Source organism: Branchiostoma belcheri, unplaced genomic scaffold (assembly GCF_001625305.1).
Source record: "Branchiostoma belcheri isolate BF01 breed outbred unplaced genomic scaffold, Haploidv18h27 scaffold141, whole genome shotgun sequence".
Classification (NCBI taxonomy): domain Eukaryota; kingdom Metazoa; phylum Chordata; class Leptocardii; order Amphioxiformes; family Branchiostomatidae; genus Branchiostoma; species Branchiostoma belcheri.
Genome location: NW_017802836.1, coordinates 548,753 through 605,750, shown reverse-complemented (window position 1 = coordinate 605,750; position 56,998 = coordinate 548,753). Strand labels below are relative to the sequence as shown.

Genomic DNA, 56,998 nt, shown 5'->3' with positions numbered 1-56,998 from the left:
TACTGTCTTACCCCCACCAAAAGATCTGCTTGGAGATTACTTTATAAAGCCTATGGTGGATTCTTGTTGTCTTTTCTACCGACAAATTTACCTTTTCATTGATACATAAACAACCTGTTTAACACCGCCCCCCTCCCCACTCGAACATACCACTACCAGTCGTCTGTCTCCCCTCCTTCCAAATCTATCACCTTGTCCATGTCGTCCTCTTCACAAACGGAACTATCGTGTCCCTCCTACCTTCTCTTGTCCTCGGAACACTTTTTTTGCTTTGAAACGCATAGAATTTGACCAAAACACACAGGACAACAACAAACCAAGTTCCAAGCAAATCTATATACAGGTCAGGGGTCACATGTGTGCAGTTTTAAAAAAGCGCCCCCAGCGGTTTTGGTGTGTTGTGTCCATTTTATGACATCAGAAAACTTTTACCGTGTCCAAAATACCCCCTTACTTCCCCACCATTCCCTACCACGAAAAAACAATTTTACTACCGAAATCTAAAAAGCCATATATTACAGAAGAAGTAGGTAAAATTCGTCTTCCATTGCCTAAAAAGAAGAAGTCGAACCCAGTAAAACTAGTAACCATGAATATGCGAATGTTGTTAGTATAATGCTAGAAGCAGATATATAACGTTAGATATAGTCTCTCACACACCATTGTATTTTTCTTTCTTATGTTGTTTGTAACTGCAACTAGCCCTCGGGCATGTATTTGCAATAAACTTTCTTTATAGGTCGACAATCGGTTATACCGTGCTATATGAATGGTTATCTGGGTAATCAGGGCGTAGACGTGGTGACCTTTACTGAACGGGAAAGGTCAATTATGCCCGTAAATTATGCCCTGATTACCCATATAGTAATCATGCACACAATATAACCGATTGTCGACGTAGAACGCAATGGACTAATACGGGTTGACATTTGGTTGGCCTTGCGTCTCTGTGTGAATGTTATTCAGGCTTAAAAATACAGGGATACCTCATTATGAGTACAGTGATTGATTTTAAAGTTGTTGTCAAACTTTCTATGAACGAAAGAAGAGTTCGAAATAGCGCACCATTAAAGGTTAGTGTCCGTATAACCTCCTTGGTATAACTCGAGGTTTTATCCAGGATTTTTTCGTTAACCTGCACGCATAGCTATAGAATTTGACCAAACGTCACAGAACAGCAAAGCTGTTCGGGTCAGGGGTCATATGCCCATTCTAAAAGCGCCCCCAGCGGCTGCTAAACGTACTGCATCGTTAACTCGTGGGGGACAGTTGCCGCAACTTATTTTCGAAATTCTGTCTTTTTGCTTCATTTGACTTCAACGAGATTTATCTAAAATAGTCCGGAGTATATATACGACAACTTAAAGTACAACTTACCTACAAAACGGACGTGGTGCGTCTTCCTGGGCAGAATTTTTACCCGCTCGTTCTTCCCGTCCATGCACACTCTGCCATCTTGGAACGGCGTGTTCACACTCAGGTGGTGCGTGCCACCTGTACATCATGAGCAAAATTTGAATTCGATAATCAAGTTAGCATAAAATCAACAACAGGCCAATGAACAATCAGCACACAAGTAGGGCTGAAAATTATTTAATTTATTGCTCTCATTTCGAATTTCTAAATTTTTCTATCCTCATCATTCAACTTCATAAACTTAGGAGGGAAACGCATCTTGCAAATTAAGAGTAATCAGCCCACCTAATAATACTATATAAAATGGTGTTCTACTGAAGTTTGTGTGCAATATGATCCGTAATCATACCAGATTACCATAACTCCAATTTGTAGGAAGTTTTCTGAGACTTTCTCATATATATATATATATACATACAACAATGTCAATAAAATTAAGTTGTTAAAACAGCCAAGGACGGTAGACCTGCCTACTCTCCAAGTAGATGTTTAGGCTTCGGCTTATTTTCTTACGTGTTTTAGCCATTTTATAGGGCTTTCTTTTTATACTGGTATCTTTTTTTTACGCAAATAGATATTGCCCTGTCAGTTTTATACTGTCTTTTCGATACTGGTTTTCAGCTATCGAAGGATCTGCTTTCAGATTAAGACCTCGGCCTTCTGTTGGCCTTAAAGTATTCTACACTAATCTCAAAGGTCCACTTTTTGGTCCACTTTTTATGTAAAGGTCCACTTTTTAGTCCACTTTTTATATGTAAAGGTCCAAGATTTTTCTTTAAAAGATGGACTGAAATCGTAGAAAAACTGCTCCCTTTGTCATTGAATAAAAAACTATCTCTGATTTTTCCTTGAAAATCCTCTCAAAAATGCACGAAATGCCATTTTAGAAGGTTCATTTTGCAAAATTTTCCGGGGGAGCATGCCCCCGGACCCCCCGAAAAACCTTGCGCCTACGGCGCTCGAGGTCCACTCAAGCAGTGGGAAGAACCCCCCCCCCCCCCCATTCAAAATCCTGGCTACGGGCATGTGATATAATACTACAGGCACGGAAAGTAGTCTGTTAGTAGCGTCATTGTCCGTCCGTGCCCTATGATGACACCGGTTCGACAGAGTTCTCTTTGTTCGCACATCGCCCCACCCTGCCTGAACCATGACCCACGTACAACCTGTTCTATCACAGCTGCTTAACTTGTGCCCCGGTCTTAGCCTCCACCAGGCCTTCTTAATGGCCTTAAGGGGGGTTAAGATAGTACTATATGGGTGTCTGACTGGCCAGGGGAGTGCGTCCATCGTTAAGGTCTCATCCCCCCTCGATGGCAAATGAACCTCACTAAACTCCTCAATTATGTTCCATATTTGACTAAATGTTACTGTTTTTTTAAACATAATTGCCGGGAATTTGGCGAGAGACACAATACTTTCTGTAGTGTAGGGGACAACTGTTCTACAAAACACGTAGATCTATACGAGAATGGCAAGAGGAATTGTATTAAAACACACAAGGAGTGCCTGTGTTGTTTAATAAATTATTCAATAAGACTATAAGATAAACTATTTCTACGGGGATACGTCCCAACCTTAATTGTCACTTTCCGCTGAAGTTGGGGCACCTGATCTAAGAAGAATATTTTCACTCTAGATGTTTTTAGACTGTAGTTATCATCAACTTCACCACTCCAAGAAGTCTGCGAATGAGGCTACAGTAGGGACTAGTTACACGCCCGCCCTCTATTACTCACTGTACATCGCCGGGGGCGGCTAGGGCAGTTACTCATTATCATCATTAGTCCCAACAAAACGCAGTGGACATTTAAACTAGGCCCAGTATTCGGTGTGTGAATGGTTTAGAGGACACATTCTTAACTGTTTACAGAACTCACCACACCTTCAGTAAACAGCATTGTAAAATGTCTGCACCCATCACTTAAGTCCTAAGAGATGTCCAGTGTAGTTTGAGCCATTGTCTACATAATTCGTCCTTCTCGCTTTTTCCCTAGCCTCTACCAGGCTTCAGAGAGGGTGGGAAGAGTAGATACTGGCCAAATAGACTGAGACAACATACCAGGGGAGTTGGTCTGCTAAAGCAGTACAGTTTGCCTCTCAGAAAACTGTATTGGACCAACTTCCCTGGCATGTTATCTGTCTATTTGGCCAATTTCTACTCTTTCCAGTCGCTTCTGATGCCTTGTAGACTACGACTTCCTCATTAGCAAAATATTGTGAACGGTGAATTGTTGGGATAATTTATATTTTGTCGAAGCCAAGTACATGTCTGCCATGTTGTGTGACAGGCTGAATAAAACTTCTAAACGTGAACTATGCGGCTCCAGATGTCTTACTGAGGGACGACTGCGTGTGCAAGATGTCGGTAGCTTGAGGAATGAATCCCCTCTACTATATGGTGAATTGTTGAGATAATTTATATTTTGTCGAAGCCAAGTACATGTCTGCCATGTGGTGTTTTACATAGCCTGTACCAGGCACCGCGGATCGCTGGAAAAATACAAAAAATACCGTGGGTCAAGAATTGGATCTTCTCTGGCTGGCTATCTCCCCTGGTATATTATTTCTTTATTTCGGCCTATTTCTACTATTTTTCCAGCGATCCGCGGTGTCTGGTAGAGGCTAGTTTTACAGACTTGCCCAGATCGTGCGATTTGACAAGCCCCAAGGCTGTCTTTGTAGGATTGGATTCATCGACCTTTTCACTTGAATAGTTGTCAAAGGGAACAATGGCAGGAGATGTCTGACTACACTATACATACTGATGATCTGGCAGCGTCTGGGGCACACACAGGGGAATAACCTGTATAACGTCAACTTGAACGGAATTCAAGTCTGTTTACCGACGTTTGAACATAGTTGAGTCGTAGCCAGAGAGATGTTACTTATTTATTGACTGGTGGCAATGAATTTTTAATACTCTCTCAGTATAGTTGCAGTCCTGAAAGCTAGGTCACTGAGCTGGTTTTAAGGCATCTGTTTATTTGGATAATACTCACTCACTCACTCACTCACTCACTCACTCACTCACTCACTAATCACTCACTCACTCACTCACTCACTCACTCACTCACTCACTCACTCACTCACATAGCCGAAGTCCGTACTATTGCCAAAGTAACAAATTCAGACAGTGAAACAGGTGGTTGACTTGTTCGTGCCGGTTGCACGGCTAGCATAATCGGCCCCTCCCATCCCGACGCGTCCGCTCACTGTGTCACCCGGGTCCCGCCGGCACGCAACGTACGTCTCTCGTGATCGATCTGTCTTCCTTACAACACTTTCAGTGACAGACATCTAACCAAGGTGTCCAAGATGTCGACCATCCTCCAGCACAAAGCCTTCAGCGGCTCTTCCGCCTCTTTCTCCAGTTCTAGCGGCGGTGGTGGCGGCCGTGCGGGCGGCGGAGCGTCTTTCGGCGGCGGCGGCGGAGGCTTTAGCGCGGGGGGCAGGGCCGGCTTCGGCGGCGGCGGAGGCAGCGCTCGTGTCTCCATGAGCTCCAGTAGTTTCAGTGCCAGCTCCCGCGGAGGCGGCTATGGAGGAGGCAGGGCTGCAGGAGGGGGAGCCCGGATGGTCGGGGCAGGAGGAGCAAGGGCAGGCGGCGGAGGCAGGAGCTACGGAGGAGTCTCCATGACCGCAGAACAAGCCCAACAGATGCTGGTGAACCTGGGCGAGGTCCGCGTCGACCGAGTCGGCGACAAGGACGAGCTGGCCGGGCTGAACGACCGTTTCGCCAGCTTCATCAACAAGGTCCGCTACCTGGAAGACATGAACCGCAAGCTCACCGCGCAGCTCGAGATGGTACAGAGGAAGGGGGGAGCCGGGGCGCCCGACATCGGCAAGATGTGGGAGGCAGAGCTGAACAACATCAGGAAGCTGATCGAAGTCGTCAACAACGAGAAGAACGCACTGAACTCGGAGAAAGACGGCCTGCAGGGAGAGGCCGCGACTCTGAAAGCAAGGTTAGTTCACTGTGCCAACTTCAATACGAGCCACCCATTTATACAAGTCTCTTAGAAGGGACAGAAAACTTTGTCTAGACTTCAGTGTCTGGGGGGAGGGGCTGGTAGAAGCTTGTAAGGCACCCTCACACAGGTTTACACGAAACTTTAAACCTAGCTTAAGCACCGGATAGTTAGCTTTATATGTTCTCGTTAAATTAAATATGGCCTTGGTCTATAGCAGACGAAGTGTTTATAGATCGGACAAACAGTTGCCCAAATCTGATCATTCCCTTAGAAGGGAAGACATTCTCTGGGGGGAGGGGCTGGTAGACAGCACCGGTGAAGTTCACCCTCATACAGTTTTATACTTCTTTAAAACTAGCTCAAGCACTGGATAGTTAGGTTTACATATTCTCGTTAAGTATAGCCTTGGTCTAGCATACGAACATGAACAGATCAGCAAAACAGTTGCCCAAAATCAAGTCATTTCATGCAGCCCACGTTCGAATCATGTCTGGGATTCGGAACAAGGCTGGGACTACACGGGTAACGCCCACTTTTACCTCCACCATTTTTCTCGCCTTAATTCTGGCTTATTTTGGTCAATTCCTCCATCGTGTTAGCTTCTAGGTACACGCTTAAGCAGGGAATACATGGTTTACACATTGCTATTCACGAACATGGTAAGCAGTCCCGTGTAATTTACACTTAACAACGTAGGAGTCCAAGGTTACGCTCAGACGGGCTGACACTGGGACAAATTCCACATGACCTTTTGCATAATTATCTTCTTCCGCGCCTCGCACGTAACAAACAGCACACGCTGCCTGCATGAAAGGGAAGGGGGCACCTCGCCCCTGTGCAGAGGTGCTTGAAAAAACCGGTTGAACCTGGATAGTTCACATTGCAGGGCCACTGTGGCGGAGAAAAGGGAGTTGTGTCGGGGTCAGATGAGTCATTTTAGCGTCTGTGGGAGAGTGTTTAGAGTGAATACCAGGTGTGTGTGGTGCGGAATACCTCACATCGGTATCTGTATATCAAGTATAACCACACCTCACATCGGTATCTGTATACCTAGTATACCCACCCTTCACACCAGCTTCTGTGTCTGTATCTCTATAGTCGGTATATCTGCCCTTAGTTTTAATATATGGGCGTAACACATACTTTATGTTCATTCACTATCATGTATCAGCATATGTCTTACTTTATTTTGCTACAGACATTTCTCAGATACATCTGGTTTTGGGGAGTTTGTGGGCCTTACAGTAGTAGCCACAGTTACTACATTTAGTACGAAACAGAACCTTTGAAAGGAATGCCGTCGAATTACAAAATGCCGCAGTTCATTAATTATGCAAATTGCGTCCGTATCTATATAATTTAGATTTCATCACTTACATACCCGACATAGTTAAAAACCACTCATTGAGTGATCTTCTTCCAAAGTTTGGTTTGCAAGATCAGAGTTGTGTATAAAAAGTTAGACGCCATGAGGTCCATGCCGCAGACATCCGACAAACGCCCCTCCCCGACGCAGTATCCTAACGAACTGAAGCGTTAGTAACCTGTGTGCAGCATAGAGAAAACAACAGATGGAAACAAAGAAAAAGCAAACTGTGCGCGTTCTTTTAAATGCATAGTTACAGAAAGACCATTGGCGTATCGACACGGAGAGAAAAAAATATGATGTCTGTGTTTCATACAGCCTGGATACCAGACTGTTCCCAGGGCCAAAACACAGGCCAGCCCCAGTCAAGACATCGAGAAACGTATGGTCTAACTGAGGGGCACTGTGATAAAATTTCCTCAGGGGCAAATTGGCCCTGGAGCCGAGGATCTGACCTGAATACTGTCCCTGGCAAAAGTCTGGCACCCAGGCTAATTGTCGAGCCAAGAAGCTGGTCTATAACTGACCCAGGCAACAGTCTGGAACCCAGGCTAGTTCTGTAGCCAAGAAGCTAGCATATAGACTAGCCCCACCAATAGTCTGGCACCCAGGCTAGTTCTGAAGCCGAAGAGATAGTCTGTAGACTCACCCTGGCAACAGTCTGGCACCCAGGCTAATTTCCATCAGACCAGGTGTTTTGTAAACCCTCGGAATGTGGTCTGTCCACTCCCTACAGCCATATGACTGCATGTGCCGATCGTACGTGTCCCCTACTGAACTTCTTGTCATTCAGACTGAGTGCACACAAAATCTGCCGAGGCATATGGGTAAAAGCCTGGGGGAAGTTTCCACAGATCGTTACGCAAAAATAAAAGAATTAGGACTGTGTGACATTTTACTAAAAAAGAGGCTTAAGAGGCCTTTGCGAAATCTATCATATGACAATATCCTGTCTTTTCTTTAACTAAGTTTTGATCAAACAACCACTGGCATATCTCCCAAGGGGATACTTACACGTTCTGTTAGTTTTAAAGGTTAAAATGGAATCTAAAGCATTGCTGCTCCCACATACCCCACCCTTTGCTTCCTGTTGTTTTTAGATCTGATAGCTACATATAAGATTTTTTACATTCATTCTCCCCTGAAATAGATTGATGACTTCTTAATATTCTGTTTGCAAACAAGGATAGGAACGGCCCTTTCAAAGATAGAAGAGAAATAAATATAATGGTGGTTGCTTCTTCCGTGGGCGTTTCCGTGTCGTATACTGTCGTTGCCATTTGAAATGCCTAGTATGCCATATCAGAGCGTATCATAACTTTTTGGGCGGACAAAAACATTTAAAACCTATATAATACACCATCCAGTTTGATGTTTTTGTTGTCACTTTGATGTCTTGTTGTTGTCCTATGTGACGTTGTAGTCGTCATGTTTTTGTTCTTTTGTTGTGTTCTTGTGTTCTTGTCCATGTGTTCTTGTTGTTATTTTGTTTTCCTGTTTACTGTCTTGTTGTTGTCCTGTGTAATGTTGTTATTGTTTTGTTGTTGTTGTTATGTCTGATGTTTTGTTGTTGTTGTCCTATGTGACGTTGTTGTTGTCCTGTTGTATTAACAGCTATGAGGAGGAGAAGACACGTAACGAAGGCCTGCAGGATGAGATCACGGCCCTCAGGCCTGTGAGTATCGGACTGTCGGGTGACACATAAAGAGATATAATTACGCAGCAAGTTTAAACTGTAATATCCAACACAAGAAATTGGACTCACCCAAATTTTCGACTGTACAACTCCAGTCTTTGTCTGCATAGGTCGCAGACTTTCTGCAACCTATGATCCACTGGTTGCAGGTTGCAAAGACTGGAGTTGTACAGTCGAAAATTTGGGTGAGTCCAATTTCTTGTGCTGGAAATTACAGTTTAAACTTGCTGCATAATGACTTCTACCAACACAGATGAACTTTCAAGCTAAAGAGATATAGTACACCTAATACAATAGGAAAAAAAACATTGAAGTAGATGCTTGGGTTGCATCAAGGTAATGGGTGATTCTGCCAGGCTTCTGAGGTGGTGGGAAAGAGTAGAAATTGGCGAAATAGACAGCTAAAATGCCAGGGGAGTTGATCCGCTGAAGGAATACAGTTCGTCGCCTTTACCAGGCTTTCGAGGCGACTGGAAAGAGTCGATATTAGCCAAATAGACAAATAACATGCCAGGGGAGAGCAAACTGCTCTCCTTTAGCAGACTAATTCCTCAGGCATTTTATCTGTCTAACTGGCCAATAATTTCTGGTGTAAATATGCTAATGAAGCTTCGCCCCAAAACTGATTCTTGGGGTTTCCGACAACGTAAAGACACAACTGTCAGATACACACACACAATGAATCCAACTACTGCAGTACGCAAACATTCTGCTGTATCGTTTGGTTAACTCTAGGACGTGGACAACGTGAGTGTAGAACGCGTGGACCTGGAGGCCCGGCTGGACACCATCAAGGCAGAGATAGACTTCCTCAAGGAGGTGTACGCAGCGGTGAGTCACCAGTCAATTTCTTTAGCTTCATCCAGAAAGCGAGATTAAATCATCCATACATATTATAATCATCCATACTATATTATTAAGACGTATTCTGTTGTCCATAATATCTTCTAGTTATGGTTGTTGAATTGTTGCCATTTTAGTACTGTTGATTTACTACCATATATTGTGTAGTATATCGAGCAATAAAGTTCTTTATTGTCGAACAATAGAGTTCTTTAATTCATTTGAGTCTCTGAACCTAAAACATGGCTGGGGTAACAGTAAGACATCAAAACCGGTCCTTGATCGGCTACGTCATACAAAGAAACGGTCTTCATGTTTTGGACAATGATACCATGGTAACGTAATTTGTCAAATTTGCAAAATTTCGAAGAGTTATTTGAAAATCTATCAAAGAGAGAAAACGTGGGGCAGAAATATAGAGACCGACGATGGATATGCAGGCCAGCAACTACAGAAAAATGGAGACAAATAGTGGGTAGTGGTTGCCAGACAGTATCGAATTGGTAAGACAGTCATCATTGACAGGACAGTATCCTATAAGGCACCCGATTTGGCTGGCGAAAAAAAGATACCGGTTCAAAAAAGAAAGCCTCATAAAACACGTCAAAACGTAACTAACCCGAAGCTAAAAGTAAAACCCCTGCACGGACAGTAATCACTTTAAAAAGTCACGCATTTGCTTTTTGTAAATTGTTTATGCATTCACATATATTTAACGAGTATCAGGCAAGAAGTACAATTACTTATTACGCCATCTGCTCGTGGGTGAATATACGCAAGAGTAAAACACAATGATAAAATACATAATTACAACGTGGATAAAAGAATAATGAACGAAAACTAGTTTAGTTATTAGGAACAGGGCTTACATTTGTGCCTGTCCCAAAGAGTTACAATGTTTTTTTTTTTAATGTTACAATGTGTAATCTAAGACTCATAGAAACTTATCAAACGTCTTAGGAACTGGACGCCCTCCGAGGACAGATCCTGGACGACGGACCAGGCGGTGCTGGCGTTATCAACATCGACGCCGGCGGCGCGCCAGACATCGACTTCCAGAGCATCCTGGACGAAGTGCGCGCCCAGTACGAAGCCCTGGCACTGCAGTCTAAACAGGAGGCACAGGGATGGTATGACACAAAGGTAAAAATCTCCCCTTAGAGAACAAATACTTCACTGCTGTGGGGTCGTGTGGCGTAGCGGCAGAGTGCTTGACTCGGAATTAAGAGGTCCCGGGTTCGAGTCCTGACATGCCACCGATCTTGTGCCCTTGGGAAAGGCACTTTACACGACTTTCCTCACCTCGCTCAGGTAAAAATTAGTATTGTATTGTCCCCTGTGTTGGTGGCGGCATTAATATAAGTTTAAAAAACTTTAGTGTGCCGTCAACACGTCTTGTCTTGTGATTAGATGTTGAAATATAAAAGAAAAGATACTTCACTAGACTCTAAACAAACTCAGGCCATTCCGATCGTCCATGAGTCTACTTTGCCTGCGGGTGTGGTTATAGTCTTTTATTAGGCTATAATTCTCCAGTCTGAACAGGGGGAACAGAACTGGTATGACACGAATGTAAAACTCTCTCCTTAAACAAAAACAAAAACAAACAAACAAATACTTCACAGGAGTCTGAACAGACTTGGTTGCCCGTATCGTTCTCATATGAGGTAGAGAGTAATGTTCAAGCAGATACTTTGTTGTATCAAATTGGCAGGGCAGTATATATCCAGTGCCACCCGTACAAAAAAAGAAAGCCCGGTAAAAACGCCAAAACTCACGATAGATATAAGCCAAAGCCTGTAGAGTGAGAAAGGAGCGGCGACGATGATGTGATGACGACGACGATAATGATTTTTGAATCTTCCCTTGCCCGTCTGCAGATCTGACCAATGGTTACAGGTGGCCAATATTATACACTCCTGATTCGAGAATCACCATATACTAGTAGTACATGTATGTGAATGTGTTTGAGTAAGAATTAACAGAGCAGAACATGTCCGAATCGCGAAGGTAAACATTATGCATTTGCGTTGCAAATGTTCCTTCTCTAGTTTAAATCGTCTTTTGTTCGACCGCAGATCGCAGGTCTGCAGGGCCAGCAGGCCGGGGCCGGCAGAGGTCTGGATGACGCCCGCTCGGAGCTGAGCAGGATGACAAGCGAGCTGAAGAGGCTGCAGGCTCAGATTGAAGCTGCCAAGGCCAGGGTAGGTCGTTCTCCTTTTCATGGTCCGTCCATCAGTCTCTACCAGACTAACTACGCTGGCTACTAGTATATAGGTAGCCTTGTAGGTTTGATTGGCCGCGCGGAGGGAAAGGAACTACCTCCCGCGGCCGGACTCCCTTGGCCAATTTTACTCTCTTTTTTTTGCCGAATTCTGCGATCAGTATTCCCGTAGAAAGGCCTGGTGGAGGCTATCCACCCATGGTCAGGGTAGGATTTTACTGTAGCCCCAACCGTGCCTGATCTAGCTCTATGCCTAAAATGGTTAGGGCTACAAGGATTAGACATGGTTCTTAATCTCGTGTTTCCTAATACACAGATTAATATTGAAGCTGCCAAGGCCAGGGTAGGTTTTTCTCCTTTTCATGGTCCGTCCATGGTCAGGGTAGGATTTTACTGTCTCCACAACCGTGCCAGATCTAGCTCTGTGCCTGAATGGGTGACAATATATATATCAGAACCTTTCTCTGACCAGCAACCAACTAATGTTAGCTGAAACTCAAGAGCAGTCTGACCAGATTTAGGCTTGAGAAAAAGATGAACCTTTCTGTGTGTTATCTTGAAAGTTCATCTGTGTTGGTAGAAATTGTTATGTAGCAAGTTTAAACAGTAATTTCCAACACAACAAATTGAACTCGCCCAAATTTTCGACTGTACAACTCCAGTCTTTGTCAAGGAATAAGCAATCCACCGCTTCCGTGACGTCACGCAGATAGCACACGTGACTCCGTGAGCAGTGGATCATAGGTTGCAGAAAGTCTGTGGCGCCCCCCGTCTCTATTGAGGGATGGTTGTAATGCCCTGATGTAGATGGCCTCTTTAATCCCTCGTGCAAAGAAGTCCGGTTCTGAGTCCAAGATTCCTACTTTGTCCAGTGAGACTGAATGTCCAGGCGGTTCTATGTGTATATGTTGTGAGACCTTCCTGTGTGTGTTTCCCCTCAGAACGCCCAGCTCCAGGCCCAGCTCGACTCTGTTCAGGAACGCGGCACGCAGCAGCTGGAGGCTAAACAGGCGGAAATCACCGCACTGGAGGAGGAACTGACCGAGCTCCGCAGCAAGATCAAGGAACAGATGGTAGAATACCAGGCACTGATGGCCGTCAAGATGGCCCTGGACGTCGAGATCGGCGCCTACCGGTAACAATGCTTACTTACTTATGCAGTATATAGTAGAGGGGATTCAGTCCTCAAGCTGACCAACATCTTGCACACGCAGTCGTCCCTCAGTAAGACATCTGGAGCCGCACAGTTCCCGTTTAGAAGTTTTATTCAGCCTGTCAAAAGTTCTAAACGGGAACTGTGCGGCTCCAGATGTCTTACTGAGTGACGACTGCGTGTGCAAGATGTCGGTAGCTTGAGGAATGAATCCCCTCTTCTATATAATGCTTACCTACTTATGTTTACCGAAGGAAAACATATTGTTTTTGCTCTGTGTCTTCCTCTTCTTCTCCTCCAAAAATAAAGAATTCAATGATCGACCTGAACCAGACGTCTGTCGCCATGGTAACTGGTGTTGGGTTACAATGACACGTTGCAATTTTATAGCAGGAGGGATTTAGACTCCTGGCACCATACTAGTATATATGAATGTGTCTGAGTATGTATTAATAGAGCAGACCATATGCGAAGGTAAACATTACTCCCTATGTTTCCTTTCTAGTTACATACTTACTCAGTCACTCACTTGCTTACTTACTCACTCACTCACTTACTTATTTACTCACTCACTCACTCACGTACTTACTTACTCACTCACTCACTCACTCACGTACTTACTCACTTACTTACTTGCTCACTCGTGGATAATGAATAGTCCCACATTCTGCATAATGATTAGGTTTTGTGATCTTACTAGAAACGTAGTATTTTGGTGATCATCTACATGGTAAAAGGATGGGGATTTGTGACAAGTGTTTGAACATGATGAACATGTCACTCACTGCTACATCACTCTTGTGTCTCTGCAGCAAACTTCTGGAAGGCGAGGAGGGCCGCTTCGGACAGGGACTGTCGATGGGCGGCGGGTAAGTAACAAAAACAATACACGTTTTACAAGGTGTTATCTAGTGTATATAACCAACAGATTTCGAGAGACTCTTATCAACGGATCAAGGTGAAAAAAGGTTGGAAAGTCAGAAATAATATCAGTCAATGACCATGTACCTTGATGGCAATGGATGTAACCATCACCAGCAATCCCTTGCAATTGTTGACAACGTCTTGGTTTGTTTCAAGACTTTTGCTCCAACACTTAAATTGGTAAATGATCTCACCTAGAGCTTTCGACCAGTCACTCTGAAGTGTGACATCAACATTTGGTAAAAGGTAAACGATGTCGGATGATGAAACAAAAGTTTTACCTTCACACATGTAACTACCAACAGATGAACTTTCATGAACGTGTATAGTGGACAAAATATGTAGTTATGTTTACATGTGTTTCAAAAAGAGAGAAGAACGGGGACTGACAGTAGATGATAAATGGAATATAGTATTTCTATAATACACAGCGTTTTGGTACTTAGTGTTTCAAAGAAAGTAGCGTTTCAATGTTCAATATTATGTTCCCTATCCTGTCGACCACATTTAGTGGCATGTGCATTTAGCCCATCTGGGCAAGAATTAAGGGTTAATGACCTGCGCCGAGCTCGAGGTGTATATGATGTGATAAAGCCTTGTCAGTTGCTATAACCACCTCATTTCGCCACGCTCACTCGGTGGTTTCATTCGGTGGTTATAGCAACTGGCAAGGCTTTATCCCACCATATACACCTCGGGGCGGGTCATTAACTCATTCATGAGAACGTCATGTTTTATTGTGTCTTCCTTTTCTCCAGTGGCGGCGGCGGCGGCGGTGGCGGTTTCGGCATTGGTGGAGGCGGAGGCGGAGGCTTCAGCGCTGGCGGCGGCGGAGGTTTCAGCTCTAGCGGCGGAGGTTTCAGCTCTGGCGGTGGGGGCGGCTTCAAGGGCGGTTCCAGCGGAGGAAGCCTCCAGATTCAATCAGGTTGAGTATTATCTTTATGTTTAACTCACATTTCTCTGTTTCTTCCCCACCCTTGTTCTTTAAACAAATAAGGTCAATGACCTGAACCAGATGTCTGTCACCATGGTAACTGGTATTGCCTCCAGATTCAATCAGGTTGAGTTTTATCTTGTATTATTATGTTTGACTCACAAGGAAAACACTTTTTCTGCTCTGTTTCTTCCCCACCCTTGTTCTTTAAACAAATAAGGTCAATGACCTGAACCAGACGTCTGTCACCATGGTAACTGGTATTGCCTCCAGATTCAATCAGGTTGAGTTTTATCTTTATTTTTACCTCACAAGGAAAATACATATTTTTGCTCCATTTCTTCCTCCCCTTGTTCTTTAAACAAATAAGGTCAATGACCTGAACCAGACGTCTGTCACCATGGTAACTGGTATTGCCTCCAGATTCAATCAGGTTGAGTTTTATCTTTATTTTTACCTCACAAGGAAAACACATATTTTTGCTCCGTTTCTTCTTCCTCTTGTTCTTTAGACAAATAAGGTCAATGACCTGAACCAGATGTCTGTCACCATGGTAACTGGTGCTGGGTTGCATCATGTTGCAATTTTATAGCAGGAGGGATTTAGATTCGTATCTGACTACATACAAAATGTATATAGATGAATGTGTTTGACTATAAGATTTAACAGAGCAGGCCATATGCGAAGGTAAACATTTTGCATTTGCTTTGCAAATGTTACCTTTCTAGTTTATTTAACACTTCTACCACTGCCAACTTTTCTACTCCAAATATTTCGACGAGAGACGTATTTACACGTATTCTTTATACACTGACTGTATGATGCTGAAATATTTCTTTTATAATTTCTCTTAGGTCGATTCTAAAGAGCGACATTTCCAGCATCTGGTGCTAACAGGTCGCTCCCAAAAGTGTCTGATTCCACATCAACGCAGCTAAATCTACGGCTTTTCTACTATGTTCATTGCTGTTCGCCTTTTTTGCTCTAAAACCAAACCTTGTTATACACTGTAACGGCAATGTGTAGAAGTTCTTGCAAGGCTCATTTGCAAAATTAGCTTGGAGTTCTAGAATACTGTACTGGGCCAGTGAGTTAAGTAACGTCAGGATATCGACTTAATTTGGTGCAAGTGGAAGTGATTTTCTAGCCAGACATTGGCTTTGACGCTCTTTTTGCAATTTCTAAAGATGTTATTTCATTCGGCTTCGTAAAGCTAGCAACATATGTTATTGATAGATTAAAAACTAGAACAATATGGTGTCAAATCATGATAGCTTAGTGCCATGGAAAATCTTGCAATAACGTTAAATTTCAAGGCACCTTTTTGTTACAACTAAGCGCGTTTAAGTGCAAGACTAGAGCATTGAAATGCTGTAAGCCCATCTGTTCTTTACACTGCTACGTTACGTACGTTTGCAGTTCACTACATTCTTTCTCTAGTCGGTTAATAAAAGGGGCAGTACATGGGAATAAAGGAGTCGTCTTTTTTGTGTACTTCCTATACACACACGCTTGAAACACAAAGTCATTTTCAACATAGACAGAGTAAGTTGCGACTTAAAATTATCAAAAAACTAGTTCCTTTATCAGTAAACTACAACAACCATATATTTGCAACAGGAACCATTGAAAACGTCATCACAAGCTTGAGGGTCGTTGACCTGCATGCTCATCACGTGGGCACATGTAACATGCTGATTGGTCGAAAGCTTTTTGCTGTAAGCGTTTTTGTTGCGTCCCGTCTAAGAAATCAGTTCTGTTACGAAATTAGAACGGCCAGACAGGACCAGCAAACTGTATACCGTCAACAACAGTCCTTAAGAAATCCGCTCTGACGTGTTCAAATGACAGTGAAGAGACACTGCTCATATATAGTCGAGCCTTTGATGAGTAATGTTATATTGTGTTTTTATGTCATCTTAAATGATTGGCTATAATAGATATATTTTCCCTATATTCTTAAACACTTCAACTAAACATCTATTGACTTAATCTCCAAGCAGATCTTTTGGTGGCTGCAAGACAGTATCAAATTGACCAGGTACTATCCATTTGCCAGACAGTTACTATTTTCCACCCAAGTTTGGCTGCGGAAAATAGATACCAGTTCAAAAATAAAGTCTGATAGAAACGCATAAAACCCTATCAAACATAAGTAGAAGCCTAAAGCTCTGGTAGGAGAGTACTATTGACTTGATTCTGCCCGCCTTAACCCTGCCTAACCGGTTCTTGAGAACAGTAGAACAGTCTAGTCAGTGTGTGCCGTGCCAAATCACCGCGCACAACGCCCCCCTCGTGTCTGTCTGGCCACATAGGATCTCCTCCAACTTCTCAGCAAGATGGCAACGATTCTGCAGCACAGCGCCTTCAAGTCCAGCTCCTCGGCGTCTTTCTCGTCGAGTTCTGGTGGTGGCGGAGGCGGCAGCAGCTTCCGAATGTCGTCCTCCGGTGGTGGTGGAGGAGCTGGCTTCGGCGGAGGGGCTAGCATGGGCGGGGCGGCCGGTCTCGGAGGGAGGGCCAGTTTCGGAGGTGGTGGGGCCCGCAGCTCCTCAAGCTCCGCAAGCTTCAGCATGTCTTCCCGCAGCGGAGGGGGAGGAGGCTTCCGCGCTGGAGGAGGTGGTGGAGCACGCATGGTGGGAGCAAGAGGCGGCGGCGGCGGTGGAGCACGCAGCTTCGGAGGCGTCTCTATGACCACAGAGCAGGCCGCCCAGATGCTCACCAGCCTGGGCGAGGTCCGCGTGGACCGAACCGGCAACAAGGACGAGCTTGCCGGGCTGAACGACCGATTCGCCAGCTTCATCAACCAGGTGCGCTACCTGGAGAACATGAACCGCAAGCTCACCATGCAGCTACAGATGGTGCAGAAGCAGGCCGGCGTTGGAGGGCCGGACATCGGCAAGATGTGGGAGGCAGAGCTGAACAACATCAAGCGGCTCACCGAGGTCGTCATCAACGAGAAGAACGTCCTGCAATCCGAGAGCGACGGACTCAAGGCTGAAGTTACCAGCATAAAAGCAAGGTACAGATGTTTCTTTTATACCATCTACATTGTAGTATGCATTGAAGCACAAAAATTCACAGTAACCATAATACATCTAAGATATCTTGAATGCCCATGTTTGTCTTCCACACTCGGAGAATTCTGAGTGTGGAAAGCCAACATGGACATTCAATTTATCGTACATGTATTATGGTAACTGTGACAGATTTTTCCTTTTTACCATCTACACGTTGTAGTATGTATTACTGAATAGTTAGTATCCAGGGCTCAGACTAACGTTGTTTAAACCCTAATCTTTGCCGGAGGAACCATATGGAAGGTTTTTTTCTTTGCTCTAGGTCGTCTGCTGCTCAGGGACATTTAAAATGGCTTTAGGGCCCACGCTGCCCACAGTCTTTGTCCGCGGAATAAAAGACACGCCCCCCATAATTATCGAAGCATTTTCGCAGAGAAAAGAGGTGGCCAGCTTGGTGCCATCGACGCACCATAAAGCGAAGAAAATCACATGCTTAGGTGTTACAAGTGTTATCGAAGGTATAATGGAAACGATTTAGATATGTATTTTAATGGTTAAGCTGATTAACACACAGCTAGGGCTGCCAATATACCCTAAGGCAGTAAGACAGGGTCTGCGCTAGTTCGCACGGTCACAACCTGTACAGAGTCTTATACTTTACAGGTAGGTAGTGGCATCTAGATGTGAAGAAAACATTTACGAATGAAAAAGAAATAGAAAAGGGAATCAATAGTAACGCTTCACCCGGGAAAACTGCACACTCTCTTCTAATTTAGACACTACAAAATCCTGTCGTTTTCAGTGGAAGTCTCAGCTGTGATATCTAACTGCGGTACATTTTATTTAGTCAAATTCGTCGCCAGCATTACCTGTTCATTGTTCTGTTTTTCTCTACATTTTGAAAAATATGTAAGAACACCTGTGTGTCCGTGGACTGAATGATACGCACCAGTTGACCGACCTGTCGACAGTCTGTACATTCATTGTGGCTTAAAACCACGAAATAGGTCGACTGGTTCCTTACAATGGGATATCCCCAGGGCACATTGCGGTGATTGAGTGGACAGCCACATTAAAAGGGTGACCCAATTGTCACATAGCTACTAGCATGTACACATCGCATCTTTTTAAAAGCCTTTAAAATTTCTTAGGAAATTGAAGGGATTTGATATGTTTTAAGTACTAAGTGGAAGAATTCGCAGAGGAAAATTAGTTTTGTCCACAGACATGTTTCACTGTGACCAGGTGGTCGCCAGCAAGTTGACCATTGCCTCCGGGCATGTTCCGGTGTGGCATTCTGTGTGAATGTCAGCTCAGACGCAGTCCTTCGCAGTATTTTAAAAATCTTAAGATAGGCTCTTCCTGTTGCAATTAATTAAGGTTCCAAACATTCTGGTGGAAGTCAGTGTTTGAACACTGAAGTATTCCACGTATCAGTGCAGATTTGTTGTCAACAGATTTGACTGTTGTTGCACATTTTTCGGGGTGTGTTTGAAATTTAGCAACCTTGTGATTTTCAAAAGAAGATGGTCATCTGTCAACTTGCCTTGTTTGTGCAAGGACATGCGGCAGAATCGTATCATACATGAACAAGCTTTTTGCCATCGGTTTGCGAAATAGTTCATATTTTTAGACATGGTTGGTTTGCTCCGAAACACGATCTTACTTGCTAAGTGTAAACTAAAACCAGAAGTATAATTGTTATGTGGAAACATGTTTGTATAATGATAAAATGATTAGATATTGGGCCAGATTCGAATCAAGGATTTCCTCAAAGGATTTACCAGTGTGAGATTATATCTAAAGGACGCACACTAAGGATGGGTCACGCCACGTAGTAGTAGAACTGGTTCCCAGTGGGCCTGTCAAGCGAAATTAAACAGAAAGAATTGGACGAAAATATATGCAGCTGCAGTTTCAAGAGAAACAGCTAGAGGGCCCAAAATGGACCTTCTTGGCCTTTATCTTTCCAAGGCCTACCAACATACCAATTATTCTCACAATATATCCATAGCGTCTTGAGGTATAGCCCCAAATTATGCTGAAAAGGCAGCAACAAAAACAGAAACATAGACAGACAGACTCTCCAAAAACACTGTGCCTCGTGGAGACTAGGTCGACCTGTTGACAAAAAAATAGGACGCCCAGGTCCGTATTCAACTAAATAGATAGAAGTTGAGTGTTAATCGTATTCTCTGAAGGTTTGTCTCTCTCTATATATAGGCACACAATTGCTGTAAAATTCTTCACTTCTTTAATGGCTCTTTTTCACCCGCAGCTACGACACAGAGCACACGACTGTGGAGACGCTTCGGGCGGAGGTGGACAAGCTGAGACCTGTGAGTGTTACACACCTGTACTTATCACTCATCAAATAACAGCATAAAGTTAAATCTGAGTGAGTCGAGAGGTGCGTGTTTGTGTGTGTACAGTGTTTGTATGTGTGCATATACATGTGTTTGTGTGTGTGTGTGTGTGTGTGAGTGTGTGTGTGTGTGAGTGTGTGTGTGTGTGTGTGCGCGCGCGCGCGCGCACGTTTGTGTGAAAATGTACGTGCGCGCGCGCGCGTGTGCGTGTGTGCCCTCGCGCATGTGTGTGTACGCACGAGCGCGCATGTAGTGGATAGTGTTCAGCACCAAGGACAGGGGTGTGTGTACATCAAGACGTTTGCATCAAGGCTGATGATCAGGAAAAAAGATAGCATAGCCATGCCTCTGTTGTACTAGTAATCAAGACTGACTTGCTGATGATTAGGGAAAAAAGACATGCCTCTGTTGTACATTGTACAGGACATGGACAGCGTGAGTGTAGAACGCGTGGACCTGGAGGCCCGGCTGGACACCATCAAGGCAGAGATAGACTTCCTCAAGGAGGTGTACGCAGCGGTGAGTCACTTACACTGATCTAGAAATTTCTAACGATCTGCGTTTCAATGAGCGCGGCGTTTTCTAGTGAGTGGATGGTATAGGATTTTACATGTAACATGTATGTAGTTATGGGGGCCAATTCACAACAGGAAAGGCCTTCGCAGAAGGGAAAAATATTGCTTTCGCTCCGTTTCTTCTTCTTCTTCCGCTCCAAACAAATAAGGTCAATGACCTGGACCAGACGACTGTTACCATGGTAACTCGTCCTGTAGCAGGCACTCTGTGGTGTTGGATTACATCATGTAGCAAGTGGTGCGATAGGCTAGGCTATACCATGTGAAGGTAAAATTGTGTATTTGCTTTGCAAATGTTACCTTTCTAGTTACTTTTATTAGTTTGCCCAGGGCAAAGGAGTTTGTGGTTTTGAAAAATGGCAAACATACTTTCCCCAGGCCCTCATAACTTTCTGCCCAATCACCTACCCAGGAGCTTGAGGCACTGCAGGGACAAGTGTTGGGCGGGGACGGCGGCGGCGTTTTTGAGCTGGAAGCCATGGCGGCCCCTGAAATCGACTTCGAGAGCATCCTGCAGGACGTGCGCATGCAGTATGAATCTCTGGCACTGCAGTCTAAACAGGAGGCACAGAGCTGGTATGACACGAAGGTGAGCTTCATCTTCAAGCAGACGTCTGGTGGCAAAAGGGTTAAGGTTAGAACTGGCCATCTGGAGAGAGTCCTCTTTCGCACATTGGTACATGGTGGCAAGTTGTAATAACGGTCTGGCCAATTTGGTACTGTCTTTGTAGATCTGCTTGGAATTGGTAAGTTACCCACATGGCATGAGGTCGCAGAAGGAATACATATTGCTTTTGAACCGTCAATGACTTAGACTAAACGGCTGTCGCCATAGTAACTGGTGCTGTATCAGACATCCTGTGGTGTTGGATTACATTATGTAACAAGTGGCAGGACAGAGTAAGAAACACTGAAACACGTACTGCAAAACGATATTTGTCCTGTACAGTTCCAGACCCTGCAGCAGCAGAGCGGGTCTGCCAGTGGCGGTTTGGACGCTGCCCGTGCCGAGCTGTCCAAGTACGGCAGTCAGATGAAGCAAATACAAGCACAGATAGACGCCGCCAAATCAAGGGTGAGCCTGTTTTATGAGTACTTTATCATTACAGAGAAGCGAATTTATTTATTTTATGGACTATAGTCCTGGTGCTAGTTGGATCATGTGTATCCATGTATTTTTTTTTATGCACATTGTCTATTTATTTGTGGGCATGGTGGCCTTGAATAGGTGCACCTGTTCCACCATGTATATTATGTATGTGGTTAATTGTAATAAATAAATAAAATAAAAATAAATAAATACAAGTATGTATAGCTGTATATACAAGCTATCCCTTTGCTGTTTGGAGACGCGTGGACTATCCAAAACCGTGCCTGGGCAAGATTCTGGATAACGCACGATTCTAGATCTGGATACGCGTGGACTATCCGAAACCGTGCCAGGCATGGTTCTGGATAAAGCAAAGTTCTGGATATATGCGTGTACTATCCGAAACCGTGCCTGGGCATGGTTATGGATAAAGCACAGTTCTGGATATATGCGTGGACTATCCGAAACCGTGCCTGAGCATGGTTCTGGATAATGCACGATTCTGGATACGCGTGGACTATCCGGTCCGAAACCGTGCCTGGGCAAGATTCTGGATAAAACACAGTTCTGGATATATGCGTGGACTATCCGAAACCGTGCATGGGCAAGATTCTGGATAAAGCACGATTCTGGATACGCGTGGACTATCCAGAACCTATGCCTGAGCAACATATTGGCCCTGGATACAGCACGGTTCTGAATACAACCACTGTCTGTTTTGACCTTTCCTCTCTTGTGACGGACTATCCTGAAATGATTTTGGGAAGAGAATAGTTCTGGATATAAAACCACAATCTTTTTTGACCACTTTTCCTCTCTTGTACTAGAACGCGCGGTTTGAGGAACAACTAGCGGCCGTGGAGGCGAAGGGAGTGGCCCAGCTCGAGGCGAAACAGACTGAGATCAGCGCTCTGGAGACGGAACTACAGGAACTGCGCGGTCAGATCTCCGTGCAGATGGCCGAGTACACCCAGCTCATGAACGTCAAGATGGCGCTGGATGTGGAGATCGCCGCCTACCGGTACAGTACAGAACTGCACTTTCAAGACTTCATATTCAGAACAAAACATTAAACAGCTTCTGTATCTGTATCTTCATAGGCATTGTTTGTTGTGTGGAAATGATATAGGAAAAACAGGAAAAGCGATTTTGACCAACCATACCTTGTCGACGAGGAGGTGTACTTTTTTTTAAATAAACCTCCTTGATACAATCATCCATTGCAGTATGATATCCAGTGCTTATCATTTATCGTTGGAGCCGTGGTTTACATTTATACCTCTTCCTGATATCTCTTTTTTTTCATTTGTATGTATGTATGTATGTATGTATGTATGTATGTTTGTATGTATGTATGTATGTATGTATGTATGTATGTATGTATGTATGTATGTATGTATGTTTGTATGTATGTTTGTATGTATGTATGTATTTACGTATGTATGTATGTATTTCCAAATTGAAATACAATAAAAACACTACTTACAACTCGCTCCTATTCTTCTGTAGTAAACTGCTGGAAGGTGAGGAGAGCCGCCTAGGCGCGGGGCTGTCACTCGGCGGAGGTGGAGGCGGAGGAGGGTAAGTCGACCATCTACGAACGTTTCGTTTGGACAGCAAACCCGATCGCGAGCGGCCATCTTGTTCACATGTTCAGCGAGGACGCTACAGTAAAACTAGCGCCCCATTTGAGGCAGAATTACAGATCTAGAAAAAGCCACGAATATGAGATCATAAGACAATTTTCAGTAAATTTTGCCGTATTTTTTTTCTGACTTTCAGCAGAATACGTTCGACCGCAGAGTCGGCACTACTAGCTTTGGGATAGGGCTGATTCAACTTTTAGTTCATTAAAGAAGACCAGAAAAGTGAAATTTTAATATCCCGTTTAGTCACTTTGATCATGAGTGCATTTAATATCGGTTTTTGCCACACAGAGCCGGAGGTGCGATGATGCTCGGCGGCGGTGGAGGCGGCGGCATGGGAGGTGGCTTCGCGGGGGGTAGCTCCAGCTTCGCGGGGGGTAGCTCCAGCTTCGCGGGGGGTAGCTCCAGCTTCAGCTCTTCCAGCTCTACCTTCAAAGCCAGTGGCGGAGGTCGGTATTTGTAGTTATCTTAATTCAGTTATGTTAACCTCCACAGAAGGAAAGCAATAATCTCTAAACAGATCCTTAATTCTAGAGAGGCAAAAAGAAAGTGTCAAATTGGCCAGGCAGTATCCATTTTCCAGACAGGGTCCAATACGCCACCCAAGGATCTGCTTGGAGATTATGAAAACCACACAACTTGATTTGCTCCAAGTTGTTCTTCTGTTCCGAACAAATAAGGTCAATCACTTGGACCAGACGTCTATCACCATGGTAATTTGGTGCTGTAGCTGACACCCTGTGGTGTTGGATTGCATCATGTAGCAAGTGGCAGGACAGATCTAGTTCGAGGGGCTGGCCACCATATGTATGAATGAATGTGTTTGAATAGGAATAATCAGAGTACGTAGTTAGTGCGGCTAGACCGTGCGAAGGTAAATAATATTATTTTCTTCGAATTCATTTTTTCCATATTCCATCGTTTCTGACACAAGTGTTTTATTTTTCAGGAATGTCCATGTCCATGTCGTCTGGGACGTTCTAATTCACCTCTACATCCGGGCGATTCAACTTGGCACCCGCAGTTGAAGTAGAAGTCGTTAACTAGACTTCTGGCCTAGAGATAAAAGCTGGTGACTAGCCTACAGTGGGGGAATGAACAGCACAGCCCAAATGTCAACAGGGTTTCCATACACTAAGAAAGTGTATGCTGCTCCTAGATCACATAGTAATTACGCCTCATGCAAGTAATAGTGTAGCTAAGCGCTTTTCCTGCTGCAACTTTTGAAGTTAGCCCGTTTGTTTTTGTTGGAAATTTCGAGCAATGTGTGGTGGCTGCTTTCTGCATAGTTCCATTGTATTACACATTTCAAAAGACCTTTAACCCCTGAGGTCTTACAATTATTCAGAAATCAGATACTTAAGACAAATGTTTTACATCAATTGGTTCTGTAATTGCTGGGGTTTGCTTAACGTTAAGTACCTTTATATCATAAATTCCCTGGGTGATTGCGTCTTGGCCATAATTAGCAATCTCTTGTTAAACAAGTGGTTGTGAATAAAGGGCTTTACTATTAAGTTTTGTACGTAGTACCTCATCTGTCGATCTGTTACAATATCACGTCATAGGTGAACTTATACATTCATTCATTCATTCATTCATATACATTGTTGGAATACGCGTTTGCAAATGGACTTGGGTGAATAAAGAGGTTGAAAGGACTTTGTCATGTCTTGAAAATCACAGTTTATTCTCATTTTTCTGTCACTATTACCATAGTTTCGTCTGCATAGTGCACATCTCTGTACTCTGTCCGATTGATTCAGTCTGTACATTTGCTGTAATGATATAGATAACTGTAGAAGACACAATTCAACACAGAAAATTTAAAGTATACAATGTTGAAACGTTGATTGCTATACATTGTAAGATACACAAATAATAGCACATTAGAGTACAAACAAACACGTTTAGTGTGCATTAAAATACATTACGTGCATATATATTCATCTAAAGATAGAGTACATCTAAAACCTTCTTTAAAATTTGTGAGAAATTTCATGTATGATGACAAAGGATATCACTGTTATCATGAAAGTCGAAAGCCCCAAGATAGCATCTTAGAAAACTGGCATGGCGCTCCGTAAGAAAGAGACGGACCGCATCAGGTTTATGATCGAACGCATCGAACCCCCTGTTCTATTTTGACCGAGGTGTTTGAAATGGATCGAACACATCGAACCCCCTGTTCTATTTTGACCGAGGTGTTTGAAATGGATCGAACACCCTTTTCTATTTTGACCGAGGTGTTTGAAATGGATCGAACACATCGAACCCCCTGTTCTATTTTGACCAAGGTGTTTGAATTGGATCGAACACATCGAACCCCCTGTTCTATTTTGACCAAGGTGTTTGAATTGGATCGAACACATCGAACCTCCTGTTCTATTTTGACCAAGGTGTTTGAATTGGATCGAACACATCGAACCCCTGAAATAGAATATGGGGTTCGATGGAGTTCGATGGGTTCGATTCGGATGGGTCTATTGTCCCAGCACCTTCTCCAAGTCATCCTCAAATATAGCTATCAGCAGCATGATGACCACGCCTGTGAGCATGCCTGCCGATTGTACAAGGACATGAACAACCGCAGAGTTAGCTGTCTTCTTCTTCTTCTGATCGTCTGTGTCACTTCTGTCCTCCGAGGATCCATGGAGCAGTTCTGGTAACTTGAGAAGGACAGAAAGGCGTACATGACCAACTTAAATAGAGTGAATTATGTATGATAACCACGACAATTAAAATACGATTTAGACCCAGAATGTGCCTCAGAATCAAATTCGTATCACAAGACAATGCAGTCAAAGGCTGACATGGCTTGGCCGCGTACTAAACATGACTACCTAAAGAATACCTAAAAGAGCCTTAAATCGAAGACCTGGTGGGGAAAAGGAAACGAGGCAGACCCAAAACCACTTGGATAAGAACTATAACAGATGATCTGGCGTCCATGGGATTATCCTGGCGATCAGTAAAGAACATGGCCAAGGACAGGCCCAGAAGGAAAGGAAAAAGTCATAGCCTTATTTCTCGCTAGAGATAATCAAGAGATAATCAAATGATAAAGTGAGGCATGAAGAGAATGCTCAAGTTTGGGATTGTGTTCGCGCCGCAAAAGCGCCACCTACATCGGCTACATATAGCGGCGAGAAGCAGTACTACAGTCAGAAGCTCTGAGGAAGGTGTCTGATAGACATCGAAACATAAGCAAGGTAGGAAGAATATCTGGTTAAAGAGATATAAGAAAATCTCAGTATGCAATACTCAAGTAAGTATTACATTAAACCTAAACATGGCTAAATCTATCAAAGGATAATACTGACATGATTCAAACTCACCATGTCCACAAGAGCGATGTACAGAAACATGCCGCCGGCCAAAGCGAAGACCCAGGGGCCGACTTGGTTGGACTTGCCCATCCCGACTCCGACGGCCATACCCACGAAACTGATAATACCAGACACCAGGTTGTAGGTTATGGCGTGCTTGAATGACATCCCAGCTTTGAGAAGTATCGCAAAATCACCTGAAAACCAGTTGGAGACAAATAAGAAAAGGGCTCAATTATAACTAGAAAGGTAATATTGGCAAAGCAAATGCATAACGTTTATTTTCACATGGTCTAGCCTAACAAATTGCTGGTCTGTTTATTTTACTCAAACACATTCATTTGTGGTGATACCAGTGCCTACAACTCTGGCCGCCACTTGCTACATAATGTAACCCAACACCACCGAGTGTCTACTACAGCACCAGTTGCCATGGTGACAGACGTCTGGCCAAGGTCATTGAACTTATGTGTTCGGAGAAGAAACAGAGCAAAATTGTCAACGGCATTTTAGTCTTTTGTGAAGAAAGACGAAATTGTTCGCGGCCTTTATAGTAACATAAAGATTTACTTTCTGACGCATAACATCATTTACAAATTTTGTTTGTGTATTTTGGAAAGTTGTTCTTATTACTTACCCAACTCATGAGGGAGTTCGTGACAGAACACTGCGATTGACGTACTGAGTCCCGCGGTAAGACTAGCGGCGAAGGCAGCTCCTAGAGAAACAACAGAATACGTGAAAATACCTTTATGTTATAAATAAGTGACAATTCTGTCCTTAAGTTGGGCGTCCTTGGTGCTGAATGGCATTCATATATAAAATGTTCTCATTACCGAATGACACTTATATAAATGTATAGCTGCCCTTGGTGCTGAACAGCATTCACACTGATGCAGCTGTCTCTGCTGCTAGGTGAATGACATTCAAACAGACATTGCTGTCCTTGCAGCTGAACGACATTTACACTGCATGACTGTTCGTTAAAATTCAGTATAGCTATCCTTGGTGCTGAACAGTATTCACACTGATATAGCTGTATCTCTGCTGTTATACATTCAAACAGACATTGCTTTCTTTGCTTCTGAATGACATTCACACTAGACTATTCTCATTTCCGAATGACACTCACATACATACATACATACAGCTGTCCTTGGTGCTGAACAGTATTCACATTGACACAGCTGTCTGTACGCGACCATTGCGATCATTTTGGGGAAAAAACACGATCTTCATGCACTGAAAAATGGTTCACCAAATAACTGTAATATACCAATGGAGCCACCAAGTACAGTGGGTGCATCCTCGCTAGATAGATTTTAACAATGTTATAACAAGACGTACGGTGTAATATAGTCTAGCTTCCACCGCGCCGCGTGCCTGCGATGCTGGTGTGTTACACCGAGGGGCTGTTATACTGGCTATACTGATACAGATACAGAATGGAGCCGTACCTATAGTCACTCCGTCAGCGAAGTTGTGAAGTCCGTCTCCCATAATGACCATCCACGCTACGGACGCTATCCCAGCATTCCTGTCGTGGGAGTGGCCGCCATGGCTGTGAGAATGACCTTGGTGGCTGTGAGAATGACCTTGGTGGCTGTGAGAATGACCTTGGTGGCTGTGAGAATGACCTTGGTGGCTGTGAGAATGACCTTGGTGGCTATGAGAATGACCTTGGTGGCTGTGAGAATGGCCGCTAGGACGCTGTTCGTTATTTTCTTGAGAATGGACACCTTGGACCGCAAAAAGGAAACAACTGTCAATATCCAGTTTGTGTATATAGATCTTAGTCTCTACCAGGCTTCATAGGTGGCTGAAAAAAGATGAAATTGGCCAAATAGACAGATAACATTGAGCCTGCAGTTTAACTAGTGGCTATCTGGCGAGGGCCTCATTTGCATGATCACGAGAAACCTGTATAATCATTATACTTCATCTTTGAAGGTTAACATCATTTGGCGAAATTTTGAGACCGCGTAATTTTTGTTTACACTAACCTTCATCCATTAGACTCAGTTCTATTTCTGGTTCGTCGCTGAAGGTAGTGGACAGCTTGTAGCCTACGAAGTCTTCCCGATTTCTGAAGAAGCTATTTCGTAGATGTAGTCGGTCTTTCTTCTGTATATGAAATCAGGCACATGAACGCAAGATTACACGAACAGTGTTTGCTTGAGTAACTGTCTAATAAATTGTCACATTTTCAACATGTACCAAGGCCCAAAACAACACTACGACAAGGCTTCTCCGGGCAAAGGTTGAACATGGGTGTGGAAGGGTTAGAAACAGCCTGAAAAAGCTCTGTCGCAGTGTCGTTTTGGGCTCCGGTAAAACAAGATTTTCGTTGGAGTTTTGATCACCGTTGAATCAGAATTTTGCCTGTTGAAGACGATATTTTTTTTACATAACATTTGGAAACTACAAATGAGATGTTAACCTTATATATGCGAATACGGCCTTATATGAGACTTTCTACCAAAGTGCTATGCACAATGCACTACGGGTTTAGCGCAGGTGCAGTACGTTCTGCAGACGCGCTAGTGCCAGAGCGCTTGTTCAATTGAGCATGCGCCTTGATAGTTGCCAAATAAACTGAGGCCGTACCTTACTCCTTGCTGACGTCACCACACCGATAGTTTTCTCGAGGATGAAGAAGGAAAAAATCCCGACAAGCACCACGCAGCCTTTCCAGACGGAGCTGGCTGGGTCTGCCTCCGTCACGTGATCCTGATCGGCTTCATCGTGGTCGCCATGGATACCTAAAGCCTGGTGTGGAAAAGAAAATGTTAGAAACGTAGTTTTATATGTCTTCGTACTCACAAAATTAAGAACATGCATTGTCAATGTAATCTTAAAATTAACATGCCTGTCCTTGGTGCTGAACACTATCCACACACACACACACACACACACACACACACATTAACAGGCCTGTCCTTGGTGCTGAACGCTATCCATACGCAGCACACACACACACACACACACACACACACACGCACGCACACACACACACGCACGCACATACACATTAACATGCCTGTCCTTGGTGCTGAACGCTATCCATACGTAGCACACACATACACACACACACACACACACGCACGCACACACACACACTCACACACAACCACGCACGCACACACACATACCTGTCCTTGGTGCTGAACACTAACTAAAGACACACACACACACACACACACACACACACACTCCTTACGTACATGTGGTATGAGATGTAGCACGGCGTCACCAGACAGACAGCCGACAGCCAGGGCCACCAGGAACGTGATGAGGTATGTATAGAACGATCTCGTCGTCAGCGGTACCATGGCAACAGCCAATAGGGACACCAGGCTGATGACGGTGACGGCCAGGGATGCCCACCCCCAAACTGTGGGGAAAATGGCCAAATATTTGTTTGTAGAAATATACTAGTAATTTAATTGTCTTCGACAGGAATGTTATGTTTCATGGTGAATCAGCTGTGGTGTGGGTGTGTATGAATGTGCATAATTCGAGACGCTGTGGAAGGAAAATGATTTTTGGTAGGCGAGTAACCGTTGTGAAAATGAAGGTAAGGTTAAAAAACGATTTACCTGGCGTTTGCTATGTATGGATGTGTGTTTGTATATCGACAACTTAACTGAAGAAGCTGTGAATGGTCGTACATGATATTTAGTGGATGGGTATGGGTCGCAAAGAGAAAGGTCAAGTTCGGTAATGAATGAATTTAAGTGTCAAGTTAATGAACTGTGGGTAGTGAAAAGTTCTTTGGGCTGGGAGTAAGTGGTGTACGTATGGGCCCCCCAGCAGCTTGTTCTTGAACTGCAGGAATCGTTTGCTGAAAAACACTTGAAGGAGGATAACTCAAGAACAAGTCACTCATACTGACACTTACCGGCCCCAGGCCCGCTACCCAAAGGCTCAGTGGTTCGCACCGCATGCGTGTTGTTACTGTGTTGGATACAAGCACGGCTGTCGATTTGTGTGATGAGGAGGGGGCAGATGTGCAGGAACTGTCTCTCGCTGATCAGCGCCTCAGAAGTGATGGAGAAGTCATTCAGAATCTCTTTTGGGGAGAGACACTGTGCCAATAGAAAAACATGTAAATACAATACATAGTAGATAAGATGGAACTCGTTAACGTATATAGGAAAGATACAAGAAAACATGTTGTTTTGAATTCGTGAGGTCAAATCAGTCACCTTTTCATCCGTTTCGTGAGGCTCGTGGAAGTGTGCGCCTTCCTCGTGTGCATGGGCATGTCCGATTCTCGCTTGCTTCGGAACGCTTCTTCGCTTCAGTCTTGGAGCAGGTGAATCGAGTTCCGTCAACAGAAAGGAGCGGGAATCACGTACGTCTAAACGTTGTGCTTTCTTAGCACCATCTGAAGAACGCGAATGTCTTGAACTGCTGTGACTATCAGTCTTGGAGCCACCATCCACAGGATTATGTTCTGAATTGCGATCGTTTTCGCCATTTTTCCCGTGGCGCTCCTCGGCTTCGCCATGTCCTTCTTGTCCTATAGAACGGACGGGTTCTATAGAATCGTGTTCTTCAGGTTCTATAGAACCGTGTGTGAATGTAGAATCGTCTTCGTCAGGTTCTATAGAACCGTGTTTGAATGTAGAACCGTGTTCGCTAGGTTCTATAGAACCGTGTGTTCGATCTCTGTTTTCGAGGCGGCGAGCTTTGTAACTTGTCTGCTCTTTTGTGTCGTCTCTTGTATGATGATGTTCCTTGATCGTACTACTATCGCTGTGGTCTGTAGTTTGACGATGGTATCCCAGCTGGCGTCTGGAATGATCGTGATCATCAGATGAGTGGTTGTGGACGCTTTCCCTCCCATGGTGGTCTATGAGGTCCAAGTGTGTTGCGTAGTCGTGTTTCCCGTGCCCATGCGTGAGGTCAGCTTCCTCTTCAATGATCTGGACCTTGGTAGAAAGAAAACGGAAATGTTAGTATCTACCAGCCTCCAGAAGCGACTGGAAAGAGTAGACGTTGGCCAAAAAGACCGATAACATGTCAGGGCAGTTAATTTGCTAAAGGAGTACAATTAAGAGGCCTTAAGAGGGGCGAACTGTTCTCCGGAACAACTGCCTTGGCATGTTATCTTTCTATCTAATATAGTATCTAGTTCCTTGCCTACAAGGGGTAGGGCTACTAGTATTAGATTCAGGCACGATTTTGGATAGTCTCAGCGTATCCAAAACGTAGATTTGCCCCAGGAACGGTTCTGGATACGCGTTAACTATCAAAAACCATGCCTGAGAAAGGTTCTGGATAAAGCATGTTTCTGGCTACAACAGGGGCGTTCGACCATAACTTTACAAACAGTGGCTGACACGGTAATCAGATGGCAGTCTATTTGCGCCCCCTGGCGCGTGACTAGAGCATCGCATTTTTCAGTACTATTCCTGTCCCGTATCGAAGCAGATGATTTTGAAAGGAAACGTGACAATTGTAGATAAACACTTATCTCTGAGCAGACCTTTTAGTGGCTGCGAGACAGTATCAAATTGACAGGGCAGTGCCCTTTGCCAAGGCAGTGCCCCTTTGCTAAGCAAGGCAGCCTCCATTTGGCTTGTATGAAAAGATACCAGTACGAAAAAATTCCAATAAAAACGCATAAAACACGTGAAAATAAGCCGAAGCATAAACATTTGCTGGTAGAATAGACAAACGCTCCAATTCGTTTCTGGAATGCTTTAAAGTTCTTGTTGCGTCTCCGTTTAGAGAATCTTAGCAACACTTGATGCATCCATTCACAAGACGTATGAACATTCTACATTCTACTACATTGTATTTATAGCATTGTTTGTTTCCTAACAAGAAAATATCCAGTCTGGTTAACAACCTTTAGCTGCCGAGCCGAGCCTCTTTATCTCCAGACCCATTAGCGGAGAGGAAGAGAGAGACTCGACAGCTACAATAGGTTCAGTAACAAGACTACGAAAACCTAGAAACAAAAAAAAAATCATGGTTTACCTTGCCTAGACCCAGGTTTGTCAGAAGTTCCTCAAACCCATGAAAGTCGATGGTCCCGTTCCCCGTCCCGTATTTCTCGAACACGGAATAGAGTACCTCCGAGGTCAAGGCCGAATGTGAGTCCGGTACGCTGCTGTTTCCATGTTGACTTTCCCCATTCCTGTCCTGTAGGGTATCAGCACTCGACGGTAGCAACAAACCACTCAAAAGTACCATAAACAGAGCCAGAGAATACATATTGTTTGCGCTTGCAGGTCGAGAGTAAATAAAGGTAACTTCACTTAGACCACAAGAAACTCTAGCCAAAACTTCACCGTGTTTTTCACAGGCCCTGGGGTTTTTCTAACACTGTCCCGAGTTCCTTCGCCCTCGCTCAGTACTTGATACCGCGTGTAGCACAGGTGATCCCCTGGACAGTATCAGAAAAAAGGCACACAAGGCGACAGCATAGTCCTTGTACCAACAATCCTAGGACCCCGGACGATTTCATTGCAGAAAGCCCCACTTCGCAAGGAAATCTGCAGGTGGCCTACTTGTTAGCCTCCTGTGCAGACTTCTAGCGAGCAGCGTTCGTTTCTACAAGCGGCTAGAGCGACAATTTCTTTACGGTGGGATCTGAAGACAGTTGTCTCCGCGAAGAGAGCTGGGCTGTGTCGTCTGTCAGCTTGTAGTACTGTCTTGGCGTGCAGTAACCCCTTCTGAACCGCACCTGATATTGTTGCCACAACCTCGGTCTGAAACAAACGTAAACAGGTCAACGTTGACCCGGATTGTCTCACCTTTCATGCTCATTTTACAAAGGTTCTTTCAAATTTAAAACTAACAAAACATTTAATAGTCCATTTAACTTTTAAGGTTAGGAATTACGCAAGAACGTAAGAGCTTTTAAAACCTTTTCAATCTCTCTTTGTGGAAAGCAAAACATGCAGACAATGTCACAGAACTATTCAAGCGTTATATCTATAGGTCGCCCTTTCATTACATTGAGGTGCCCACGTTTTCCATGGTAGTTGACCCATACAAAGTCTTTTACGGCCCTGGGACACATTTGAAACATTAAAGGTATCTAGCTCCAGAAATCTTTGAATCTGTGAGGGGGACAGTGAGTGATCCTGTCAGAGAACAGACTAGGCTTGTCTGTTACCACACCTCAGCAGTAGCCATTTACTATCTTGTCTTCTTGTCGTAGCACTTAAGGGTACCCCTCCCCCCCCACACACACACATACACACACCTTACCAGAAGTGCCACTATTAAAGAAATGGTCAGGAACAGAAGAAGTAGACATCCTTACCTTTTACAGTGTCTTGGTCGTCTTGGGCGAGGTGTACCTGTAGGAACGAAGCTTACTGTGGCATGGCGGTCTTGTGTTTAGGGTCATTGACTCAGGATTCGAAGGTTCTGGGTTCGAATCCGTGACATGCCTCAGTGTTGTGTCCTTGGGAAAGGCACGTAACACTAACAGCTATTTCCTCACTTCACTCAGGCGAACATGGGGTCCTAGCTTCGGCTAGGGACGTGTTTCTTGGATATGTCGTAGGGCCGGAGGTCCCGTGTTTGAGGAGAGCCACACCTCAAGTTCTTAATGATCCCACTTCGAAAACACCAGGGGCCCTTCCCGGTGTGAGTGGTCAAACCTTACAGACCGGTTTCGAGGTCAACATTCTGAAAAAATGTGACAGCCATCTGTTATGTTAACCCTTCCACAACTGTCACAGTGGTAAATCTTAATGAATAAGCGAAGACGGTCCGAAAAAACTTTGCAAGCGGCCCTACACAATGTTGCACCCTTCTCCAAAATATCTGCACACGGCTCTTGCAATGAAACAAATTGCCATATGTACATAACGTCACAGGTTTTCTGTGAAGAAGGTAAGTCTACATCCTGTATTTTTCTGCGTAGGTTAAAAAGGAGTGGCAATGATCACAAAGTTTGCTCTAAATTCGCACTTCTTTGTACTCACGTGTTTTTAGACTGGCCCTGGAATACGAATCTACCGAAAGACGATTCGAACAGGACATTCCAAATCCCTACTTCTATGGATTATGCAGAATGTGCGTGTCTAAACTCCCAAGAGGAAAACTTCCCCCTATGTATGGTTTTTAAAAGAACACCTAGAAAGGCAACATTCCAATTAGATTATTTACAACTTAACGCTGGTCATAGAAAGACTCAAGAGAGGCTTGCCCTTAGCTAATAAACCGAGAATAAATAGCTACATCTTAACTGCTAGGTCGTGCTTAGTAGGTGTGGTAGAGTTATTACAAAGATGACATGTTACATGTAAGTAGCAAAGTTTTTTGTTCACAAAACCTTGTCTAGCAAGAGCCGTGATTAATAAAAACTATTCAATCATTCACCAACCTGATGTAACATCCGTGTCCATAATATCACCAGGGTCCATAATATCACCACCTTGAGAAATAGTGTGCTTAAAGATATTTTTACTGCAACATACCCTAGGTATGTACATTTGAGTTGTGCAGGAGTGCATACCAAAAGTATGTTGCAGTAAAAATATCTTTAAGCACACTGTTTTTCAAGGTGGCGATATTATGGACCCTGGTGATATTATGGACACGGATGTTAGTAGGCACAAAGTTTAACATGGCATGCTGCATTGGTCCACCTACCTACAAGCCGGGTCTAGACACTTTGCCTGGGTCAAACCTGTACCTGGTTATGTCTACCAGTGCCAGGGTGTGGTACATTGTACCACTAAAGCGACTAAGACAAGCATTAAGAGTAGGGTTTGTTAAATCCACATTGCATATCCTCTTGGGTGACTGGGATTTCTAAACACTGAGACATTGTCAACAAGAGTAGAGTCTACTGTCATTAGGCTTAAACATCAAGTAAGATAATTAATTACACATTTTATTGCCAATGAAATTTCAAACAATGCTACCAGAATCAACAAAATCAGTAAATCTTGTCAGAATGACATAATGATTTATGAGAGTATGATGCAAGAGATGTACAATTTAAAAATATCACAAAGAGAACATATCAAAATCATGTTTACATATGTCTGTCTAGGTGTTGACTAACCGACTCAGTAGAATTCTTGTTAGAATGATGTATGCTTTAAGAGAGTATGATGCAAAAGATGTATGATAAAAAAAATCACAAAGAGAACATATCAAAAGGTTTAAACAGAAAATCATGTTTACATATGTCTGTCTAGGTGTTGACTAACTGACTCAGTAGAATTCTTGTCAGAATGATGTATGCTTTAAGAGAGTATGATGCAAAAGATGTACGATTAAAAAATATCACAAAGAGAACATATCAAAAGGTTTAAACAGAAAAATTAATCATGTTTACATTTGTCAGTCTAGGTCTAACTGCATGGCTCAGTAAATCTTGTCAGAATGATGTCAGTATGCTTTAAGAGAGTATGATGCAAAAGATGTATGATTTTTTTAAAAAATCACACAGAGAACATAATGAACAGGTTTGAAGAGGAAAACATTTGGCCACCCAGGTGTTGACTGACTTAAGGCTCTCTTTACTTAACCGGATCACGTTTTGACTGAGCCTGACATTCGTAGAAGAATTGCGGAAGGCACCGTGCCCCCCAGCCCTGATCCCTACATATTTCACACAAACATGGAGGCGCATACAATGTCTGCACTCAACCATACTACTGCACAATCAATATTTGTTCCAGCAACCAATATTAGCTTCTGTCTAAAAGGACAACTCCCAAAGAAAACCTGACTTGACTTTTTGTTTTCTCAGGATCAGGTATTGTAGCTAAGCTCAAAAGAAGTGAGAGGAGAGGGCATTATACACCTGCATGGCTCTTCGTTTTTATTAGTATCAGTATTTAATTTAGTTATCTGTAGTTCTATGTGTACCAATTGTCTGTTTTTTTTATACCAAATGTTTCTTCTGTTCCTGCAATTAGCCCTCGGGCATGAATTTGCAATAAAACAAATACTTTACTTTGTAAGTTTCTTTCTCAAAATTTGACAACATATTTTTCGAAAGGCTGCATTATCCGGTTAATCCACAGCTGAAGGAAGTGACGCTCCGTTCTTTAAACAAATTCTAGCCCCAAGGTGACAATAGTATTTCATCATCCATGCATGTCTGTGACTAAGCAAGTGTAGTGTTGACTGAATAGAACACTGAAGTTGAAGGTTGATCCTTAACTTTAGCCTCCAGCTTAAGTTACAGTAAACATAAAATGCAGGAAATTAAAAACCACACTGAGAGTGTCATTACCTCTGTGAAAAATGGAGGTATTGTTTTCTGTGTGTGTGTTTGTGTGTGTATGTGTGTGTGTGTGTGTGTGTGTGTGTGTTTGAGTGTGTGTGTATGTGTGTGTGTGTGTGTGTGTGTGTGTGTGTGTGTGTGTGTGTGTGTGAGTGAGTGAGTGCATGTGTTCCATATATTTGTGGTAAGCATAACATGACAACTGAATAGATAATTATCATCCTGATATTTGGTATGTCAGTAAGTCTTGAAAAAATGAAGGTCGGGATAATTTATGGGCCTCCTGGTGGCAGACCTTGGTACTGCAGCAGAACTTCCTGTTTTTGTACATTTTTCCTGGACATACTACAGTATTGGTATTTTTTAGGCAGATAGGTTTTCATGTCCAGATCATTTCTTAGTTGTCAGCCATGGACTTCCTGTAAATAGATATTAGAAACTCCTCCAATGATTGTAAAAGTTCTGATACCTATCCCATAGTAGCCACCCAATATTGTATTAGGTACGTTATTAGCCTTATGAAAGTGTAGTTAATATGTACTAGTAGATGCCATACTAGACCCTGCACAACTGTTGTGCAATACTCTTTTAATGTATTTTCCAGTGATTGGATCTGACAATGCAAGGACAGACAGACCCTGCCCCCTCCACTCGCACAGGCTGGCTGAGGACTGTCCTGGGACAGAGGAGCTGCAAACGGGTCCTGGACACAGCCTGTGGGGATGGGTAATTATGTTACATTAATGTCATATGGCTATACCATATGAAGGTAAACATTATGCATTTTACTTCAGATATTCAGGGAAAGGCTTTCATACAACGTTATGAAATGTGCATTTTTTAAAGAAAGTTGATTTTTTATTTAGTTCATTTCAATTTTCACATCAAAACAAGGTTCATATGAAGTTCCCTTAGTATACATGTTTTGGGTTCCTTGGTTACATGAATGAACTGCAGAGACAGATGTTTGTTCACCCTAGACTTAAATATGTTTAAGATAGTACCCATTTGGGAAGAATTCACAAGAAAGCTTGTTCCATAGTGATGTAGTAACAGTTACTGTTCTAGGTAAGAACAAGGACATTATCTCTGTATAATGTCCTTGGTAAGAAGCTTTCTATGTGGAACTTTATCCTTAGAGATGGAGTTTGGAGGAAGAAAGGGTGATTTGCTCAATTCCGTAGTAGTTGCAAAACGCGTCCTGGCCGAGAAATGTTAGAGTGTGTTCTGCCCTGTGTTCAGGGGAGACTCCCTAGCCCTAGTACAGCAGGGTCTGGAGGTGGTCAGCTGTGACAGCAGCGATGCCAGCCTGAGGAAGGTCATGACCTTGAGATGGAAGAAAAGGACACAGCGTGGATTTGACACATGGGGTGAGGAAATGAACTCAACCTTTGTTAATTTTTCATAGATCACAAGCATTGGAAAACAACGAAATTCAATACATGTACCAAGTAGGAGATTGGAGTTTACTTTTACACCACCAGTAGTGTCTCTCACCTGCTTATGTTTTGATGTCCATCAGACATCTTCCTCAGAACTTCTAACTAGTGTGCTGCTCCTTGCTGCTAAGAGTAGCCAATATAGCAATGTTGTGATACAGCTTACTAGTATCTACTTACTTTAAAGTATAACTGAGTGATCAGTCAAATACTTGTCCTTATATTTTAATAGGACGTTAGGGGATGTCAGCATACGTCTACATGGCTCAATACATGTACATGTACAAACCAGCTCACAATATGTACAGGAATGTCGACATGTTTCACATTAAGTTATCATTTCATTGTACACAGTCATAGCGAAGGCCAGTCCATCAACCCTGGAGCATGACCTGGGACAGGACGGAGTGGTGATTGGTGCAGGATTTGACGCTGTTCTGTGTTTGAACGACGCCTTCGCTACGTTACGTGAGGAGGACATGAGGTCAGCCATCTCCAACATGGCCGTCCTGCTGAAGAAGGGAGGGGTCATGGTGATTGACCAGTTGGAGGGAGACACACAGGTAAGCAGGCTTCGAGTAATACATGTACATGTAAGAAACAGGAGGAGCCAGTAGAAACAGATGAAAACCCCTCTGGTCCCGGGCCGGGGTTCGAACCCACGACCTCCCGGGCACCAGTGTGACTCTCTAACCGCTCGGCCGAAAAGGTCTAGACCTATCAGCCGGGTCAGTTGGTAGCGCCTCACTGTTACATACATATGAGGGTTAAGGCTTCCAATGTTTGGGCAACTTGTGCTAATTAGGTAGACTCTACCAGGCTTGACAAGTGGCTGGAGTGAGTAGAAATTGATACACAGATAACATGTAGTTCAGGTCAGACTCTGCTAAAAGAGTACAGTTTGCTGCTCCCAAGCAATATTCAAACTGTATTCCTTTGGCAGACCTTCAGCCATCATGGTTATATTAAAACATGTTGATTGACCATTGCTTAATATGTTCTGTAGGAAACTGGTCAGCTTGCAAATGATACCAACAAGACAGTTAAACCACGGTATGTGCATATCTATTATCCACATTCAACCTTTTTTTGTTGCTTGTTTTCTTAGATAAAACCTTCTTGACATGTAATACTCAAAAATGTGTAGTAAGCTGTTGCTGACATCATGCATAAAACAACTCTAATGACTTCATGTTAACCCTAACACAGGTCATCGTCCTCGAGGCCGTTGACCCTGAAGGCTTTTGAGAAGCTTCTGAAGACCAGTTTTGTTGGAGGGTACACCCACACCCTGTACGCCCAGCACAGGTCAGCTGAACAGGAGGGACAGCCTGTCAAGTTCTACCATGTCATCGATAAGATTTAGTCAAATGTCTGTATGTCAGCCCATCCCTAGAATGTACTGTGACTGTGTGAATCCTGTAATGTAACTGTTATGGAGGGTACACCCACACTCTGTACGCCCAGCACAAGTCTGCTGAACAGGAGGGACAGCCTTTCAAGTTCTACCATGTCATCGACAAGATTTAGTACAATGTCGGTAGGTCAGCCCATCCCTAGAATGTACTGTGACTGCGTGAATCCTGTAATGTAACTGTTATGGAGGGTACACCCACACCCTGTACGCCCAGCACAGGTCAGCTGAACAGGAGGGTCAGCCTTTCAAGTTCTACCACGTCATCGATAAGATTTAGTCAAATGTCTGTATGTCAGCCCATCCCTAGAATGTACTGTGACTGCGTGAATCCTGTAATGTAACTGTGTTGGAGGGTACACTCACACCCTGTACGCCCAGCACAAGTCAGCTGAACAGGAGGGACAGCCTTTCAAGTTCTACCATGTCATCGATAAGATTTAGTATAATGTCTGTATGTCAGGCATTGCTAGAATGTACATGACTGCATGAATCCTGTAATGTAACTGTTATGGAGGGTACACCCACACTATGTACACCCAGCACAAGTCTGCTGAACAGGAGGGACAGCCTTTCAAGTTCTACCATGTCATTGACAAGATTTAGTATAATGTCGGTATGTCAGCCCAAAAATTCCCTAGAATGTACTGTGACTGCGTGAATCCTGTAATGTAACTGTTATGGAGGGTACACACCCACACTCTGTACGCCCAGCACAGGTCAGCTGAACAGGAGGGACAGCCATTCAAGTTCTACCATGTCATCGATAAGATTTAGTACAATGTCGGTATGTCAGCCCATCCCTAGAATGTACTGTGACTGCGTGAATCCTGTAATGTAACTGTTATGGTGGGTACACCCACACCCTGTACGCCCAGCACAGGTCAGCTGAACAGGAGGGCCAGCCTTTCAAGTTCTACCACGTCATCGATAAGATTTAGTCAAATGTCTGTATGTCAGGCATTGCTAGAATGTACATGTACATGACTGTGTGAATCCCAGAATGTAAATGCACCCAAAGAGTTTTTTTATCTCCAAGCAGATCCTAGGGTGGCACTGAAAGACAGTATCAAATTGGCAAGGCAGTATCCATTCGCCAGCAAGGGTCCATCTTTCAATTTGATGAACTGTCTTTTTCCACCCTAGGATCTGCTTGGAGATTAAACATTGTTACCCCCAAGTAGATCTTTTGGTGACTGGAAGACAGCATCATTGGCATGCATGGTACACATGTACAATGTAGTATCCAATACAGAACCTGAAGATAGAAAAATATATCAGAGTACAAAAAAGGAAGCCTGGTAAAATGCCTAAAAACAAATAAAAAATGTAAGCCAAGCCTAAACCTCTGCTTGAAGTGTACAAATATTACATGTGAGCAACTTCTATCTTCTAGGTGAAAATCCATGACATTTTATTATGTGAATGACTTCCACATTTGTATTTTTATGCATTTGTTTGCCTTTAAATAACTTACGTAATCTTAATATAAGTATAACATACTAGGTAGTGAAAAAGACAAGAATGACAACTGTTGTTTATTGATTATTGAAAAGTTCTTTTTTTTCTTCTCGTTTCAATGTACATGAAATGTAAGGGCTGCTTCAGCAACCTGGACTGTATACTCATTATTCACACCTACATCTGGCTTCTCAACTTTAGTGACAGGGTGGCCAAATGTAAATCAAACTAACTCGCATTTGGGCTGGAAACATACAATCTTATTCTTGCCCATAAATATCAACTTACTGGACATTAAAGATAGCACTAAGCCATATGTCTTTATCAAAATGCACTTTATAAGATGCAAACTATGCTATAGCACTACATCAAGACTTATACATAAGTACTGCAAAATAAAATGATGGTGATGTAACACTTGAACTTGTGTTGTATATGCCATGTGGGGTGAGGTGGGGGGGGGGGTAATTTGTAATGTTGAATATGGAAAGGGAAATGGACTACCAGATGTCTGTGCTACAATGTACATGTACGTACTAGTACATTATAGCACAATTTGGCAGAACATACTGCACCTGTGCGAAACCTAGATTTTGGTCAATGTTGCATCAGAATTTTGCCCATTGCAGATGATATCTTTTTCCGACACAACATTCGAAAACTACAGAAAGGATGTCATCCATAAATACACAAATTTGATCTTTAGACAGACATCCTGCCATAGTGCTAAGATGCACAATACATTAGGGGTTTTGCACAGGCACAGTATATAATGCCTCTCTCCAACTAGCGTGCAATACAGCCGCCTATGCAGACACAGCGCTTTCCTGAACGGAGCCCTTCCCCCAGAAAAGAAACTGCCATTTTAACCACTCAATTGTAGAAATAAAACGCTGCCTTGCTAGAAGTTTGCACAGAAGGCAAGAGAAAAGCAGCTATCAAAAATTGTTCTTCTCCGAATATACTGAAAAGTTTGCCTTGCTCATCTCTACCTAGGGATGGACAGTATCCAGGTTACTGACATTCCGTCAATCAAAACAGCGTGGAATTCTTCCCCAGGTGCTATCAAACATGTACAGTGTATGCATCATAATACATGCATATGGGTACTAGATACATATGGTACTAGATACATCAAAAGTGCAACAAAGACTTGGATCATCTTTTACTAGCACCTTACAATTCACCGGGCCTAGGGTAGGGATTATTCTACAACTTTATCCATGATTCAGATAACTGACACTGTTTTTAAATCCAAATGCCAAGATACAAATGTACATGAATTTAATTAAAGTGTATCTAAGGACTGCTTCTGGGTCATACACTCTTTCCTCAAATGCACATCACACTAAATTTTGTGTATTTCAGAGTATACAACTGAACCTTCCCTAATAGTTTGCCTGAAATTTCTTTACAAAGACTTAACAAGTCGGAACTACATGTCCATTCAAGAAATACCTGCTGCTGCTTTTCCGCATTCTGTAAATAAACTAAATTAGCATAATTGAGCTTCTTGGAACCTTGATAATCTACATGTAAACTTGACTCTGTACAAGAGCTTGAACAACAAATCCCTATACAAAGGCATACAAACAACTGTAACATCGTATCTGTACATTATAAGTGTCTTATAAATATCCTAGAACTGTACAGTTTTCAAAATGCCCCATAATATTGTCAACAGAGGAATCCTATAGGTCCTGTTGGGGCTGAGTATACGACACTGTAACAATCTTTACGACAAATAAATAAATACATGTAACTTCAGCCGGCCTCATAATTACATGAAACGTTTTGATATCCTGTAAGGCCACACTGACTTTATTTCATGAATTACTAGTATATGATTCTGGACACATTAAAACTGATGTTTGGAGGCAAAAAATCGAAAAGAAGGGCAAAAAAAAAATGCCTGAACTCCGAAATTTACTTGTAAGTAATCACAAAGATTGTGAGAACATTGTACAACACAATAAGCACTGCAAGCTCAGTAGTGATGAAGAAAAAAAGAAGAATCACTTAGTCAAATTTTATATGGCACCCTAAACATAATGGCATAATTTCTTGCAGATCTTTGTCTGTAGTTTGGAGGGGCCACATGACATAATTTCCTTATTTTTGACGAAATTTGAAGCACGTCTTCCATGAAATCAAGTCAGTGTGTCTAAACGAAAACTCACTAAAAACACAACAGGACAACTTGAGCTTCCTAAAGTTATACGTGGTACCAGAGATGTACACACTAACAACATGTACATGTATGTTTGTGTCAAGTTTTCATAGTTCATAACGATACACTTATCAATGTCAATCTAATGAGGATGGAGGGGAAGGGGGTAAAGTACTAGTATACAGCCTGTTGGTGTCCAAACTAAAATTTCCATCAGTGGCACAGATTATGTTTACATATAGGGTGATTTCTCTTGCATATGAAAATAATGAACCTATTCAAAATTTCTAGCTGTAGAATGAGGAAGCCGTAAGCCTTGCAGCAGGAATATAGGGCCATGGAGCATGTCAGCAGAACGTACTGCACCTGTGCAAAACCCGGATTTTCCACAGTTTTCGTTGCATGTTTGGTCAACGTTGCATCAGAATTTTACCTGTTGCTGACAATATTTTTTCTGACACAAAACTTGAAAACTACAGACGGGATGTCATCCTTAAATACACAAATTCAACCTCAAACAAGACGTTCTGCCGGAGTGCTATGCACAATACATTACAGGTTTTGTGCAGGCGCAGTACATCTGTCATGTATGTTCTGCCGATCTGCCAATGGTGGCTATCCTGGTATAGAGCCATTCTGCACATCCCCATAACGGCATAAGGCTATACAAAAATACCCCCTACAATTTTCCATTCATAATCCAGTACAACTGTAAAATTTGCCCAGATTGTTTTACAAGAAACGGTGCTCATGAATTATTAGGAATCATGACAAAACATGCAAAGATGCAAAGGCAGGGAAGTGAAGACCATACATGTACAATAGACCGAACCTGAACAAACATACAAAATCCTCAGAGTGAAGAATCCTACGACTGTTTAATTCTCTTGCGGGGTGGTCCCAGAGGAGGGCTTTGTGAACTGGCAAGCGCCCGGAAGGCATCGGCAACAAGATGGGGATGGCTCCGAACCATGGACTTCCAGCCACTTGTGTCCATAACATCAGTCGCATGACTAGAAAATATGGAAAAAAATTAGTCATTTCTTCAAACTGTTGAAGTGAGAGCCCTTTACTAGTGTAGCAGAGGTTTGAAGCTTCCTTGACCTTGTCCTCCATTAATGCACGACAATAAAGACAGGGTATATGAGAAGGACTTTCTAGTTTGACTGGTAGAAGGGCAGAGTGGGGGCATGCCCCTGTGTACCATGGTCCAAGTACTTCTATTTGGAAGTTGGTGAATCACTACAAATTATCCGGATGGAGGCCTAGCAACCCTCACCACATATTAGTCACACGGTGATTTACATCATCACCTTTGCAGACTCCAAAAACAATGGTCATAACTAGTAACTGCATTGAAATGTTGACCCTTGTTAAATAGGTGGACAATGTGAATAAAGGACTTTGCTATTCAATCACCAACGTGATGAAATCATCACTGAAAAATGAATGAAACAGTGAATACTTCCGTGAATAGTTTCATCAGGTTGGTAAGTCACTGAATAAAGACGCTCTTTTTGCACAACCAAGTGTTTTATTCACAGCCGACATTTCGGTGACCGTCTATCGCCTTCCTCAGGGCAATTCTGACTGGTTCACATTGCACTGCAGCACAGGTGTCACTGCTACAGATGCATCCACAAACGTTGAACATAACACTTGGTCGTGTAAAAAGAGTGTCTTAACACAACAGTGAATACTTCACTACAACCCACCTGTTGATGAAGTCGATAGCTGTCCCCTTGAGGTGTTCTGCGCTGTGGAGGTCTGCCAGGATCAGTGTGTCTGCTACAGAGTCGATTGTCAGGGTCGAGCACAGAGCGTCTTCACACATCACCTTTAGTCTCTCCAGGGCATACTAAAGGAGACAACGTATCTTTTACTTACAAATCTTACAAAACAAAACAGAGTTGCAGATGTTTTAACTGCTACCCAGCAATCTTTATCAGACTTGAGTAATGCATTCAGACAATGAGGAATAAGCAACAATACTGCAGCATTCTAATATGGTATTCTGAAAAACAGTAACTGTAACTCTGAAGAATAGTGACGAATGTCACTTGAAATGTCTGGAAGTAATCTCTACAATTTATCCAGTAGAAAACCAATGCACACATGCCACACATTGAACCATGTACGGGCAATAAAGTTAATTCATTAATTCATGAATGTTATCCATAAAATCAAGTAGTCTCAAAGAGTAGAAATTGGCCAGCAAACCGTACTCCTTTTGTAGACCAACTCCCCTGGCATCTTATCTGTTTATTTGGACAATTTCTACTCTTTCCAGCTGCTAAAATCAAGTCAGTGTGGCCTTAAATGTACAAAAAAAAGGGGGGCAATAAGAAGTTTGTACTTTATCTGCAGCTGCTAGTAGATCGTCTGCCATTTTCTCCAGGTTTGGGGCTTTTCCTGTGTATATAAACCGCAGCATCTCTTTGAACACATCTGCATCCACATCTGTGATTTCTACACGTCCCTGTGAAAATAAAAAAAGAATTTCAAGATTAAAAATTATATCATTCACTCTTACACTAAATGCCCAAAATTGCTGTAAATCTTGGAATGTTTGCAAGAATTGACAATATACTGTATAACATACCTTTTTGCTTTCTTCCATTTCATGTTCGAACATTGCATTGAAGACTGGTGACCGTGCTGAGAAAGAAAATCAAGGCATGGTTGAGTGTGAACTCTAAGAAACAAAATCATCATGTTCAACTGTGAACTCTGCTTACACACATCAGTCGCAGTTCATCAATTTTTTTAAAGACGCAATGACTTAAAATGTTATGAGCGTAAGGGAGAAAGACTGCATTATTTCTTTTAAGTAACAAAGTATTCAAACATTCTTTTGATTTTCATTTTTTACATTCAAGACTGCATTCTTCTTGCCACAAGGTAGTTGATGAAGGTAGCTGAGAAGTTGTGGAACCATTGGCAGGTCAAGACATTGACATTGTGTAAAAAATTATTATCCTATTGTCCCTTTACAATCTTTATATAGCAACAGTTACTACAAGCGTTCCACCACAGGTACCTACCAGCTAGGATGGCTCTATGTGCCTGAAACTCCTTCCCTCCTACGTGAAGTGACACGTCGCTGAAGGACTGTCTCTCCAGCAGGTTTCCCAGGTCCTCAGGAAGCTTGCACTCAGGCACCTTCAATTGTAACGCGTTGGACTGCCCTGAAATGTTCACAGTATCTGCAACAACACTTACCTGCAAGGAAGAAAAGCACAAAGATATATTTGAATGTCTGATTTTCTACAGAAGAACTGCTCTGATCCCTGTTGGTGAACACAGAATTACACAACTGAGCACAAGTTGGCAAAAAGTACTGTGCCTGCATGAAACCCACAGTTTTCACAGTTTTCGTTGGATGTTTGGTCAATGTTGCATCAGAATTTTGCCTGTTGCAAACATCTTTTGTAACACAACATTAATTGTGTAAACTTATAATAGATGGAAAGTCATTCTTAACTAGAAAGCCGACATTTGCTTTGGAGCAAATGTAGCGGATGGCTTCACCACATTTTACGACATGGCAGGGAAAGGAGAAACAGATGGGAAAACATTTCTTTATACTGATATAACTATACATGTAGTATGAAGTGACAACAGTTGGATAGCTATCCCCTACTGGTGAAGCCATGTCCTGTCGAAGTGCTAAGCACAACACATTACAGGTTTCGCGCAGATGCAGTACATTTTGTCAACATGCTACACACTGCACTTACATGCATCTAACAGTAATAAATCAAATGTAAAATGTGAACCAGAGGACTTACTTCACAGAAGAGGGTCAGTTTGTCATCCGGTAATAATCCATTGGCTTCATCTAGAAGAAAATCTCGCCGAATAAACTTCTTAAACCCCCAGTCTTTCCCCTGGACAAATCTGTACGCACGTTGACTTTCTGTGGTGGAAAAATGAGCGCTTTTGAAAAAGCTGTCATTTGCTGGCGTGGTATATATGACACAGTTTTTGCACAACAAAATCGCATGCAGCAAATAAATAAGCATTACAATCTTTCAAAAGATTTTGAGTGGAAAAATATGGTACCAGTTGTTGGTTTGGTTTCGTTTCCTAGTAGTGAGGAAATTTGTGTAAAGTGCCTTTCTCAAGGGTACATTGTCAAGGTTGGTGTCTAATAGCAGGTTTCGAACCCGGAACCACTTGGTTCTGAGCTGAATGTTCTGCCATTACGCCACATAGTTCCACTGGGTGATGTACCCATGGCCTTTGTCTCTTCCCTCTTAAACATCACTGCTGTTTGACCACACAGCGTTCTTCTACTCAAAGTGTGCACCTCGAGTCTTTGAGTAGATGAATGTATGTCGAGTTCCTTGAATTTAGTGACAACTTATTGTAAAACCTTTCGGCGTTGAAATACTTAGATTTGTACTTTGATGGCGAAAATATGGCACCAGTACTTAGTTACACCCGGTGGTCATGACTTACCCATTGCTTTTGTCTCTTCCCTCTTACTGTTGAGAATGGAGAACTTGAACTTGGCACGGACTTCACTTTTGGGACAGGAGACCAGCAGGAGGTACAGAGACAGGTAGTCTTTACTCTCCTCATCTAGACCCTGGAACATCACAGAAACAAGAAGAATTAGCATCATTACACACCTTTATCAAGAAATAGCAACAAAATAGTTTACAGCAAGTGATTATTATGTCGATAAAGTAGAAAGGTACATGATATAAAATGATTATCTTCACATGGTCAACCCTAACAAACTACTGCTCTTCGAATAAAAGCTCATGTGTTGGTAGAATCCAGAATCCATAGTTCAAGCTTTGTTCCAACAAAAGGAGGATACCATAAATTTTTGGTCGATCTCATCAACCTTTGTCAGAGAGTATGATGCACCCGCTGACTGAACTCTATAACTACAATCTACTGCTATGCTTATTTTTACTCTCAAACATCATATGCACATGGTAACTACCACTCCCCCCAACTTGCTTCATTGTAGTGAAAAAATCTGGCTGTCTGCTATAGCACTAGTAACCGTAGTGACAGGCATAGAAATAGGGCAAAAATAGTATGTTTTCCTTCTGAGAAGGAACCCATGATGATTAGTGACCCTTCCACTTCCAGAAACAAAAATAGCAGAACTGAGGATGCATATCCAATGCTACATTTCATAGACAAAAATAAACGACATTTTTACTCCCTTGTCGTGAAGTAAACATGCAGAGAAGCTAACCTTAGGATTGACCCTGAGGCACCACTTCATCTTGTCGTTGGCTCCTGATGAGAAGGTGGAGCTCTTCAGCACCTCTCCCATCTCCTCCCGACAGAAGCTGAAGTTGTTGATGGTCCACATGTACGAGAACTTCACCACTTTCACCTGGAAAAAATCAAAACATACAATTTACAATAACTAGAAAGGAAACATTTGCAAAGCAAAGGCATAATGTATATCTTCACATGTACGAGAACTTCACTACTTTCCCCTGTAGAAAAAATCAAAATCAAAACATACAGTTTACAAAATAGTTGTTTTCATTCACAACCTGTGTAGCTGACAGATGTACATTTGTAAAACCTTGTAAGCCCAACTAGTCATTGGCTATTTCAAATTAGTGATGCCATAAGCTCTATCATACACGAATCAAGCCACCAGCTTTACCAACAGAACACCTCAATCCTTGGATGATAACCCTGGTACTTGAAGGCATGACTACAGGTATTTCATTTATTTCCTGTTCTTTTCTGAGCCCAGGTTTTAGACATTTAGTACAAAATGTAGTTGGTATGTCCACCAGTTTATCGGCCATTTTGTACATCTAGATCATGCATAGTCTGGACATTCTTTGGTTAAATATACTAGTATGTAAATGTATTTTAAATACAATTAGAGTTAGAGCCATTGATACTTTGATACTTTATTGGGATATCCATTAGTCGCACATATTTTTGTGCTACTTATCTTCCTCTTCCAACAATAACACAAAACAAAACATTACACAGACTTCACAATCATGTACAAACGACATTGGGCTTCTACACCACTAGACTTCTACACAAATTTTCATCCTACACATTTTCAATAAAAGAATTACAACTTACATTAATATGCTTTTACTTGAGTTACATTGATTTCTTCTACCTTGCAATTGTTTTAGCATGGAAGTAGCTCACATCACAATTAAACATACATGCACATGTATGTAGTGATGTAACAGTACCTGGGTATAGCACCAGTTTTCGGCGACTGGTGTGGACATCTCGGAGGGTGGTGGGGGGCTGGGCACACGTGACGTCGCCAGGATGGCAGTGTGGAACGGGAGCTCACTCCGCTAGAACCACTCCTCTTGATCTACCTGTGGGAACGGACAACAAAAAAAATTCAGTTTTGCTAATTCCCTTGACTTGAGTACTATCTATAACATCCTTTTACAGGGCTCTAGATACTACTTTCTGCACACCTATATAACTAATTTACTGGTGTAAGTGATGTTTGAAATTACCCGTGGCACACCAGACAAATTTTGCAGCAATCAGTTTAGGAAGTATGCATCTGTAAAATATGTTCAATGAACCTTTCAGAATTGCCCTGATGAAGATTACAGATGTTTATATAAATATTGGCTCTAGCTAAACAAGTGGTTGTGAATAAAGAGCACTGCTAGTACTAGTAAAGAATAAATGAGACAGTCTAACAGTGTGCATCAGAGGAATTGATACAATACAGTTTAAGTTTAACAAAGTACTAAAAGTTGCATGAGGACACTTTTATTTTCAATGTCAATGTTAGAAAACCAATTGTACAACATTTACATTTTCAGGTCAGGAGTCAGATCATGGAGATAGAAAAGGCTGGAAAATTTGCAGGGGTCCACCCCCAAAAAAAGTCTGGGGTCGGCAGGTTTTTCTAGGGAAACAGAAATCCACCTTTTTTTTCCTTAGGGCCTGAAAATAACAGTCATCCAAACACTGGCTCTAAATAAGTGCTTGTGAATGAAGAACGTTGCTAGAGAATGAATGAGACAGTCTAACAGTATACATGAGAAGACCTGAAGGCCACAGGCTGCATGACAGACAGGGGTTACTACAGGTCAGCTGGTGTTACCAGAATAGCAAAAGGGAGGGACCTCCAGGGTGATTTATTGGTTGAAATGAATGGACGCGATTTAACATGTGAAACAAAGTGTGAACTTAACGTTTGTTAATCAAAGCTCCAGTTTTACTTTATCAATTGTACCATGTAATTAAATCCGTAGTCCTATTTATTAGTTGTTATCCTTTAATTTGATTGTTGTCTTAAGAGAGCCCTAAGGGAGAATTATATTTATAGGGCTGGGTGAGCAATTAGCAGGGGAACATCAACAGATTTTTGATCTAAAAAAAGGCAGAAATCTTGAAATTTCCAAACTGTGGGAAATACAAAAGTAGTGTATTTAAGATTCATTCTCCCAGTAAACTAACTTCTTGTTGCCTCAGTTGTCAAAATAAATGAGACATATTAAACAGTATTGAAAATTTGACCTTTCTAGCTACGACAATAGTTGTAATTTGAAGGCAATTCAATGTCAGTTACACTGCAAGATTTCCATAAATTCTACATCTTGAATCTTTGAAAGTTACATGGTCAAAATTTATGACAGTAGAGAGAGAAGAATTCTGCAACCCCAATATCCAGACACTAGTTTGTTCCTCATGCTAGTGGTCAATTTTGTAAATTATTTATCACAAATACTTTAGCATAAGGCTATGGTTTTGGTAGCCTGGTTGTACTTCTTTGTGGATGAACACTACTGTTAGTGTTAGTGTTACTGTCCAACTTTAGATGCTATCACCCATACCCCTCCCAACCTTATCTAAATCAACAAACATATCGACTATAAATTATATAACGTTAGTATACATCAATAAACCTCAGGGTAAAATGATATTGCTCCCATGTATTACACAATCAAAACTCCATTTCTATCTGTTTTTGAAACCCGTATTCCTAGAGGAAATCCCGATAAATAACTTCCATCAAATGTGTCCAAAAAGTAGGCTCATGAACCGACATGACCTCGATAACAAGACGGCTTCCTTGATTCAAAAATCCTTTATTCGTTTTAGACTTATTTTTTATGACCAGCGGGTCTATGATTTGACAGACAACTTTCAAACTGTCTATTAGGAAATCAAATCGTATTTTAGGGGCAAAGAATACATTTACGAAACCCAAAATATTAGGTAACGTTACAGAACCACAGGAATAAATATTTTTTGAGAGCTCGGAGTGCTAAATAGCAGCAGCGTATACCCACCTTTTCGCCTCCAAAAATGTGCCCTAACAGTGACTTTCTCGACACGTCACCCCCGGAACATCTTTTGTAGAAGACAAAATTGCTTGTAAGTCTCAGTTTAGGACGAATTTAGGCCGAATTGTTGAGAAAATCGGGCGCTAAACCGCGCAAAACTCTCCCTGTAGTCTCAGTACAGGCTCGGCCACATCCGGGATCTTCCGCGCTCAGGAAGTCGTACATTGCGGTGACCTTTGTCCTTAGCTGTCCGGTGTATTTATTTTTCTGTGCCTGTCGTGTTGGGTGTAGCGATGTCATTGGTGCATTTATTGCAGTGCCTGTGTCTTTGACATTTGGTGTTGATTATATCAATATTTTGGGTGTATTTATTTCATTATCCGTGTCGTTGTTGTTTTATACGTAACTTACCAGTTAGTATTTACCTCCTTGAAAAATGGAGGTATTGTTTTGGTCTATGTCCCCCCTCTCTCTGTTTCTGCATATTTGTGGTGTCAGTATACTGTAACTTAAGAAGGCCTTAATGGATTGCGATGATATTTTGTATGGTATGGGCTATGGGGTCTTGAAAAGATAGAGGTCCAGGTTTAACTTGAGCCCCCTGGTGCCTGTCCTTGGTACTGAAGGAGGAGTCTTGTTCTTGTTCTCTGTGTTTCCACATATTTGTGGTAAACATAACTAATGGATTGTAAGATATTTTGTATATGGCATGGGTTGGGCATGAAAAGACAAAGGATATTAGTTCAAATTTGAGATTCTTGGTGGCTGTCCTTGGTACTGAAGTAGAAATCCTGTTTTTTTGTATCTTTTGTCCTGGACATGCTATGGTCTTGATGAAGTCCTGTGGGCATAATTTGTAGTACTATGTTTTGTATTTGGGTACAGTGCAGGCAGTCACACACACAAAACTACAATTTTCTTGGATCTTTTTATGGAACACACGCACACACACACACACACACACACACACACACACACACACACACACACGCACACACACAAACACACACACACCTACAATTGACCCATTGCCACGAATGCAAATGAAAACATAACAACCTGGTTAAAGATTAAGGTACATCATGATACTGCTGCACTTTATTCAACTGCTGAGAGAAAGTGTGCAAAAGCTAATAATGTTGAAAATGTTTAAACAGTTCACAATCATGACAATGGCCCGTATCTTTGCATTATACATATTCCTGTTACAATATCATCTCAAATCTAAAAAAGAAAAAGAAAGAAAGAAAACTTGAAAGTAGACGTACAGAAATGTTTAAACCAATGAAGACCAAAATAACATTTTCAGTGCAGAGCTGACAGCTTTTATTTCTATGGTGGTAAAGAAAGCTATTAGTATGGACAAAGTAGCAATTTGTTATAAATATTAATGCATTTTTTTATAAACCAAGGAGAACAGAACTTGTGCACAAAACTATTTACAAGAGAGTCAAAAGTTAATGCATCATCAGGAATGTTACTGGGAAGGAGAAATGCGGGCATGGACATGCAGAATGTGAGTCTGCAAATGGCTGTGTAAGTCTGAAGGGTAGGCGCTCACTGTTCTTGACATTATATTAAGATCTGTTCATTCCACTTGAGATGAAATGGCCTTTATCAGAAAGGGCTTAATAATTAAAGTACATTTAGGAAAATGGAGTGTAATTTCAATCCACTTTAGAATTAGTAGATGGTGTTGAAATTGGGTCCTGGAGACAATAATTTAGGAATTCCTTCAATAATTTATATCATAAATGTGCATCAAATGTGCAAATAGAAAAAGAAACTGAATTTGAATGTGACAGGAAACAGCTTTTCAGTACATGAAGTATAAAAGAGACAACATTACAACAAACAAAAAGATCAAAAGATGATCAAAAACTAACAAAAGAAGTCCTTAATTTCAATCAAATGTCATATCCTAAGCCATGTAGAGAACAAAAAAGAGAAGTTATCTACAGACTGAACTAATTATACAGTTTGTCACTTAAGTACAAATTGGACATTGCATCACACCACAGCAGTATTCCATGCTGAACATTTGTGCTTTGAATCACTGACAAAACCTAAAACTTTGACCATATACCGGTAATATACAATGAATTTGCTTGAATGGGATCATAAATAATAGCAATTGGGATCAATATTGAACTAATAGCAACAAAAACGTGCAAAAAAGTAGTCCTTTGTGTGCCACTATCTGTGACTGGAGGCTTTCAGCTGTGGAAAGGTCAAAATGTACCACAATGTAGGTCATACAAAGATTTCCCCATAACTTTTATTGGGTGTACTGGCCTAATGCATCCATGTCAGGAATAAATTGAATACAACATTATGCAAATGCAGTCCTGGTACAATGTATATATATAATAACAATTTATGTATGTAATACACATCTACAAATGTTTGTTGTATACAAAATTTTTGTCCTGTATGAACTGAATTAAACAAAATCCGATGCTGATCTATGTCATGTATTGTGATTGTATGAAAATAAGCAGGGCACGAAATAAAGCCAAAGTTGCCCAGTGGGTAACCTAAGCCAAAAGCTTAAGGTTGCCAATTTTAACATTTCAGTTTGCCACAGCTCGTACTCTCTGCATAATATCTATCTGAGAGAATTGATAGATAAGGAATACAAATAACACACAAGCCCTTAAAACAGAATCACCCATTATTGCAATCTATGGAGAACAATAGCTGTGCAACAATCTTCAAGTTGTGCATTGTTTGGGGAAAATGAATGTTTTGCTAGTCAAAAAAGCACACTTTTCATCGGCATTTTTGTTCAAAACTTGAATTTTGCAATGAAAAAGAAAATCAGTATAAAATCAGCAAGATTTACCCCATTGTTAATCATCTCTCTCTCTCTATATATATATGGCACTGATTTTAATTCTTGCTAGACATTACAGAAGATGGTTTTTGCTATGTTTTGGCCTACCACTGGTATGCTACCATGCGTCTGTTGCATACAATGTAAAACGAGTTTGGGTGGCAAAACTGGGCAACCAGGCATTTCAAGCCCTAAAGATTCTATCAACATATAGCAAAATGTACCAAAAAGTGAAATATAACCATGGAAATAGCAACATACAGAAAAATGTGCATTGCTCTTAAGTCAGACCCCCCTTAACACAAAGTGTACAAAAAAATTGTTTCGCTAGTCTCAGTTATCAATATTTAAATCTATGAGATGTGTGGTTTTGAACAGGGTTTCAGCAATTTTTCACTCGTTAAATTATGTTCACCAGAACAACATAGCCTCCATACCATGCCAAAAACTGGGGGTTTTGAGGGTCTTCAGGGTCTTTGGGAGCTTTTATGTGCAATTTTCTGATTGCATATAGACAACATAGCCAGCCTGATTGAATTACCCCCGTTTTTTGACTGGGCTGATCAGAAAACAGCCGAAGACCACCAAACCCCCAGTTCTATAAGCCTGCTACGGAGGCTAAGAACAACAGTCTACAGATAGAGATGCACAGAGACATTCAGATGTTAGGGAGACTTGAAGCAGCAAAAAACAACACCCCCGCTTTAGTTGTTTTCGAAAGAAGGTAATTCTGGAACAATATTACAAACCAGACTGAGTATGCACCCCAACCCACAAGACTTAAACTGAGCTGTTTTCCAAAGTTGTACAATGTCTTTTCACAGAATAGATGTACATGTAACACCTGTCCTAACTGTAGTAAGCTTGATATAATATCCAAGCAGATACTATGGTGGCAAGGCTGTGACCATTGGCCAAAAGAAACCATTATCCACCTTAGTATCTGCTTGGAGATCAAACTTTATAGCGATGTTCCAGTGATGAGCTGTCAGCAATGAATTCCTCATCTCCAAAAAATTGGTATCACAAAAGTACCAACAACAAATTAAAGAATTGCAACTATTACATGGGAAAAGACTTCGCAGCTTAAAAACTTCGATCGATCAGAAGCTAGCAGAATATCTGCAGAGGAGTCGCTATGCATTGTGTACAGCACGACATGATTGTTCATTAACATGGTTCAATACAAAATATTCAATAATCTTTTACCTTCATTTGTACACTTACAAGTTTATAGCTTTCTTTGGCTCTCTGACCTAATATCCAGTCAACACTTTCTAGAGATAGTTTTGCTGGTAGTTGCATTTTAGCCTCTACCAGGCTTCAGAGGTGGCTGGAAAGAGTAGAAATTGGCCAAATAGACCAATAACATGACAGGGGAGTTGGTCTGCTAAAGGAGTACAGTTTGCTGCTCTCAAGAACAGACCAACTCCCCTGGCAGGCTATCTGTCTATTTGGCCAGTTTCTACTTTTTCCATCCACTTCTGAAGCCTGGTAGATGCTAGCTGCATTTCCAAAATCACAACGTTCAGTGACGTGACATCTGTTGAGATTGACATACATGTACATTGTATGCTGGTACCAAACATTTTTTATTGACAATGCCCAACATTTACTCCAAACTTCATGTTGCTTAATTTCTTTGCAATAGGAAAAAAGGACCCGTTGATGAAAGCATTTGGGTCTGCAATTCCTATTCTCTTAACATGGCCAAATGTTATAGAAAAACAGCTCTGGATTCCAAAGGATGTTCTTGATTAAACAATGCTTGAAACTAAAATACAAGATTTTCTGATCATTCAACAATGAAAGTAAGATTCAATAGTATTTTCAATTTACATACACGTTAGCCAATCCTTCTTTTGTTACTGAACATCGCATTATGGAAAAATCATTCTTCAAACTCAAGGTTTTTGTCAGAATATAATCCAAATATGAATGCAAAGGACGTCACATTTAATTGAACCTGGCACAACAGGTCAAGGAAAATACACGTCAAGTCTTTTAAAAGCTGTAAAAGCTAGCCTCCACCAGGCCTTTCTACGGGAATACGGGTCATAGAATATGGCAAAAAAAAGAATCAAATTGGCCAAGGGAGTCTGGCCGCTATATATAGGAGAATATTTGCCGGGGGGAGTTTGGCCACCTTGGGGTTTGACTATGCCGCGCAGGGGGGAGGTAGTTTCGTTCCCTCCGAACTGCACAGCCAGTCAAACCTACAAGGCGGCCAAACTCCCCCGGCAAATTCTCCTATATATAGCCAGCGTAGTTAGTCTGGTAGAGACTATGCTAGGATTGTAGTGCCTTATAATCATATGAAATCATTATGATAAAGCACTGTTTGCTACTCAACTGTGACATCTATTTTGGCATGCCTGGCTACATCATATATTAAGTTTTAACAACAAAACCCTTGAGTCTGAAGAACAACTTTTTTATAGTGCAGTCTTCAACAACAGAAGAAGATATATCATGATCATGACTGTTATTGAATATAATCAGAAAATGTTACATTTTGGTTCCGTACAGTCGTTAAGTTCCAAAGATGTGTCCAAGTGTGAAGTCCTTAAGTAGCACTGCCTGTTGAGTGTCCGTTCCAGGCTGCCTCCTGCGTTCAGTGCCTGTTGAATGACACC

The 56,998-nt window shown here is 42.2% G+C and overlaps 4 protein-coding genes across 6 annotated transcripts; 2 read left to right on the top strand and 2 right to left on the bottom strand.

Moving 5' to 3' along the window:
• Nucleotides 1–4,645: 4,645 nt before the first annotated feature.
• LOC109464831 (keratin, type II cytoskeletal 5-like) lies at nt 4,646–24,773 on the top strand. Its single transcript, XM_019761910.1, is given in 18 exon segments — nt 4,646–5,381; nt 8,368–8,428; nt 9,185–9,280; nt 10,253–10,435; nt 11,371–11,496; nt 12,458–12,651; nt 13,482–13,538; nt 14,352–14,523; nt 16,784–16,841; nt 16,844–17,546; nt 19,823–19,883; nt 20,334–20,429; nt 20,898–21,074; nt 21,435–21,560; nt 22,403–22,596; nt 23,085–23,156; nt 23,513–23,670; nt 24,171–24,773. Coding segments are annotated over 18 exon segments (3,216 nt in total). The 5' UTR covers nt 4,646–4,734; the 3' UTR covers nt 24,206–24,773.
• Nucleotides 24,774–25,526: 753 nt separating this feature from the next.
• LOC109464811 (zinc transporter ZIP10-like) lies at nt 25,527–30,725 on the bottom strand. Its single transcript, XM_019761883.1, has 8 exons — nt 30,452–30,725; nt 29,775–29,944; nt 29,158–29,319; nt 28,554–28,674; nt 28,008–28,289; nt 27,188–27,268; nt 26,560–26,747; nt 25,527–25,890 (listed from the first exon to the last, which is right to left on the bottom strand). Exons 1-8 carry the CDS (start codon nt 30,723–30,725, stop codon nt 25,705–25,707), a joined length of 1,464 nt encoding a protein of 487 aa, XP_019617442.1. The 3' UTR covers nt 25,527–25,704.
• A 3,477-nt stretch (nt 30,726–34,202) lies between these two features.
• On the top strand, nt 34,203–40,109 carry LOC109464842 (glycine N-methyltransferase-like). 3 transcript variants are annotated; one of them, XM_019761926.1, is made up of 7 exons: nt 34,203–34,413; nt 37,371–37,492; nt 38,009–38,136; nt 38,560–38,768; nt 39,212–39,258; nt 39,415–39,483; nt 39,648–40,109. In XM_019761926.1, the coding sequence occupies exons 2-7, from the start codon at nt 37,386–37,388 to the stop codon at nt 39,733–39,735; spliced, it is 648 nt and encodes a 215-aa protein (XP_019617485.1). In that variant the 5' UTR covers nt 34,203–34,413; nt 37,371–37,385; the 3' UTR covers nt 39,736–40,109. The 3 variants fall into 3 exon arrangements, with proteins under 3 accessions (XP_019617485.1, XP_019617484.1, XP_019617483.1); XM_019761925.1 differs by having other exon boundaries at nt 39,415–39,513; nt 39,678–40,109; XM_019761924.1 differs by having other exon boundaries at nt 39,415–40,109.
• A 3,931-nt stretch (nt 40,110–44,040) lies between these two features.
• LOC109464841 (speckle-type POZ protein-like A) lies at nt 44,041–51,760 on the bottom strand. Its single transcript, XM_019761923.1, has 10 exons — nt 51,533–51,760; nt 49,457–49,591; nt 48,472–48,615; nt 47,715–47,844; nt 47,042–47,169; nt 46,295–46,472; nt 45,853–45,908; nt 45,607–45,729; nt 44,966–45,108; nt 44,041–44,263 (listed from the first exon to the last, which is right to left on the bottom strand). The coding sequence occupies exons 2-10, from the start codon at nt 49,493–49,495 to the stop codon at nt 44,119–44,121; spliced, it is 1,086 nt and encodes a 361-aa protein (XP_019617482.1). The 5' UTR covers nt 49,496–49,591; nt 51,533–51,760; the 3' UTR covers nt 44,041–44,118.
• Between the last annotated feature and the right edge of the window lie 5,238 nt (nt 51,761–56,998).

Excerpts from the sequence above, each read along its gene's own strand:
- LOC109464811 (XM_019761883.1), bottom strand. The coding sequence starts at position 30,725 with ATGTTTTCTTGTATCTTTCCTATATACGTTAACGAGTTCCATCTTATC. Across the intron at positions 28,675-29,157 it reads TGACGTCAGCAAGGAGTAAG|AAGAAAGACCGACTACATCT; the intron begins GTACGGCCTCAG and ends TTTCATATACAG. Across the intron at positions 27,269-28,007 it reads CGCTGACGGAGTGACTATAG|GAGCTGCCTTCGCCGCTAGT; the intron begins GTACGGCTCCAT and ends TTGTTTCTCTAG.
- LOC109464842 (XM_019761926.1), top strand. The coding sequence starts at position 37,386 with ATGCAAGGACAGACAGACCCTGCCCCCTCCACTCGCACAGGCTGGCTG. Across the intron at positions 37,493-38,008 it reads GACACAGCCTGTGGGGATGG|GGGAGACTCCCTAGCCCTAG; the intron begins GTAATTATGTTA and ends CCCTGTGTTCAG. Across the intron at positions 38,137-38,559 it reads GCGTGGATTTGACACATGGG|TCATAGCGAAGGCCAGTCCA; the intron begins GTGAGGAAATGA and ends CATTGTACACAG.
- LOC109464841 (XM_019761923.1), bottom strand. The coding sequence starts at position 49,495 with ATGTCCACACCAGTCGCCGAAAACTGGTGCTATACCCAG. Across the intron at positions 48,616-49,456 it reads AAAACTGGTGCTATACCCAG|GTGAAAGTGGTGAAGTTCTC; the intron begins GTACTGTTACAT and ends GATTTTTTCCAG. Across the intron at positions 47,845-48,471 it reads GCCTCAGGGTCAATCCTAAG|GGTCTAGATGAGGAGAGTAA; the intron begins GTTAGCTTCTCT and ends GTGATGTTCCAG.